At 31.8% G+C, this 72,089-nt stretch overlaps 2 protein-coding genes and 1 long non-coding RNA gene across 4 annotated transcripts; 1 reads left to right on the top strand and 2 right to left on the bottom strand.

Moving 5' to 3' along the window:
• Nucleotides 1-24,173: 24,173 nt before the first annotated feature.
• Nucleotides 24,174-26,143, top strand: LOC127724512 (heavy metal-binding protein HIP-like). Its single transcript, XM_052231495.1, has 2 exons — nucleotides 24,174-24,728; nucleotides 25,549-26,143. The coding sequence occupies exons 1-2, from the start codon at nucleotides 24,221-24,223 to the stop codon at nucleotides 25,956-25,958; spliced, it is 918 nt and encodes a 305-aa protein (XP_052087455.1). The 5' UTR covers nucleotides 24,174-24,220; the 3' UTR covers nucleotides 25,959-26,143.
• Nucleotides 26,144-35,596: 9,453 nt separating this feature from the next.
• Nucleotides 35,597-37,431, bottom strand: LOC127724516 (dynein regulatory complex subunit 4-like). The gene has a single exon (XM_052231500.1). It carries the CDS (start codon nucleotides 36,227-36,229, stop codon nucleotides 35,774-35,776), a length of 456 nt encoding a protein of 151 aa, XP_052087460.1. The 5' UTR covers nucleotides 36,230-37,431; the 3' UTR covers nucleotides 35,597-35,773.
• Nucleotides 37,432-43,486: 6,055 nt separating this feature from the next.
• On the bottom strand, nucleotides 43,487-70,937 carry LOC127724522 (uncharacterized). 2 transcript variants are annotated; one of them, XR_007992541.1, is made up of 2 exons: nucleotides 70,778-70,937; nucleotides 43,487-46,664 (listed from the first exon to the last, which is right to left on the bottom strand). It is a non-coding gene; the product is annotated as an uncharacterized LOC127724522 (long non-coding RNA). The 2 variants fall into 2 exon arrangements; XR_007992542.1 differs by lacking the exon at nucleotides 70,778-70,937 and adding an exon at nucleotides 47,970-48,463.
• Nucleotides 70,938-72,089: the final 1,152 nt, after the last annotated feature.

Below are 72,089 nucleotides of genomic sequence, written 5' to 3'. Positions count from 1 at the left end.
ATATAATGATAACTGGAATTTCAACATGAACATAAACAGTATATATACTTCTATGAATTTATATATATTTAAAATTAAAAACGAAATAACCGAAAAAAAACATCTCATCAATGATACCAGGCTTATTCTTTGTTACGCCAGACGCACGTCTTTTCAACATTAGACCCAGAAGTGTCACTCGACAAAAAGAAAAGCAAGGCCAGAAAATTATTTAATGCTACTCAACTACTGGTACGGTAATATTCACCTAAGTCTGAATTACACATTGACATTCTTTCAAAAATAGACACAATTTTAACTAACTTTGTTTTTATAATTCAAACTGTATATCCTCTTGTTTGGCTTCAAGATTTCGAATTATAATCAAAATTTGCTTGTAATATTCTTCTTGTGTTGTATCCAGTTCGGACGAGTGATCTTCATGCATTGATGTCTTTTAATTGTCTTGCTCGTTTTTCGCCGTGTCCTGAATATCCTCAGAAAAGAAGGGTCAATATCATCACTGATGTAAGTTTTCAACTATTTGTTCGTTGAAGAGATTTCCAATTCAGCTACCAGTGAGGCTTTTAGATTATTTTATCTATCAGTAATATTCCATCTAGCTGACATTCTAAGAACTTGACTGCAAACAGGGTTACCATCAACATGAACGGACGTCAATCAAATTATCAGTAAAATAATTAATTAAATTAAGCTTTCCGTCATATTCAAGTGTTTTGTCCTCCCTGGAATATTGAATATGTCGTGAAGGTTCAGTTGTACTCGTCATATGTACACCAACTACGGACTCTTTATAGACGTGACTATCTATGAACCAACAAATTAACTTTTTGCTTTCGTCATCCGTGATGATAAGTGTAAAATTTATGTATTTTATATATAAACTCTGAAATATTATGTAATAAGATTGAATGTCTAAACAACAAATGTATTATTTTGGCAGTTTTGACACTTTCGAAATGTGTTGTGATGAGAGTAATTTAAGTTAAACAGAAAGCGGAGATATAACGATAATTGCAATTTCAATAGTAAATCTTCTTTGAGGTATGCAGGTTAGCATATATTTATATAATTTGAAATTGATAAAGAAATAACCAAAAGAACAGCAATGATACCAGGCTTATAACTTAGATTTTGTTCGAAAACCTAACGATTTTCTACCACAGGAATAGATTACTTTAGCTGTATTTGGCAAAACCTTTCGTAATTTTGGGTCTTAAATGCCCTTCAAATTCTTACTTTAATTGGTCTTTTAATTTTCTTCATTCGAGCGTCACGTGACCGATGAGTTTTTTCTAGACTAATCGCGTGTCTGGCGTTCAAAATTTATATCCTGGTATTTATGATGAGTTAATTACAGATGTCAGATTTGCACCTTGTTGTCTTTTATTCTTCTCTGATTCATTTGTTTGTGTTTACAAGTACGTAGTAACTTTAATTTGTGGATTTCTTTTGGATAGTTTGTGTTATCAAATTGAGATTTCAGGTCACTTGCTAGATCGTTTTTTTTTGTTAATGTACGCGTCTTGTGGCGTAAATTGATTTAAGATTTTTGTCTTTGTTTAAATTTACTCAACAAACCTATCATGTTCGTATTGAATTTTGATTTACTTTCACTTGAATTGTTGCAATCTTTAGATAATTCAAACTGTGTTTCCTCTTATTTGGCTTCAATACTTTGAATTGTTACCAACATTTGGTAGTCATATTCTTAATTGTTGTTTCCAGTTCTGACGAGTAAACTTGGAACATTGATGTCTTTAAATTGGCTTTCTCGTTTTTCACCATGTCCTGAATATCCTCGTATGAAGTGGATTCAATATCATCATTGATGTAAGTTTTCAACTGTTGGTGCATTGAAGTTATATCAAGTACGACTACAGTGGAGCATTGAGATTGTTTGAAATCACTGGTTTTTTTACTTGCCGACGTACCAAATTGAATCGCAAACAATAACACGAACAGATTCATTTGTTTTATTTCCTCTGATATATCAGAAGTGTCGGAAATGTTCTGTTACAATTTTTTTCATATATAGAACAAATACTGACTTTTTATAGACATGACTATCTATAAATCAATAGAATAACTTTCTGCTTTCGTAATTGGTGATCATTAGAATTATTTTATATTTATATAAACATTAACTTTGAAATGTAATGTTGTTAGATGGAAAATCTATTTGTTTTCAAATTAGCAGTTTTGACACTTTCGAAATATGTTTTGATGTGAGTAATTCAAGTTAAACAGAAGGTGAATATATAACGATTACTTCAATTCAACATGATCATTAACACATTAACAGTAAATCTTAATCTAGGAATAGAGATTAGCATATGTTTATATATATTTATGATTAAAAACATATTAACTTTTGTTAATTCTTTTACGATATCTTGTGTTAAAATGGCAACTTGAGATTTCAGGTCACTAGTGAGATTGTTTATTTTGTTATTGTAACTGTTTTCTTATTTGTGAGGCTTTGATAAATATTATGATAACATTGCTAATACCAGTCCTATCAGCTTGTTTCGTATTTATATTTAATTCCTTTTCGCTTAATTTTTTGTAAACTTTTGATACTTCAAAATGTATCTCCCCAAGTTTTTAACTGTTTGTTCATTGAAAGGATATCAAGTTCAGCTACCCTTAGGGCTTTTAGATTGTTGCAAATTAGTGGCATTCGTTTTTGCTAACATTCCGAGAACTGGACTGCAAACAGGGGTTACCATCAACATGAACAAGTGATTCTGTAACATTGATGTCTTTAAATTGTCTTACTCGTTTTTCATCATGTCCTTTTTCTGCAGAAAAAGAGGATCAATATTATGACTGGTGTAATTTTTCAACTGTTTGTTCATTGAAGTTATATCAAGTTCACAAGATTGTTTCAAATAAGTGGCATTCTTTCTTGCTGACATTCCGAAAAATGAACTGCAAACAGGGTGTACAATCAACATGAACAGACGCCATAAAATTATCTGTAAAATAAAACAAACAAAAAATTTCCGTCATATTCAATTTTTTTGTCTTACCTGATATATGGAATATGTCGTGAAGTTCTGTTATAAAACACTTCATATGCACACCAACTACGGACTTTTTATAGACGTGAATATCTATGAACCAACACACTTACTTTTTACTTTCGTCATCCGTGGTAATAAGAATAATTTTTATGTTTTATCTATAAACTTTGAAATATTATGTAATTAGATAGAAAGTCAACATTTGTATTGTTTTGGCAGTTTTGATACTTTCGATATGTCGTGATGTGAGTAATTTTTAGAGAAACAGAAGCTGTAGATATGACGATAACTGGAATTTCAACATCAACGTAAACAGTAAATTTCCTTCTATGAATGCTGGTTAGAATATTATATTTTTAGTAATTTAAAATTAAAAAAGATATAACAGAAAAAAACAAACTCTCATCAAAGATGATAGGTTTATACTTTGTTACGCCAGACGCACGTCTTTTCTACCTTACACTCAACAGTGTTGCTCGAAAAAATTAAAGGTCAGAAAACTATCTTATTCTACTCAACTACTGAAGCGGTGATATTCACCTCAGTGTGATTTACACATTTACATTCTTTCAAAAATAGACACAAACAATACATAGACAAACGACTTCAAAGCAACTTCGTCTTTCAGAGCTTTTGTCAAATGTGTCTTCCACTCTACTTATTCCTTTCTTTGAGTGTGAATAAGTAATAACTTTTGTGAATTTTTATTGGATAATTGTGTTAATTAGCAAATTGAGATTTCATGTCACTAGCAAGATGGTTTATTTTGTCATTGTAAGCGTTTTGTGGTGTTTGAGGCTTTAATAAATATTCTGATGACATTGCTAATGTCAAGCTTTTTTGTCTGTGTTTAATCCTACTGAACAAACCTATCAAATCCGCTTTCAGATTTGATTCATTTTTACTAACAATTCTGTTACTTTTAAATACTTATATATTTTAAACTGTATCTCCCCTTGTTTGACATCAAGATTTTGAATTCTAGTCGAAATTTGCTTGGCATGTTTGTCCTTCGTTAGATATAGTTTGGACAAGCGATCCTGTAACATTAATGTCTTTGAAATGTCTTGCCGGTTGTTCTCCATGTTCCGAATATCCTCAGATAAAGTGGATTCAATATTATCTTTGATGTAAGTTTTCAGCTGTTGGTTTATGGAAGCTATATCGAGTTCAGCTACCAGTAGGGCTTTTAGATTGTTTGAAGTCCGTGGCATTCTCACTTGCCGGCATTTTGATTGGAATCGTGAGCATGGTTTACGCTAAACATAAACAGACGGCAATAAAATCATATGTAAAATAAATGAAATTAATTTTTCCATCATATTCATCTGTTTTATCCTCATTGATATATATCGAGTATGTTGTGCAGGTTCTTGTATTATACTGTTCATATGCAGACTAACTACAGACATTTAATAGAGATAAATATCTATAAACCAACAAATTAGCTTTCTGCTTTCATCACCAGTGGTAAAAGGAATAATTTGTTATGTTTTATATATAAAAATAAATTTTGAAATATTATGTAATTAGATAGAAAGTCTATGTAAAGTATATATTGTTTTGGCAGTTTTTATACTTTCGAAATGTGTCGTTAAACAGACGGTTTAGATATAACAATAACTGCAATTTCAACATTAATATAAACATTTAATCTCCTTATTTGAATGCAGGTTAGTCTATATATTATTGATATTTATAATCAAAAACGAAATAGCAAAAAACAAAAACAAAAACAAAAACTCCTCAATTATTCCAGGCTTCCAATTTGCTTCGCCGAACACACGTTTTTACTACACAAGACACATCGGTGTCTCTAGTAAAGATATAAGGCCAAGAAAGACCCTTTATTTGTCCTAAAGGTCCGATGGATCAATAATAATTAACTTTCCATCACTGACTAATCTTAATTTTGTTAACTATTTCATGCTACTCAACTAATGAAACGGTCATATTCACCTATGTCTGATTTACATTCTTTCATAAACAGACAAAAACATACATAGAAAACAATATTTAAAACAACGTAACTTTTGAAAGTTTTCGTCGAATTTTTCTTTCACTCTTTTTATTCCTTTCATTGAGTTTGCAAATACAAATGTAAGTAGTAATTTTTGTGATTTTCTCTTGGATTTGTTTTGTGTTAACTTAGCAAACTAAGAGTTCATGTATCTAGCACGATCATTTTATTTTGATTATTGTTAGTGTTTAGTGGTTTGCGAGGCTTTGATATATATTCTGATAACATTGCTAATTTGAAGCGTTTTTCGTCTTTGTTTAAATCTACTAAACAAACTTATCATTTCTGCATTTAAATTTTATTCACTTTTATCCCCTTGTTCGTCTTTGAGATTTTGAATTATATTCGAAATTTCCTTGTCAAGTTCGTTCTTTATTGTGCCCAGTTTTGAAGAGTAATCATGTAACATTGGTGTCTTTAAATTGTCTTTTTTCTTTCAATTATGTCTAGAATATCCTCAGAAAAAGAGGATTCAATATCTTCACTGATGTAAGTGTTCAACTGTTTGTTCATTGAAGTGATTTCAAGTTCAGCTACCAGTGGGGCTTTTATATCGTTTGCAATAAGTGGCATTCTTTCTTGTTGACATTTCAGTGTTAGATCCTGTTATAATACTGTTCTTCTGAAAAATTGGAACTACAATGCAACGACTTTAACGTCAACAAACCAATGAGCCTTCTTTTTTATCACCCGTCGTACAATGTACTGCCAGAATAACTTTTATTATTGATAAATAAACACAAATTATATAATAAAATAGCTCATGAGCTAGTCAAAACAATATATGTATTTTTTTTGACATTTAAAGAAAATACGATAACATTTTAAGAAAATAAAATATAACGGTAAACAAATTTAAACATAATCATCAACAGTAAAAAAATTTCTATTAATACAGATGAGCACGGTTTGTTTACATTAGTGTCCCACGAAAATAAAATGGGAGAACTGAAAAACACCGACTTTCCTTTGTTTTGATGATCCGCTGTGTCAACTACATTTTAATTTCGTTCACTGGCTAATTTTCATTTTGTAAAATATGCTCCTCACGATAGACTACTGATACGGTCATATTCAACTAACTCTGATCAAAACCTTGACATTGTTTCAAAATAGACATAAGATACGTAGACAAACAACCTAACCTTTCAAAGCTTTTGTCAAAATTGTCTTCCACTCTTCTTATTCCTTTCATTAAGTTTGCACATATATAGTATCTTTTGTAATTTCTTTTATGATATCGTGAGTTAAAATGACAATTGCGAATTCATGTCACTAGCAAGATCGTTTATTTTGATATTGTAACTGTTTTTTGATTTGTGAGGCTTTGATAAATATTCTAATAAATTGATAATTTCAAGCTTTTTTGTCTCTTTTAAAACATACTCAACAAACCTATCATATCTGTATTTAGAATTGATTCATTTTCTCTTAAAGGCTTATGAAATTTAAATACTTCAAGTTGTGTCTCCCCATCTTTGGACTCAAGATTTTGAAGTATATTCGAAATTTGAATGTCATATTCTTCTTGTGTTATGCCCAGTTTGGACGAGTGATCTAGAAGTATTGATGTCCTTAAATGGTCTTGCTCGTTATCACCATGTCCGGAATATCCTCAGAAAAAGAGGATCCAATAGCATCACTTATTTAAGTTTTTAACTGTTTGTTCATTGAAGATATATCAAGTTCAGCTGCCAGTGGCAGGTTTGGCAAAGTATTACCTGGTGGGAAAACCCGGGTTTTCCCGGGCTGGGCAAAACTCCCAGAAACGAGTAATACTGGGTAATATGATTTTTCAAGCTTATTTTTACACAGAATAGTAAAGACTTGTCGAAGTTTATGTAACAAACATGTTATACAGATAACCATTGATAATCATTTCTGAAGAGTAAAAATTCAATTTCTACCCTTTCTTCACTAATTCTATATATGTAGGCAGAATATAATTTTTGAACATTGCAAAACATTTGCTTTTCATATTCTTCTTCTGCTGTGTCCAGTTTGGACGAGTGATCTTGAAACATTGATGTCTTAGTGGTTAAATTGCCTTGCTCGTTTATCACCATGTCCTGAATATCCTAAGAAAAAGAGGATTCAGTATCATCACTTATGTAAGTTTTCAACTGTTCGTTCATTGAAGAGATATCGATTTAAGTTACCTAGCTATGGGGCTTTTAGATTGTTCGAAATAAGGAGCATTCTTTCTTGTATACATTCCGTAGATCTGAACTGCGAACAGGGGTTACTATCAACATGAGTTTGAATGTCCCTTTGGTATCGTTCGCCTTTCTTTTTTAAAGCTTTTGTTAAATTTGCCTTCCATTCTTCTAATTCCTTTCTTTGAGTTTGCAAATAACTTTTGTGAATTTCTCTTGCATATCATGTGTTGAATTCACAAATTGACTTTTTAAGTTAGTACCAAGATCGTTTCTGCAATAAAATAAAAAAAATATATTCACTATGGCATTTTTTTAAGAATAGAATAAAAATGCATAGTAAAGGACGTAAACAACCTGAGAGTTCAATGTTTTCACCAAATTTGTCTTTCACTCTTTTAATTCCTTTCTTTGAGTGCAAACAAGCAGTAACTTTTGTGAATTTGTTTTAAGATATCTTGTGTTAAAAGGGCAAATTGAGAGTTCATATTATTTTGTTATAGTAAGCGTCTTGTGGTGTGTAAGGCTTTCATAAATATTCTGATTACATTGCTTATGTCAAAGTTTTTTGTCTCTGTTGAAACCTACTCTACAGACTATTATTTCCGTATTTATTTTCACTTTCACTTTAACTTCAAATGATATTCTTAGAGAATTATTAGAGAATTAAAGATTAAAATAAAACTTTTAAGCAACATTCTGTCGAAAGATAATATATTTTTCTTGTGATGTTCTGAAATAATTTTTGGAAATATATGGATATGTTTTAATATTTACTGCAGAGATATATCAAGGACCCGTATCGTTTAGCTATGCTGACTCTATGAAACTCCCTACTTGTTATACATTGTGTTTCTTTTAGAATATAAATTGACGTTTTATGGTCTTTCGTAAAGGAAAGGAGCTTTTATGCCCAGTTTGGATAAATATGCATTTGAAAATTTCAAACTATATCTCCCCTTGTTTGGCTTCAAAAATGCATGTCATATTCTTCCTGTGTGATGTACAGTTTAGACGAGTGATCTTGAAGTATTGATGTCTTTAAATGGTCTTGCTCGTTTATCACCATGTCCGGAATATCCTCAGAAAAAGAGGATTCAATATCATCACTGATGTAAGTTTTCAACTCTTTGTTCATTGATGAGATAGCAAGTTCAGCTACCAGTGGGGGTTTTAGATTGTTCCAAATAAGTGGCATTCTTGCATGTTGACATTCAGGAAACTGGACTGCAAACAGGTGTTTCAATCAACATGAACAAACGTCAACTAAGTTGTCTAGAAAATAAATAAAAAATATTCTTTTCGTCTTATTCAATTGTTTTGTCCTCCATGATATATCGAATACTGTACATTTAGAAATTATTGCGAGGTTTTTATTAATGGGAGTAATGCGACATGATTAGGATCGCAATAATTAGGACTCGTATTCTGATATCCGATACCTTTTTCTACGAACTTTTCTACAGACGTGAATATCTATGAAGCAACTAGTTAACTTTCTGCTTTTGTCGTCTGTGGTATTAAGAATATGATTTATGTTTTATATATAAACTCAGAAAAAGTATGTAATAAGAGTCTTAACAACATATGTATTGTTTTTGCAGTTTGACACTTTTGAAATGTTTCGTGATGTGAGCAATTTTAGTTGAAAAAATGGTTTAAATATAATGATGACTATATATACATAGATATAAGAAGATGTGGTATGAGTGCCAATGAGACAACTCTCCATCCAAGTCAAAATTTATAAAATTAAGCCATTATAGGTCAAAGTACGGTCTTCAACACGGAGCCTTGGCTCACACCGAACAGTAAGCTATAAAGGGCCCCAAAAATTACTAGGGTAAAACCAGTCAAACGGGAAAACCAACGGTCTAATCTATATAAAAAAAGAGAAACGAGAAACACTTATGAACCACATCAACAAACGACAACTACTGAACATCAGATTCCTGACTTAGGACAGCTGCAAACAAACGCAGTGGGTTTAAACGTTTTATTGGTACCAAACCTTCACCCTTTTTCTGAAACAATAGTGTAACATCCCGACATAGAAAGACACACTATAAAATATCAACTGAAATAGCTTAACTCAATCAAAGGAAATATTAACACGAGTGAACATACACTGAACAAATAAATTTGACCTATGATACAATGCAAATACAAAATAAATAAACTAAGGGAAGAATAATAAAAGTAACATTTTATATCGGTATGAAATGTTAAACAATTTAAGAAAAACAATATGCTCGAACAAAAATATCAGCCATTTGCAATAACTTTAAACACATGTAAATGAAAATAATTTTGTTGTTAGGTATACGTGTACAGTTCCAATAGAGAAAGGAAATATTTTTACAAAATAAATAGTTTTGATGTTCATAGTACGAAGTGAAAATGTATAGTAGAACCAAACACTTATCAAAGCTGGTATATAGACTAGATATAACCCTGAATAACATTAAATAACAAAAAAGCATTACAATTAGTATCAACAGGTCAAATAAACAAGAAAGTACGATTTGAGAGTACTCGCAGTTACTGACAGCTAGTTAAAAGCCAAAACAATTAATAATAAAAAATCATGCATCAGAGACTACAATCAACTAAAACACATCCCAGGGATTAAGTATTTTAACGTCATGGACAGTCAAAGAAGACATGACTTGTGCAATGCCAAAAATAAATGTATCGACAGACAGTAGGATAGTTAGAAGTTTAACCTCTTTATAGATCAAAATGAACGTGGGTGTGTCTTCTCGTTTGAAAAGAATACAAATTTAGTTGTGTTTTAATTTGCTGATGACAAAATCGATATTAGTGCCAATGTAAACTATACTCAAAGATCTAATTACAACATTGGTAAGATAACCTTTACTAATAAGTTTATTTAAAGGTTCGATGAGTTTAGACGGATCACATAGTGATTTCCGCGCTTTAAGTACAATATTATTAACATTTAGGATGTAAAATACCGTTTTTAATCAGTTTTCTACAGGTACAGCCAAATTTACTAATCAAATCTTTGTATCTATGAAAGAACGTAGCAAACGTTTTACGTAATATATAGTAGCGAAATCCCTGAGTTAATAATTTACCAGTGATGCATTGATTACGTTCGTTAAAATCTATGACATCACTACACACACGGGCATAACGAACGAGTCGGGATATATAAACACCGTATGATGGAGCCAAAGGAACATCGCCGTCTAAAGGTCATGGCTTTTTATAATTTTTGTGAGAAAATACAAGATTCAATCTTTCTGATCCCAAATTTCAAATGTAATTGAGTTGTAATTGACAAGTAATTGTCAATTACAGACATTTTTGGCTTTGTAATTCATTACTTTCAATTACTTGTAATTGAAAAAATGCTCAATTACACATTACATTCAATTACTTGAGAAATTGTAATTAATTACAGCCAATTACAATTACATATTTCAATTACCCCATGTCTGCGGTACGAACACAAACCGCTTTGCGAGTACTTGGAGTTTATTTTTTATTCTGGAAATGGGAATATCATGGACCCTATTACTAATTTCAGAATTGTTTTCAAAATGAGATATACGAATATTAACAGTACTCATAATTTTATTCAAATAACTGTCTAGAGATTTTTTATCAGATTTTTCACGTTTACACCAATTTTTACAGTGGACAGACTGAGCGTCTTTAATGACCTGACGACACTGTTTCCAATCTATTCAAGATGGAGGACGATATTTCGGTCCTTAAGAAAAGTTATGACTCACGGTCATCGACGATGTTGAGGTCTCCTGTAAGGACATGACCATAGGGAACATATCTAAAACTAGATGTTTCACAATCTTAAGTGGAAGGAACATTATTTTCTATATTGACGTCTGATGTAACTGACGTATAATTAAAAATCAAACTTCTGCTGTTTTTTTTTATAAGAATACGAAATAATAGGTGGTTCTATATTATCAAAATATGGAGGTATTTGGCTTTTGATGGTAGAGTCATTGAATATACTAGATACGTTAATAAAATCAATACCTCTATTTATATATTTTAATTTAAGAAAATGCCGTTTATGATTTTTAGGTTTATCGATACTAGGAAATAGCATAAGATGACAAACGGCTGTAATAATACGGGTGTATTCATACATTGGGCTAAAAAAGGAAATTGTATCACACTCCAGAAAAATAGCATATAATTTACTTATTGGTATCTGACCCAGTTTGCATAATACTTGATGTCTGCCATTATTTTTTATTATATATAACAGATCAGCAAGTGTATAATTTATACGATGTTTAATACGTTGATTACGGTTTTTTGCGTTTGCCATGAATCCTTTTATTTCTAAGTCGTTTATCAACAATATTAATGACATCGATTGAAGTTTTAGTTATGTTCCCCTGTCCTAATATTTTGTCATTAAGACCGATAGGATAAGCTGTTTGAAGTCTTTCTATCCAAAATAATTCGCGAATTTCACGTGATTTGTCAAATTGCTTGTGTGATTCTCCTGGTTGTTTCTGAACGGTTTCAAGTGGTTGGAATTTAATAAATTTTAGATTGTGATTATGCTTATCTAAATGTTGATATATCAAACTTTTGAATGTTTTAGGTCTACAAAAGCGGTAAAGGTGTTCTTGATTTCTTTTGTAATACACTCGTCCCGTCTGTCTCACATATTGAATACCACACTTAGGTTGGGTTCAAGTCACCACATATATAAGGTTTTGAGTTTTTCAGGTAATGTCACAGGAAAGGGAGAGCGAAAAAGCTCTCCTGTTCACTGTTGACGGTACAGTATTTTGTTAAGTTAATCTAAAACAAGTTAGTCACTTTTTGGCATTGCACGAGAAAATTTGTGGATATCCACGCGCATTTTTGTTAAACAATCTGGCTGTAGAGGCATTACAAATACGTTTGTTTAAGCACGTGGATATCCTAGAAGTTGTGTTGTTAATATCTTTCCATTACGTAAAATCATGATAATTAAATAGGGGTATAGGAAAAATAAAAAAGACCGGAGGTTGTAACAATGAATAAGGATCACAATTACGGAATAGGAAATAAAAGGCAAAGCAGTAAAAGAACTCTTACAAAAACTGTTATAAAAGTCCCGACGTAAAGACAAGTATAACAATACTGACATATAACAAACACAGGGCAAAAACAGAGATTGTAAGAAATCTTAGTAAAACCATAGCAGGGGGCAATAATAAAAATAGCGTATATATATATATATATATATTTAAAATTGAAATGAAATACTACAAAAACAGAAACTCATCAATGGTACCAGGCTAATAGCTTGTTATGTTAGCCGGACGTTTTTTCTATATAAAACTCATCAGTGTCGCTGCAAATAAAAAATGGAAATAAAAAAAGACACCTCACTTTCCGTTATCTTTACAATTTGCTGTCTCCATAATTTTCAAATTATTGTTTACTGACTAACTTTTATTTTGTGAATTATTCTATGCACCCCAATTACTGATACGGTCATATTCATCTATGCCTAATTCACAATTTGACATTATTTCAAAAACAGACACAAAATAACATAGAAAAACGAATTTTATAAAACCCTAACCATTCAAAGTTTTTGTCAAATGTGTCTTCCATTCTACTTATTCCTTTCTTTAAATTTGCAAATAAGTAATAACGTTTGTGAATTTCTCTCGGATATCTTCTGTTAACTTAGCATATTTAGATGATTTCATGTCACTAGCAAGGTCGTTTATTTTGTTATTGGTAGCGTCTTGTTGTTTGTAAGATGTTGATCAATGTTCTGATAACATTTCAAGCTTTTTTGTCTTTGTTAAAAAAACATTCATTAAACCTATCATTTCCGTATTTGAATATGACATGTTTTATTCAATCTTAATCATATTACGGAAATCTTTAGATACTTCAAACTGTATATTCTATTGTTTGGCTTCAAGATTTTGAAATATAATCGACATCTGCCTGTCACATTCTTCCTGTGTTGTGTCCAGCTTGGTCGAGTAATTAAACACTGATGTCATTAATTTGACTTGCTCGTTTTTCTCCATATTATGAATATCCTCAGAAAAATTAGAGATGATTCATTAGCATCATTGATTTAAGTTTATAACTGTTTGTTCATTGAAGAGATATCAAGTTCAGCTACCAGTGGGGCTTTTAAATTGTTTTAAATAGGTGGCATTATTTCTTGTTTACATTCCGAAAACTGGACAGCGAAAAGGGTTACTATCAACATGAACAAACGTAAATAAAATTATCTGTAAAATAAATGAAATTAATCTTTACGTCATATTCAATTGTTTATTCCTCCCTGAGATATATATATATATTGTGATCCGTTTATTTGGCAATCGCCAATGGCAGTCAGCAGGGTTTAAGAACATTTGTTGTTCGACCTGTTAGTCAAACGCGTTTTGTTAAAATATACTTTTTCACTTTTTTGGTCTTTTGGAAAATGTTGTTTGTGCTGTATTTAGACCCCTCTAACAAGAAATTTGTTTTGCATGCACACGTATAAAAATTGCGGTTTTTATCCAACACAATCATAGGATTGAACGTTGTTTTCAATTTAGACTTGTTAATATTTTTTCGTTTGGGCTTGTATTATATTTGCCTTCGGGTTTATATGATCCGCTCATCCTATTTGGACTCCTCAAAATTCAAGAGTCTATCCTAAATTGATGTAAATTATGTGGCCTTCCAATAACCGTTTCGATCACTAACATCACTGAAGAGACATTAATTGTCGAAATCCGGATATGGTGTACAAAAAATCTTTGCACCTTTGTTTGCAGTATACCATCTTTGCCGCGAGTTAATTGTTTTCTGTTTGGTATTCAATTTATAGTTAAGATCCATTTATTACACCTTGTGATCCGTTTATTTGGCAATCGCCAATGGTAGTCAGCAGGGTTTAGGAACATTTGTTGTTCGACCTGTTAGTCAAATGCGTTTTGTTAATATATACTTTTTCACTTTTTTGGTCTTTTGGAAAATGTTGTTTGTGCTGTATTTATACCCCTCTAACAAGAAATTTGTGTTGCATGCACACGTATAAAAATTGCGGTTTTTATCCAACGCAATCATAGGTTTGAACGTTGTTTTCAATTTAGACTTGTTTATATTTTTTCGTTTGGGCTTGTATTATATTTGCCTTCGGGTTTATATGATCCGTTCATCCTATTTGGACTCCTCAAAATTCAAGAGTCTATCCTAAATTGAGGTAAATTATGTGGCCTTCCAATAACCGTTTCGATTAATAACATCACTGAAGAGACATTAATTGTCGAAATCCGGATATGGTGTACAAAAAATCATTGCACCTTTGTTTGCGGTATACCATCTTTTCCGCATGTTAATTGTTTTCTGTTTTGTATTAAATTTATAGTTAAGATCCATTTATTACACCTTGTGATCCGTTTATTTGGCAATCGCCAATGGCAGTCAGCAGGGTTTAAGAACATTTGTTGTTCGACCTGTTAATCAAATGCGTTTTGTTCAAATATACTTTTTAACTTTTTTGGTCTTTTGGAAAATGTTGTTTGTGCTGTATTTAGACCCCTCTAACAAGAAATTTGTTTTGCATGCACACGTATAAACATTGCGGTTTTTATCCAACGCAATCATAGGTTTGAACGTTGTTTCAATTTAGACTTGTTTATATATATATATATATATATATATATATATATATATATATATATATAAGTCTAAATTGAAAACAACGTTCAAACCTAAGATTGCGTTGGATAAAAACCGCAATATTTATACGTGTGCATGCAAAAAAAATTTCTTGGTATAGTGGTCTAAATACAGCACAAACAACATTTTCCAAAAGACCAAAAAAGTGAAAAAGTATATTTCAACAAAACGCATTTGACTAGCAGGTCGAACAACGGATGTTCTTAAACCCTGCTGACTGCCACGGCGATTGCCAAATAAACAGATCACCAGATGTAAAAATGGATCTAATTTATTAATAATATACCAAACAGAAAACAATAAACTTGCGGAAAAGATGGTATAACGCAAACATAAGGTGCAAAAATTTGTACACCATATCCGGATTTCGACAATAAATGTCTCTTCAGTGATGTTAGGAATCGAAACGGTATTTGGAAGGCCATATAATTTACCTCAGTTTGGGATTGACTCTTGAATTTTGAAGAGTCAAAATAGGATGAACGGATCATATAAACCCGAAGGCAAATATAACACAAGCCCAAACGAATAAATATAAACAAGTCTAAATTGAAAACAACGTTCAAACCTAAGATTGCGTTGGATAAAAACCGCAATTTTTATACGTGTGCATGCAAAACAAATTTCTTGGTAGAGTGGTCTAAATACAGCACAAACAACATTTTCCAAAAGACCAAAAAAGTGAAAAAGTATATTTTAACAAAACGCATTTGACTAGCAGGTCGAACAACGTATGTTCTTAAACCCTGCTGACTGCCACGGCGATTGCCAAATAAACAGATCACCAGATGTAAAAATGGATCTAAATTTATTAATAATATACCAAACAGAAAACAATAAACTTGCGGAAAAGATGGTATACCGCAAACATAAGGTGCAAAAATTTGTACACCATATCCGGATTTCGACAATAAATGTCTCTTCAGTGATGTTAGGAATCGAAACGGTATTTGGAAGGCCATATAATTTACCTCAATTTGGGATTGACTCCTGAATTTTGAAGAGTCAAAATAGGATGAACGGATCATATAAACCCGAAAGCAAATATAATACAAGCCCAAACAAAAAAATATAAACAAGTCTAAATTGAAAACAACGTTCAAACCTAAGATTGCGTTGGATAGTATATATATATTATAAACGTGAATATTTATTAAACAAAAAAAATTATTTTCTGCTTCCGTCATCCGTGGTAATACGAAAAAATGTATTTATTATATATAAACTTTAAAGTATTATGTTATAAGGTAGAAAGTCTAGACACCATATGTATTGTTTTGGCAGTTGTTACACTTTAAAAAAAAATGAAAACAACAAGTTATAAATTTCATGCGTCCGAAGCGCTTTTCTGGATTTACCTTCACCAGGAACGCTCAAAGCCGAATATTTGAAAACCAAGGATGTATAAAGACCGAAAACGTTGAAGAGCTATAACCAAAAATGTGTCGGTATGTGAGTAATATAAATATATCTAAAATTAAAAACGAAATAACAAAAAAAACAGTACTCGCCAATGATACCAAGCTTACAATATTTTACGCCATATGCACGTTTTTCTCAGCATAAAAATAACCAGTGACGCTCGAATAAAATGAAAAGCAAGAAAAGACACCAAACTTTCCTTTATATTTACGATCCGCTGTCTCAATGATTTTCTAATTTTCCTCACTGACTAGTTTTAATTTTGTTAACTATGTTATGCTTCTCAACTACGGATACGGTCATATTTACCGAAGTCAGATTAACACCTTGACACTGTATAAAAAAGGACACAAAAGAATTTTTTTTTTAGAACAACCTCACTTTTATTTTTGAAAGCTTTTGTCAAATTTGTCTTTCTTTATTCTAATTCCTTAATTGGAGTTTGCACCTACGAAGTAACTTTTGTGCATTTCTCTCGGATATCTTTTGTTAACTAAGCAAATTAAGATTTCATGGCAGTAGCAAATTCGATTATTTTGCTATTGTTCGTGTCTTTTGGTGTGTGAGGCTTTGATACACATTCTGATAACTGTGCTTATGTCAAGCGTTTTTGTCTTTGCATAACCCTTCTCAGCAAACCTTTAATTTCCGAATTTAAGTTGATTCACGTTAACTAGTTATTTGTTTTTATAGTGATTAAGATTAAAACAAAATGTTGACTGCTGTATCCCAATTTTTGACATTTTTACCTATTATGTCTATTGGTTATGCTCACAAATTGTTGTCAATATAATGGAATTCTATATGACTGTCATCCAAGTGAGTAGTTTAGCTAGCTATAAAACCAGGTTTAATCCACCATTTTCTACATAAGGAAATGCCTGTACCAAGTCAGGAATATCACAGTTGTTTTTCATTCGTTTGATGTGTTTGAGCTTTTGATTTTGCCAATTGATAAAGGACTTTCCGTTTTAAAATTTCCTTGGAGTTCGGTTTTTTTGTTATTTGTCTTTTTACTTTAATTGTTGTAAATTTGAGATACTTCAAACTGTATATCCCCTTGTTTAGCTTCAATATTTTGAATTATATTTGAAATTTGCTTGTCATATTCTTCCTGTGCTGTGTCCGGTTTGGATGAAAGATCATGTACATTGCTATGTTTGAATTATCTTGCTCATTTTTCACCATTTCTTGAATTACCTCATACAAAGTGAATATCATCACTGATGTAAGTTTTTAAATGTTGGTTCATTGAATAGATATCAAGTTAAGCTACCAGTGGGGATTTTAGATTGTTTAAAATCAGTGGCATTTTTACTTGTAGAAATTCTGAATTTAACCATGCGCAGAATTCACAATCAACCTGAACAGACGTCAATAAAATTATTTGTAAAATAAGTGAAAATAATCTTTGGACATATTCGATTGTTTTATCCTCCCTGATATATCGAATATGTCCTGAATAATTTGCCGTTTAACTGATCATTTACAGACAAACAACGGACTCTATATAGACGTGAATATCTACAAAACAAAAAGATAACTTTCTGCTTTTGTAATTCGTTGTATTAAGAATAAAATGTATGTAATATATATAACGTTTTCAATATAATGTAATAAGAATTAACACAACATACGTATTGTTTTGGCAGTTTTACAACTTTCGAAATGTGTCGTGATGTAATATATAAACATGTATCAAAGGGTACATTTGATGTTATTCTTTAAGTATACTTAGATAATGTGTCATCTAATTTGTCTTCCATTCTAATGCCTTTCTTTGAGCGTGAAAACAAAATAGAAACTTTTGTTTATTCTTCTAGCTAGGGTTTATTGTGTTTAATTGGCAAAATAATTGGTTTGAGCGTTCCTGATAAAGATATCAAGACGTGGTCTATGAAATATCCATACACTTCATTGCATATTTATATTCGTTTCTTCTGCTAAACACCCCGCTCGTGCGGGTGCACTCGACTCCAATCTTAATTGACTAGGATTGTCAGTTTTCCTATCGAAGGTCGGTGGTCTGATCCGGGCACTCCGGCTTCCTCCACCAATAAAACTGGCCGCCACGAAATAGCCCAAAAGCGATGTTTAAAAGTGGCGTTAAAACACCAAAAATCAAAAACCAAATCTTCTGCTAAATCCCGAATAAGCATTTGTTGAAATTGTCTCAGAATATTCACCATATAATGCCACTGTGAACCTCATTTTTCCAATTTTTGTTTGGAATTTCCCTTATCAAATAATGAACTTTGCCATGTACGGGTTATCCTTTGATTATTATTTTTTTCACAATACCTCTAGTTTGGCATTGCAGTGCAGTGTCAAAAGGCATAAAAACAGGAAATATGAAACGAAATGATATGCAGGATATTTTGTTTGTTTATTTCAAGAAGAATTATACTTCTTTGGGACAGACATGGGGTCAATTACTTTTGAAAGTAATTAATTACATTCAATTACAATTACAAAATCTTCAATTAAATTACATATTACATTTGACTTTTTTTACCAATGTAATTAATTACTTTCCAATTACTTGGCAAATGTAATTAATTACTTCAATTACTTTTGAAAGGAAAATTTTGTAAAATATTGAAAACATGCATTTATTCTATGATATGTACATAAGTATCGTACATAATTGCTTCATAGTAACAACAAATGAGATCTACAGCGACTATTTTCAAATTCAGTTATCTGGTGTGTTACTGGAATAAAGAAAAAACATACATAAATCCGAAGTGCACATAATACTTTTGTCTATCCCGAATCCTTAGGACTACAGGTCTGGTTTGATTTAATGCTCAAAATGATAAAAAGCCTTATTCAATAATTTGAAAATATTAAATTTTGTCTAAATTACCTATTGAAATTTTATATTTTAATGTATTTTATACAAAAAGAGAGCCCTTATTTTAATATTTTGAAATGATGGTTTATTTTAATCACAACTCATTAAAATTATTTTTCCTAATGAAATGATTTAAAAAGCCTTACTCTTTTAAAAATGTACTTTAGTTTTAATCACAATTAACTGATTTAAAAAAAATCATGTACCTAGGGGTATATTTATCTCCCTCTAATTGGCTTAACACCTGTTTAACATGCAAACATAACTGTTGTAAAACAGTCATTATATAGTTTATAATAAAACAAATAGCCAGAGATTATATTTATTGATTGACTATGTACTTTAAAGGTTAAATCAATGGCTAAAAATATATGTCTGAGTACACATGTAGTTAACAAGCTAATTAATGTATAAAACAGTGAATTACTAATGGTTTCTTTTAAATACAAATTATGGCATGTTTCTACAATTTTTTTTCTTTTACCTTTTCTTTCATTCAAAACAAAATAAAGAATCTCCCATCGTTGTGTAGTTACAGAAAGTATACTGTGTAGGCTTTGCTTTAAATTGTCAGCTAACTACATTTACTATGTTCATGGCTTTTCATCATTTTTTGAGAAAACACAAGATTCAATCTTTCTGTTCCAAAATTTCAAATGTAATTGAGTTGTAATTGAAAAGTAATTGTCAATTACAGACAATTTTGGCTTTGTAATTCATTACTTTCAATTACTTGTAATCGAAAAAATGCTCAATTACACATTACTTTCAATTACTTGAGAAATTGTAATTAAGTACGGTCAATTACAATTACATATTTCAATTACCCCATGTCTGCTTTGGGATATAATTCTGTATGAAATAAACAAAACTAATACCTAGCAAATGATGCAGACTCCTTTGAATATTGGTGGTATCGTAGGTGTTAGCGTGACTGCCTCTAGTGTGGGGGTACAAGTCTTTCATCGCTTGTCGGGTCAAACTAATGACGTGCAAATTGGCATTTGCTGTTCCTCCTCTAAGCGCTTGGAAATTAAAGAGTAAGAGTAAAGACTGTTCGATCCTTAGTCAGAATAATGCATCAAGGTCGGGTTATATGTCTTCCTGCTAACTTTTACTTTGTATTCATATTTATATCATATTAGCATGTAATGAACCTGATGTGAATGTTAGTTTTTCCACTGGACGTTTAACACCAACTAATTCAGTCATCCAGTTAACAGGTAACACCTGCCTCTTATTATAGTAACCTATGACATTTACTTATATAGATAGCTTTGAAGTTACTTACGGTGTTTACAGTAGGACAACTGAAAGTACACAAATTAGACGATTCCGCTTGTCCTGTTGAGTAATGGTAATGTTACTTGACGTCGTTGTTCATTTTCACCCACTTTGATACGAAACGTCAGAACAGTGCATTTTTTATACAGAATACATTTGGATTTTTAACTATTCATGTTTAATTATGAACACTGTTAAGATGACAGATTATGTGTTTATACAAAGTATATTGTCATATATTTATTACTGCCTAAGACTACCAATTATTTCAACATGAGTATCGTCTTGCATGGGCCAGATTCTGTCATCACAAATATTTAAGTCTAGGCAAAGCTATCACTTGGAAACTGTAAATGTACAGCCCGCTAAATATGTTATTATAATTTACAGAGAAACGCTCCATTTATCTGTACTATCAACATACAAATTATTTGAATTTCTTGCAGGTTTCAATAGAAAATAACCGTCTTTTGGATAATCTGCAACAACAAAAGTAACTTATACATCTCGTTCTTGGCTTCAAAATCGGTTTCCCATTCAAAGTCATCTTCTTTTGTTGCCGTTGTTATACGTTGCATACCGGTGACAATTTTAGCAATTCGAATAGGTGCCATCCATACAAGAATCACACAAATGACAAGGTAATTTTTTTTTTATTGAAATATTTCATTTATTGACACGATGCCTCGGTGAATAGGCCGATTAAAACGCCTTGTTTCGTCTCGCCCAATTGTATCTATTTGTTATGAAATCTAACTTTAACAGTTTACCTTTTGCCTGATATTATACTGGTGTTATTCAATTTTTTCATTGCCACTAAGATCAGCTCATTTTTTACAAAGCATCAGGTGATGGAAGGCATTTTTTCCTTCATTTAATGTCTTTGATTTGTTACTTTTTTACGATATTGTAACAAAGAATTTCTATAAATAATATTATTTAACACAACGTGTCAAATGAATGCTACACTTTTAGTGAATATCAATAAAATTATAACGTTACGTTGAAGTTCATTGCAAACACGTTCATTTTTTATCGCGGCTTGTATCTAGGCATACTCAACATGTAAGTTAGTCATACAGTTGGCTGGTAACTCGACAAAGCGAATAGTATACCCATTGGAAGTCTAAGTAGAAATAAAATAATTTATATCGGAAGGATTAAGGGTTTTTGTTCAGTATAGATACTAATAGCTCCATAACTCTATACGACTTATAATGTTGCAAATTCAAATATAAAATGAAGCAAACTCAAGTAATCGTCTAAACATGTTTTTATTCTGGAGAAAACGAGGGAAATTAGACTACAGTTTTTAAGGACAAAACAACGACTTTATGCAATAATATTTTCTGATTTTTCTCATTTGGAAATATATGGACTATTGACCTTTCAATTGGAAAAATTCCAATATCTCTCGCACTATATATAAATGACAAAACATTGTAAACAAACTCCTTCAAGAAACCAGGCTTATAATTGTGTACGCCAGACGCGCGTTTCGTCTTCAAAAAACAAGGACGCACGAATCAAAGAAGTTAAAAGGCCACATAAAATACAAGTTGACAAGCCATGAGGACCCAAAATACAGTAATATATTCCTTGGGTAAACAATGCTTAGTATTTTGAACAACTCAATGTTTTTTAAACCGTTAATTTATAGATTTGACCAAATGATATTTCATGTCAATTCAGAAGGGCGGACTACTCGGCTGATGATACCCTCGAGGTAAAACAGTGACAAAATTCACAAAATCTGAAGAAAACATTTTGGGGGATATTTTTTTTAATTTTATGGATCAAAAATGGTTTTGCAGTATCTGTTCAAATGGAAATGATGTGAATAAATCTTCACATCTTTATTTTAACAATATAATAATCTCCATGTTGAAAATATAAATAAGAAGATGTGGTATGAGTGCCAATGAGATACCTCTCCATCCAAGTCACAATGTATAAAAAGTTAACAATTATAGGTCAAAGTGCGGCCTTCAACGCGGAGCCTTTGTTCACACCGAACAGCAAGGGCCCCAAAATAACTAGTGTAAACAATTCAAACAGGAAAACCAACGGTCTATAGATATAGGAAGATGTGGTATGAGTGCCAATGAGAAAACTCTCCATCCAAGTCTAATCTATATAAAAAACAAGAAACGAGAAACACCTATGAACCACACCAACAAACGACAACCACTGAACAACAGGTTCCTGACTTAGGACAGGTGCATAAAATGGCAGATGGTTTAAACGTTTTAACAGGTGCCAACCTTCACCCTAACCTGATACAGTAGTGTAACATTACAACATAAAAAGGCAAACTATAAAATATCAATTGAAATGGCTTAACTCGATCAAAAAGACATTAAAACAAAAACAAGTAAACACATACTAAACGAATGAGTTTGTTCTAGGACACAATATAAATACAAAATTAAAACGTAGGTGCCTATATAACATACAGGTATTAATAAAAAAAAAAGATGAATAAGAGTGTCAATAAGCCAACTCTAACCTGGGACAAAATGGCGTTAAATAAAACAACGCACACAGGTAAATTTAAATATAATAATTTTGTTGTTAGGAGTACAGAAATTTGTTTACAAAATTAATGAATTTGTTGTTCGGAGTACGAGTACGGAAGTGAAAATTTTATCGTCATACTAAATACTTATCAAAGGTGGTACATATCAAACATAGTGAGACGAGATATAACACAAAATAAGTAAACATTGAACTACAGAAATGCATTACACATTGTGTCAACAGGTCAATTTAACACGAAAGTACGATTTGAGAGTACTCGCAGTTACTGAACGCTAGGTAAAAGCCAAAAACAATTACCAATATAACAAAATCATGCAACAGAAACTAAAATGCATGTTATGGTATAACGATTTCTTTCTTTTAGTACTGATTTTAAATACTGCCCTTTTACAATTTGTGTTACTTACTATATCATTGTTCGTGCGTAGTTTGTTTCATATTAGGCATGTTAGGAGTCAGATTTGGATTGTTCGCTAAAACACACACAAATACACACACACAATCTTTGTACGTCTAAATCAATCAGGCTGATATCAAGTCGAGATTAAACAAAAGGAATGGAACTCTTTATTAGAGAGGTAAACATGGCCAAGTTGGTGTATTTAAATTGTTACATCTGTTTCTATGGACTTTAAAAGTTTAATGAAGACGCATAGTTTATGATGTTTTGCATCTAACATACGTGTTTAAACTTAAATTGTAGTATAGAGCTTTGAGATATTTTTTTATCTTTTATATTAAAAACAAATTTTCACAAAACACTCTACTATGGTAAATGTGGATTTTTTGTGCATATGCATACATTCCGCTGAAAGCAAATCCTCAGAAAGATACACAATATTGTGAACACACCATACTCCTTAATAAAACAGAAGTTATAGAAGGTGTAAATTGGGTTTTAATAGAATAGAGAATAATGGAACAAAACATGGAAAAAAAAAACATAGAGTGATTAAACAAAACAAAGACAAACTAATGCGGGAAATTGAAGAAGATAGAAAAATTGGAGAAACGTAAAGAATATTGAAAATTTCTGGGGAAAACAAATAGAAAAAATTTGCTTAAAATAAAGGAATATATAAGACCCTCAAGACCCTCATGGCATTTAAATGTATGTATGTATGTATGTGTAAACAATAGTTAAACAGGTCTATTCACCCATGAATGTTACTGATATATAAATATTGTGTATTTAAAAATACCAGTAATGGAGAATTATCTTACCATTTTGCTACTGTCTGGACTAGTTTTGTTGAGTGCATTCTATGGATACAATGTTGAACAAAGAATTGTTCAAATTAAAAACGATTTTGTTAATACAGAAGTTCAACACAAGGAGGAAATGAGGAAAGTTAATGCAACATTGAAATCAATGAGTGAGCAAATTAATGAACATCGTAACAAAATGATAGAAAAAGACAACGAGTGCAGAAAAATAATAAATCAAACAGAAGAAGGCGTTGTGACGTTTAAAGACGAGTTTATTAATGTAGAAATTCATCACAAGAATGAAATGAAGAAAGTCCATGAAGAATTGAAATCGATGAGTGGACAAGTTAATGCAGGTCTTAACGAAATGATACAAAAAGAAAATGCATACAGGAAGGAATTAGATCAAACGAACGAAAACGTTACGACGTTACATAAAGAAACGATGAAATTACTGAAAGAAACCAACAACCGTTACGAGAACACATTAAATGATATTAAAAAAGGTAACAAACACAGATTAGATTACATTGCAGCTTCACGGAATTTTTGGTTCTAAATTGACTTCAATTTCGTTTTTGATTTTGGCCTTCTTACCGTTTTGATTCGAGTGCCATTGGTGCGTCTTATGTAGACGAACGCATTGCTGTCGTATCAAGTTGTAAGCCTAGTACCTTTGATAATATTTTTATTCATATCATATGTTCATTTAAAAAGCATCCATTTTTACAACATACTTTATAGGTTTGTTGTAAAATTGATTTTTGTCCCAAACATGCATAAAATATTTGCTGATGAACACTAAGACTTTTTTTTATATAAATCAACTTATCACAACTTGTAATTTTGGAAAGCGAATATTTACCGAGCAACAATGAAGTGAACAGTAATCAGTTTTTCGGTTGGGATTGTTCTTTTACCGAGTTATTCCTCGTGTGTCTCTTTACAATACTTTGGTATTGACATATTTAATCTATCAAGGGAACATTGTTAATCAACAAGTACAAGTATACAACAATTTCCTGCATAATGACAAAATGCAAGGTGGACTTTATCTAGAATATTTTGATAATTGTTTAGCTTTGAAAGCATATTTCCTTAATGGATAAAAAATGCCAGATGTTCTTTTACCAACGACTTACCAAAACTTCTCCTTATATGAGTTGGCTTCAACAAAGAACATATTTTCAGAATAATCTCTAGATAAAACAAAATACAATTGACCAATTCCGAACAAAACAAATATAAGCAATTCTATGATTTCCCTGAGATAATTGAATAGTTTTAGAAATTCAATATATTTTCCTATTTGTCATTATCTTTCAGAAAACAAAGAACACAATGGCATATCGTTCTCTGCCAGACTTGGAACCTCTATTAAAGATATTGATCCTTGGAATACGGTTATATTTGATCAAGTGATTTCTAACGATGGTAACTCTTATAACGCCGCTACTGGTATTTTTACGGCTCCAATAGCAGGAACATACTATTTCACCTCTACAATATTTACAAGTACGGGATCAATATTGGAAATGTCACTAAAAGTAAATGAACAGACTCAAATGTGGATGTATACGTATGCTGCAACTATAACAGGTAATACTGCAACAAACAGCATCATCGTGAAACTAAACAAAGACGATACAGTTAGACTCGTCAAGCACGGTGTCTGGGGAGCGCGTCCGTTCTATATTCATAGGGTTTGGAGCACATTCACTGGTTTCTTACTTTAGGCGATTAACAAAATACAGAAGTTTATATATTTCTGAGGCATTTTTGCAGACAAATGTATTCAACTAAATTGTGACGTATTGTCTTAAGTTAATATACTTGATAAATTGAAACAAATGCTTATTTTATTTTCCTTAGTATAAATTGGTGGTAGTCATATCTTAAATAATTAAATATGGCGTAGACAGATGAACATTCGATCATTTTTTAAACACATATTTATTTTAATCATATGCGAAGCATTCAGGTCACTTGAATCATGGCATTATGGAATATAAGATCGAATTGGTGATGATGAAAATACAGAGTAGGTGCTAAAATCATTCATAAGTAGGGTACTTGAAATTGGTATATCAGAAATGCAGTTCACAAATGTTTGCACCTGTCCTAAGTCAGGAATCTGATGTTCAGTAGTTGTCGTTTGTTGATGTGGTTCATAAGTGTTTCTCTTTCTCCTTTTTTATATAGATTAGACCGTTGGTTTTCCCGTTTGAATGGTTTTACACTAGTAATTTTTTGGGGCCCTTTATAGCTTACTGTTCGGTGTGAGCCAAGGCTCCGTGTTGAAGACCGTACTGTGACCTATAATGGTTTACTTTTATAAATTTTGACTTGGATGGAGAGTTGTCTCATTTGCACTCATACCACATCTTCTTATATCTATATAGGTTGAAAGCTGGACAAGATTACAAGCCAAGATAGTTATCAAAGGTACCAGACTTATAATTTGATACGCCAGACGCGCGTTTCGTCTACACAAGACTCATCAGTGACGCTCAGATCAAAATAGTTAGAAAGCCAAACAAGTATAAAGTTGGAAGAGCATTGAGGACCCAAAATTCCAAAAAGTTGTGCCAAATACGGCTAAGGTAATCTATGTCTGGGATAAAAAAATCCTTAGTATTTCGAATAATTTATACTTTTGCAAACAGCTAATTTATAAAAATGACCATATAATTGATATTCATGTCAACACCGAAGTGCTGACTACTGGGCTGGTGATACCCTCGGGGACGAAACGTCCACCAGCAGTGGCATCGACCCAATGTGTAAATAGTTATCAAAGAAACATCATTGCAAAATTTGTTAGCTTTAAAGATCACGTGAAAAAAAAAGCCTTGTTCAAAATTGAGAGAAAAGACTCAATTTTCATTCAAATAGCAATACCCGATGGAAAAAGCAGAAAGGCAAAAGGAATTGTTCCACGGATGAGATAACTAAAAGCCCAATTAACGATCAACTGCATATAAACTGTGATTTGGTAAACCCTCGTCCTAGTTCACCACTTGTAAATTGACCAAATAACAGCCCTCCACAATCAACAAAATGATAGACACCAAATGCCACTGCAACCTGACAATCCATACAATTTAGGACACTACAAATATTAAAAAATGACCTCACCTAATGTATATTGAATTATAAGTATATTGCTATGTTCATATTTTTCTCATCTCATTGAGCAGTATGGTTTTCTGATCTTTCTTGAATCTAAAACTTACGAATTGGATGTTTTGGTTATTACGAAAAATTTTGATTATTCGTTGGACTTAATTTCGGCGCACATCTGATGGAATTGTTTGTATTTTTTTACTGTAACACAATTAGCATTCAAGAGCTTTGCAGGAGAAATTTGAAATGGACGTGCAAAAGTGTTGCTTTTAGATAACATCTGTATTTTTTTCAATTCAAAGAAGGGATAACATTTCATAGAATAAGTCATACTCATGAAATAGTGTATTCTTTTCTTCAAGTTTAGAAGCAATATAATAATGATTTGAATATAGCTTCATCCTGCTTCATGTAAAATGACAAAAATAATTTTTCAACAATTATTTGGGGTTTTAACCAAGACGGTTCACTCGTCGATCAGGTTAAAGTTTTGGTTAGAAGTAGTTGTCCATATGCATGAGGCTGTAGTCACATCGACTTGAAACATCATATACATGTTCAATGTAATGTGAACTTAAACATATATGACAAAGAATGGTTAATGAGTAGACAAAATACTAGTCTGTTCGGCTAGAACATTCATAGGACATACTGTATAAGGGACATGGGATTCAAAGATCAGCCTTTGAAAGCTTGTCGATTCCAAATCTAGTTTAACCATGTTTACTTGTTTACGTTCATTTTTCGTCGACTCCAACTATTCTTTCACGTTCTCCATTTCGTCTTTACTTTGGTCTATTCTTTGTTCTATATTGTGTACATATAATGCACCAAGCAAAACAAGTACAGAGAGTAGCAAAACAACTAGATAATTCTCCATTGCTGTTGTTTTGTAAAAAAATATTATTTCCTTATTAGTAACATTCACGGGTGACTGACATGTTTAAATATTGATCAATAATGTTTGCACATAGAAGTTTAAATTATGTTAGGGTCTAACACGGGTCTTCTTTTCTGTATTCTTTAATAGACCATTTCCATATTACCGACTTTGACTCCGGATTACATAATTTTTCGACAGGTTACCTTCTCTATGGTAGGACATCCTGGTACTTGGTCAAGTAAGAGCAACCAAAAAAAGAAAAATCAAACATATTATCGATGCAATTTGGTGGGGGAAGTTAACTGTTTTCTGATGATTTTGTCGTGTATAGAAAACATAAGAAAATTACGTTTCCTCCCAAATTGTACCGATTCTAAGCTTGTTTTTACTTCTTGAGTTGCTCTTACATGACCGAGTACCAGGATGTCCTACTACAGAAAAAGTAACTGTCGAAAGAAAAATTTATTTCAAATTCAGCTTTATAAATTTTTTATGTCATGATATAACAAATCACTAATTTATAATTCTAATGTATTTTAGAACATGTAGACAAATAACTTAAAGATAGCTACATGTATAAACTGTGCAGTTAGTACTCTGAGACAGTGTATTGTACTTATTCTGGAGAAAATAATATGTATTAAAAATTGATTATAAAAATCAATTAGGATATTTGGTATGATTGCAAATGAGTCAACTATCCACTAAAGTTCAAATGAAGTGAATGTAAGCAATTATAGGATAACTTACATGAAAAATATGAAACTAGTCAAATTATAACAAAGGAATTTACGAAAAACAAATATGACAAATATGAACCAACGACAGCCACCGAACTACATGCTCCTGCCATACATGCTGGACAGGCACATACATAATATGGCGGGGCTAAGCATGTTTGTGAGCGCTTAACCCTCCCCTAATCTGGGACAGTGTAATCATACATCCCTAACAATAAAAAAGACACAAAGTAAAAATCTGAGAGTACTCGCAGTTACTGACATCTGATAGCAACTAAAATAAAATCATGTATCTAAGACTAAGATATCAATCAGTACACATCCAGTATCCAATGGATTTAGTGTAAAGACGTCATAAACAGTCAGAGAAAAACATAGCTTTGTGCAATGCCAAAATATGGGTATAGACAGATTGTAGTACCGTGAATGTCCATATGTGTTAAAAAATTATTTATCATGATTTTACAGATTGTTTTGTATCTTCTTTTTTTTCATTATTTGGCGAAGAGCCCAAATTTGCAACCTGACTTGTAGCAAACAACGGTCAATGAAGGAGATAAATTAAGTTAATTGATTTTAATGTGGTAGTATACAAAGCCGATACTGAAAGAAATAATTGATTACACCATTACATGTATTATGAATATGGAAATTATTCTTTGTTTTTGTAAAACTGTGAGAATGAATTCACATCTTTTTTATTGTATAGAAACTGCAAAGACTATGTTTTGCAGTACAAAAAAGAAACGTATTCGATATTTTTACCGATTTTATTCATTTTCTTACTGTTCGAATTAAATTCAACTTCAAATTGAAGTTCGTAATTGAGTTCGATATAAAGTTCGAGTTTCAATTCGAGTAAAAGTTTTTGAGTAACAAGTTATAAATCGATTTCGAGTTATGCTTTGGATCTGGGTAAGAATTCGAGTCAGAGTTCAAGTAACATAAATAAGAAGAGTCCGAGTTGCTTTTCAATATAAATGTCGTGTTAAATTTTGAGTCCGAGTAACATTTCGACTTAGAAGTTAAACTTCCAGCTTAATCCATTTTTCCATTATTATTTGCATACAAATATCTTAATACAAGTTCACTTCAAATCTAAGAAAAATCGATTGTATTATCATTTCTGTCAAAATAATTATTTTCCCTCAATAATCCTCCGTACCAAGGTAACAAAATCATGTAGTACGAAAATACAAAAGGCCACACAAAGCCATGTGCAAATTTTAAACGAAAAACACGTTTTAGAATCAATAATGGATCATATGTATCAAATGTTCATATATACGTTAAAAAAACTAAACTAACTTTACTGAAACAATGACAAGTGTTTCAATCACCAAAAAACTCGTGTGTTTTTGCGAAAAAAAAATCACGCGCATTCTTTGTTAATGAAATGAAAAGTAGATCCTTACGTGGTGCACTCGCGCATGTCAATTGCGAACTGACCCAAAAAAAAATTATCACGACCAGTCCACTGATACTGACATTATCAGCAATTATTTCATATCGGTTAAGATTTAGCTTCTCTTATTGGATAACAAGGGGGCACATGACATTCTTTATTCTTCAGTAGAAAATTCCATCGGTCTTTAACAGAAAAAAAAACGGACCAGAAAACCGGTCGTTAACGGACTTTTACATGTTAATGACCAGTGGGGCGTGGTTTCTCTGTTTAGAGTGATGTCCTTTTAATAAAACGCAATTGCGATACATTTATAACTACGTGGATTTTTTCTAGTTTAAATGTCAGTAAAACATTTTCCTGTTTTCAATTTTATATTGAAGTTGTTGAATTGATTACCATATGTTTTCGTTAATTATAAAATTATAGAAAACTTTATTTAGTATTCATATACTGACAAATTGCACTTAAATGAATGGCTGTGACTTATAGTTATCACTATGACTGGTCTTCACTCTTTCCTATAGAAATCGTACAATAACTCGAGTTTGCTTTGAACAATTTGAATTTATGAGAATTTTAAAAAAATAGGTTCCTCAATGAAATAAACATTATAGTTATTGAAAACTGGTCATTATCGTGATACATGGACTGCCCGTAGGACAGTGGTATTCACTGCGACAGTGATAATGACCAGTTTTTCAATAACTATTATATAAGTACACATCAAAGGAAAAATGCACAAATCACCGATACATTTATTTTCAAATAATAATTGGAATTCTATTGAGACACCCTCTTATGTCTGGACATTTCTGGTTGACTCGACCTTTGACTCGATCTCAATCATAACTCGAACTATGACTCGTTCGTCAACTCGAAAATAAATTATAACTTAAACTTTAACTGGAAAAGTAAAAGTCAGTAGGAAGACATGTCGCCGTACTTGGATACAATATTCTGACTGCGGGAAGACCAGTCTTTGCTTTTACTCCTTTATTCCGCGTGCATAGAGGAGAAGCAGCAAAACCATATTTCAAGTCTATTTCATTATATGCTGAAAAAATAGGAGATAATACGGATATAAATTTGTACTGTGGTGTGTGTGTGTGTGTATGTTTTATAGACCACGTCATGACAAAGCTAACACCATTACTCATTTGAAAGAAGAAACAAAACAGAAGGTGCATTAGTACATTATGAGGGTAAGATCATACTGAAGTTTCATTCTGTCAAACGTTAAAATATCAAAAGATTTAAAAGTAAGACGGAAGGACGAACGCATGCACGGACACCATTGGCTTGTTTTCACCCGTGTACCACCCGCTAGAAAAAGGTGGGGGTTTTACTACATGGTCATTACAGGATATAATTACTGGAAACCACTAACGAGGTTCCCGACTTAAAGACAGGCACAATTTAGATTTTGAGTAATTGGAATGATTTTTTAGCTCAACCGGCCTAAAAGTGAGCTTCACTTGGCGTCAATCGTCCGTCGACGTCGTTAACTTTTTATATTTTGAACTTCTTCAAGGGAACAACTGAATGGAATGAAACCAAACATTGCATGAATATTCCTTATGAGGTGCTGACCAAGTGTTGTTACTTTGTAGCCGATCCATCATCCAAGATGGCCGCCAGGGAGGACTTCGTTTAACATAGGGCCCTATGGACAATACATACAAATGTCTTCTTTTAGAGAACCACTGAATGGAATGAAAATAAACATGGCAAGAATGTTCCTTATGAGCTGCTGACCAAGTGTTGTTACTTTGTAGCTGATCCATTATCCAAGATGGCCGCCAGGGAGGGACTTCGTTTAACATGGGACCCTATGGACAATACATACAAACGTCTTCTTTTAGAGAACCACTGAATGGAATGCAACCAAACATGGCATGAATGTTCCGTATGAGGTGTTGACCATGTGTTGTTACTTTGAACCCGATCCATTCTCCACGATGGCAGCCAGAGAGGGACTTAATTTAACATGGGACCCTATGGGAAATACATACAAATGTCTTTATTTAGAGAACCACTGAATTGAATGAAATAAAACATGGCATAAAAATTCCTTGTGAGGTGCTGACCAAGTTTTGTAACTTCGTAGGCGATCAATCATCCAAGATGGCAGCCAGAGGGGACTTAGTTTAACATAGGACCCTATGGAAAATACATACAACTGTTTTCTTTTAGAGAACCACTGAATGGAATGAAACCAAACATGGCATGAATGTTCCGAATGAGGTGCTGATGAAGATCTTAATACATGTATCTTTATAGATTGAGATATACTGTAAACTGCAAAAATATCAAGGAAAGAAGATCTACACATAAGTCAACATGAGGAAAATTGGCAATTGACATCTTGTTGGAGTTATTGTCCTTATAAAGTCATTTTCTACAATTTCAATGAATTTATTGGCAATTTCTGTAAACTTTACAAAAGTCTTCTGCTTTTGATTAAATAACGGGGTTAATATTAAAACAAATTTGGCCTCAATCATTATTAGGGTATCTGTTATGATTTTAATCTATTTTTACATGATTTATAAATCCAAAGTAGAATCAGGTGAGCGACACAGGCTCTTGAGAGTTTTTATCTTTAAAACTAATAGTATGAATATACGAATAAAGACTTAAAGAGGTGTAGAGAAAATGTCACTGAGACAGCAACTAACCAACAAACAAATCTCCAAAACATCCATATCTCAACATAAGTTTTTCGATCATGAGTCAATACAGTATCTTCAAATTGCCAGTAGTCTTATGAATGAATTTAAAAGAGAACACAGATTTGCAATCAACACTAAGTTGTAGGGTTAATACCACTTCAGCTTGAAAATGACACTCTTTGTTACAGTACAGATGTACAATCTTTCATGATTGCATCTTCCGTTTCGAAATATTAGCTAATTAAGAATCCCGAAAATGCTGGATATCTCCCCCCATAAATTGTTTGAGCACCTATTCCTGCCATGTGACGTACAAAAACTTGATCTCCCTTCTTACAAGAAATCACTACGTTAATTGTTGCTGACACTCCATCGGAATATCCGTAATTTCGACCAATCACTTGATGGTTCTGCATACTCTCGGCATGTAGACTATTAGTACCTCCTAACGAGAACATTGTGAACGAAAACTGATAGAGGCCGTCCTTTGGAGCTGTAAAAACTCCAGTTATCTTATTATAATTATTTGTAACATCAGTTATAATCTGGTCAAACTCTATTCTTTGAGTCTGATGTAAGATAGTATGAGACGACAGAGTTGCATAAAACCCAGGTCTTTGTGTATGAAGTTCTAAAAAAAAAATGAATGTTGAAGGTTAAATGTCGCTGTCAATAGTTAATAATGCAATTGTCAATTTAAAGGAATGCTACCATTAAGTATGTCTGAAAAAAAAAATTAAAAAATTAACAAACAAAATATCAATATTTTAATTCAAAACGAATTAGTTAAGGCCTTTGAAAGAAGTTAAGTGTATGTGGACTTCTCATATGAATTGTTTTCGTACACTTACAGTAAAACAACAAAACAAAAACAGGAAACTAATTGATTTATTTTTGTATAAAACTTGTATTTTTCGGCAAATATAACAAAAAAATAACTCGGTGCTAGTTGCTTGTGATTAAAGTTGCATTTGTAAAGTAAACATTAAAGAGTTAGATTATAAATCATTCGGAAACAATTAAAATTGTGAGAAACAAAATGTAACAAAGTCAGAAAAAATGCCGAGCAATCAGGGTATCATCAATTGGTGCAATGTTTTCGTTTGAATGGATTTGTTTTTCTAAATTAGTCAGCCGATATGGAAACTGATCAACTGAGAATCCAGGTCTCTAAAATATCCAAACTAATAGACCACTTTCGAGTTCGTTGCATTTCCGACAACTTGTTTTAGTGAACTGCATTCGTGCATTTAGGGGCATCGTCACTTCCTTCCCATGTTGAGAGAGCAGTAGAGAAAATATGATGCTCAAATAATTCGTCAAATTAAATTCTTATAATGGACAATCAGAACATTATGGAATTGTGATTAAGTACCTACGGAACAAATATTATTTCTAGATTAGCATGCCAAATGACGATCACGAAGACGCTTGATGAACTTTAATAGTGTAAGGATGCAGGTGGTCCCCTCTATCAGGTATATAACTGCATAAAGGAACGCATAATTGACGAACTTTTCCGGTGGACTCTCTCTCTCTCTCTCTCTCTCTCTCTCTCTCTCTCTCTCTCTCTCTCTTTCTCTCTCTCTTTAGAAAAAAGTGTTTGTTGTTGATGGTATATGTGCATCTTTTAAAAGTATATTATGATTGCTTGTCTATGGTCTTTTCATGGTTCTGTATTGTTATATTAGTCAGCTTACCATATATTGACTTTCAATGTAAAAATTGCATATTATACTGACATACATGACAATTCATTTCGTAAAACATAAATTGTCTTGTCACTTGAAACGCTTGACGGTACATGTTTCGGATAGGCCAAATGACTAAATCGTTTAGAAACATCAAAACGTTGGACAAAATGAGATCGCAACAATGCTTATTGATTAAAACATTACGCTTGAAAGGTCAAACATGTTAGAACAGAAGCAGTGGAATACCCTGTAAGTCTTAACAAGAACAACGAAGGGTAACTTAAGGAACAATCTCCACTGAGGCCACAAAATATTTTGGTTTGCCCAAACTCTACCAAAAGGTAGAGATAGTGAGTAGGTAGGTAGGTAGGCATTTTCTTTTATTTTCAGGCAAACAGAAATTTAATTGCTAGATTTCTTCATGTCTATCTGATTTAAAAATAGACTTTTTCAAATCAGGATAATAAAAGATTTTGAGTAGGCAGCTACTTTTTGGGTACGTAGGGTTAGGGCAAACAAACATATTCTTTTTTATGGCCTAAAGCACTGGTTACTTGTCGCGCCTTCGTTGATTTGGTAATCGTTCTCTTAATACCATTGCAAGTTATAAGTTAATTAATATTATTGTTTTCTAAACGTATATCGGCAAATATATTATGCATATTGGGGACAAAAATAGATTTTACGATAACACATAAAATATATTGTGAAAATGGATACCCCTTAAGTATAAAAAAGGTATGATTTAGATTATATATCAGTATCATGGTATAGCTGGGGTGTACTCTTGACTGTTTTGTTGTTTTTTTTTTTTTACCTTTTTTAATCTTTTCTAATTCTTCACGTAACTCATTTACGTCTGCTCTAATTTGGTATATTTCTTCCCTGCGGGCATTGTCTCTTTCTATCATTTCTTTACGAAATATATTCATTTGATCTCTCGTCGAATCTAAATCTACCTTCACTTTATTAAGTGCATTTCTCGACGATTCCAATTCTACTTGCACTTGTTTAACTTCCTTTCTAGTCTATTCCAATTCTATTTGTAATTGTATAACTTCCTTTTTCGACGATTCCAATTCTATTTGTACTTGTATAACTTCCTTTTTCGACGATTCCAATTCTACTTGTAGTTGTATAATTTCCTTTCTCGTCGATTCCAATTGTACTTGTACTTGTATAACTTCCTTTTTCGACGATTCCAATTCTACTTGTAGTTGTATAAGTTCCTTTCTCGTCGATTCCAATTCTACTTTCACTTCTGCTAGTTCCTTTCTCGTCGACTCCAATTCTACTTTCACTTGTTTAAGTTCCTTTTTCGTCGATTCCAATTCTACATTCACTTCTTTCACTTCCTTTATTTCTTTTTCATGTTTAAGTAAATCGTTTTTTATTTGGAATATTCTTTGCTCAACAGTGTTTCCATAAAATGCACCAATCGAAATAACTACAGACAGTAGCAAAACAACTAAATAATTATCCATTACTGTTATGTTTCAAAAAACATAATATTTCGTTATTAGAAACCTTCACGGGTGACTGGCATATTTAAATGTTGTTTGAACAAAGGATGTTAAAGTCCACGTCGGTCTGGCTGATGGGGTTTTCAGTTCTGTATTCTTTAAATATTAGCCATTTTTTCTCTATTCTTATTTTTCCCAATTATTCTCTTTTTTTTATGTTTGAGCATCCAATTGTTCTTTATTCTTTATTCTTTTTGTTCCATTTTAGATATTCTTTAATTTTTAATCCATTATCATTTATTCTGTAAACCACATCCACGCCACGTGGTATGGATAATATACCCGAAGTATGTGAAAAGACAAGCTTATTTAGTTCCACCAGTGATCTTTTTCTTCAAATTTTGTGTGAAGGTATTTCATGATTTTGGGAACAAAATAAGATTAAAAAAATTTAGGGTCACCGACTTCGTTACATCACTATGATAAATGTAACTATGTAATAAAAACTAGAATAAAAGATCAATATATTCAAAGCTGGTTTTGAATTGTGAGAAACTTACTATGTACAGAATTATAAAATTATATTTTTGCTTTGAATTACGTAGGTTACAATTAAAACTCACATTTTTTCACAAAGCTACGTAGTGGTACTAAAAGTTAAATGTTATGGTTGGGCGATATACAAATATACCAACAGAAAACAGATAATGTACTTGCTATAATATGAAAAGTGTTGAAGATGAGTACCATTTTACTTAAGTGTGTCCTGTGTATAGATTTGTACGGCTGCAGTTTTTACCAAACTATTACTGTTTGTGGCCAAATATGAAAAAAACTTAGGTATTTGTATCAAACAAAATCTAGATCATTTGTTGGAAAATTGTGTAATTATTTGAAATCTGCTTGGCAGATTAGATCACATCTAATTAGTTGATTATTTGTCTATTGAATATTGTTCTCTGCTGCTGCTCTCTACATTGATATTTATTTCTATGATTTTTTTATTTTTTTTAATCCTTTCTCTCACAATTCTTTTTAGAATGGCATTAATATTTTATATTATTTAATGTATTCCTATAATATGTTATGTTTTGTAATATTAATGGTATAACGTAAAAAAACTATTTGTATTGTATTGTATTGTTTATTGTGTGTCACAATGTAAATATGTTTGTGTTGCTATAGCATGTAACCCCTGCTTTGCAAATAAAGAATTCATTCATATAACAACCTCAGTTTCGTGTTTTTCCCAAAAATAAACAATATTTGATTGTTATCTAAAAATTCAAATAATCTAATAATATCGAACCTACAAACCAAATTCTTTTTTCACGTTAAACATACAATAAGAATCTTTCAATTAAAGTTTTAACAATTTAAAATTTTTGGTGTTTTAATCTTAAAAAATATAATTTATCTCATGCCTGCAAAAAATGATACGCAGGAGTGTAAAACATGTCCAGTATTAAACAATATTTACCAGTGATTTCTTCATGAAAATTTCAAGAAGGTAAGTGTTTGGGTACTCTTTCAAATAAAGCCCAAAAAGTATATGTCACCGACCTTAAAAGTTATTAGCAGTTTTCATGGTTCTTTTATTTCTCATTTGTTTTTAAGGAAAGCATTGTCTTTCTTCAGAACACTAAATTGGACGTCTTAGTGCAAGTGTCCCACTTATCGCTAATCGAACGTTTGAAACTCACACTCAAAGTTTCAAGTATAACAATAATATACATCTACTTTATAGTCCTGTAATACAAGAGATTAAATATATGTATCATTATTTGTCAAATATCAGTCAGTTGCCTTACAAAATCAGTCGTAAGAAACACTGTCCGTTGGAATGTGAATTTGTGCAATATCACCTTCTAAATGTTATAGAGGCATCTGTCATTTTCTGTTATTTACTGCCTAATGTGGAAAGATCACCCAATTTTTTTGGTTACATACTTTGGTATATATAAGTGTTGTCAAATTGTACAGTTTTATCTAACCGGTTACTCGGATAATCTTTCGACCAATTAACCGATTAACCGGTGTTTAAAGCCTTGTCTACAGTACTCTAAAAATGCACATGGCCATTCCTGATGAAGTTTTACTTTTAATAACCCAATATTACCATATCTACTCGGGCGTTGGTAATAACTTCAGTCTGAGAAGATGAAAATCTTCTTGATCACGTCGAATTGACGCAGCCTGATACTGTTGATTGTTTCATTTCTCTGCAGACTCAGAAAGTTCTATGGAGTGTTTTAATTTGAAATGGTTACGCGTGTTACTCTTTCCACCACGTATTCATTCATTCCATTCACATGATTTGCATTTCACCATTTTTGAGTCGGCATTTCGTTTAAAGTATGACGATGGAGGTGCCATATTTACATGTAGATATACGCAATTTTAAATAAAAACTGAAATAATGAAGTAAATCTCAAAATAAATTCAGCTTAAAACTGTTCAAAATACACGCATTTTAATTATGATTTATATTATATGGATCTTGCCTCGAGCGGATAGACACGTTGTCTTTGTGCTTTTTAATTTCGTAAAACTAGAATCTTTTCAAGATAAAAAGTAGCAATCAATATACTTGACAACTGATCTGTCAAATTACTATGACGATCATTTTAAAACTCAACAAAAATATCATTAATGATTTTAATACACGTTTATATCCAATATATTAAAACTGAAAAAAGCCCCGGTTAACCGGTTAGCGATATTTGGTCCTTCTGACCGTTAACCGTAATCACTGACACGAGTATAATTATATTTTTAAAAATATACATATTATGACATTTATCTATTTGACTATTTTCTTTCTATTAACATTAAACACTCATAATAAAATTGAGAATGGAAATGGGGAATGTGTCAAAGAGACAACAACCCGACCATAGAACAGACAACAGCAGAAGGTCACCAACAGGTCTTCAATGCAGCGAGAAATTCCCGCACCCGGAGGCGTCCTTCAGCTGGCCCCTAAACAAATATATATACTAGTTCAGTGATAATGAACGCCATACTAAACTCCAAATTGTACACAAGAAACTAAAATTAAAAATAATACATGACTAACAAAGGCTAGAGGCTCCTGACTTGGGACAGGCGCAAAAAAAATCATAGTTACTGATGTCCTGTTTTAAACCTTGACTTTAGAATTGCAAACACAATCATATATCTCAGTAAAAATAACCTATTATACTTATATATTGATATTTTGTCTGAGACAAGTGCTTGCGATTTTACACGGTAATATTAATACTAAAATTTATGATCAACTAGAGTAGTAGTTGTTTTCTCCGTAAGTTATGTTTCCTAACTAATATTTTTTTGTTTTTCCTTTTTTACTTTTTGATAACTGGATAATGATGAAAAATGTTTGATTGGTTTTTCTTCAACTAATTCACAACTTTTAAAGACGTTGGGTCAATTCAGAGATTGACATCTTGTGTAGACATATATCTATTGTTTAAGACCCCTATTTTACGCCAAAAATGTCTCTTGGTTATGTTGTCGAGTTACTGTTTCATTGACGCACCCACTATTTTATTAATTCATACTGCAAAGATAAAAAATAGCCTTTGGTATCAATCTTTAAGTATTGTAGTATTTGATTAAAATATCTGTTAAAGGTTACTTAATGATACGTATTAAGAAAGTTTCAGTTACTGGTCGTAATCAATAGTTATATATATAGCTAGCCGCATTGATTCTATGACGGTTATTGTAAGATACAAAGTTCGTTCGCGAATGACATAGTTTGCCTGGGGATTTCATGGCGTTTCATGTAAGTTTTTCCGAATAAAATAACGAAGTAAATTCAACCACGTTTAACCAACTTAATCATACTTCCGTCTCCTAAAAAAGTAAAAGTTTATAAGACATATAAACGTAAAGTACAAAGTATACCAATAACACCAATAAATTATATCTACCAATGTTTCGAACGCCTTCAAAGTTGTTTGTGAAACCAAATAAGCATTCCCGATAAACCAAATGTCAACCGTGAATCTAAACCGCAATAATTATTCTTTTCTTCATATATTTCAGTTACATGAATTTCTATAATACCAATATTTACGACAACACAGAAGATTTTTCGTTCTTCAATGTTAATTTCCTTCTTTGGAACAGGGTTTGCATTCTTTATCCCAACTTACTAAACATCTTTTCTAAATATTTTATTAGGTACAAAGATTTGGTTTTGAAGTTTAACTCTCACTGCAAATATCTTATCACAGACGGAAAAATACAGCATGCTTTTAAGTCAGTGTTGTTTAATTAAAGAGTTCGAGAAAAGTTTTTCTGTGCGCTTTTAATTGCGGACAAAATCGACAAGCGACTTTGTATTGGCCTATAGCCTGACTATACATATATTTTAGCATCGACAAGGTCGTGTTTTTTTCAGACTGCTTCAAACGTCTTCATACTAAATCCGTAGGAAGTCTACTGATTGAAATTTAAGATTGGTTTATGGTTTATATGAAATTCTGTTTTGAACTAGCTGTCAATAAATGCGAGTACTTAGTATGTTCTATCGTTTCAAAATGTCATTCGTTTTGATGCTAAGTACCGCCATATTTTTTATTATATTGTGAACTTAAATTTTTGCAGTTTTTTTCTCTCATCTCACTTGAATTTGGTACAGAACACATAAATATTAACAGGGATCAAATATGCTAGATAGACTTATTGGTTGAAATGCCTTTGACATTCTATAAGACTAAATGTTTTTTATTATTAATTCCTTTATCATTTCTATCATACCATGTGGTTTTCAGATGGAATTTTAGATTTAATTCAAGAGTGCTCCATTAAATAGTAAAATTGAATATTGCATACTTTATCATATGAGAAGTAATATGTGGATCCCTCACTTATCCCTAAAATCTGGGAAGCCATATAAGGTTTTTACTTCTCCCTGCATAATAGGTTCCTAAAAGTGTGGTAACCACTAATAAGACCAACTATAAAATGTACGATAGACCCCCTTTCCAAATGAGCTATATATGACAACTTGTAAGACATAAAATAAGCAAGAAATAAGGAAAAATTTGTGCGCAAGAAACAATTTGACAACGCAACACACCATCTATGAATTAATGTCCTTTCTCTCCCACCTTTGATTTTAATTCTGTGGTGAGCCCTGAATGTAGATAATAAATTCATTATCAGTTTGGCAGATTGCAGTTTTAACATGTTTAATTGAGCTGAAGAAATACTAGTGAGCGGATTGACAGCAAGAATCGAATTCCAGAGGTCAAAGAAAAAAACAAAAATAGATAAAAAAAAAGAAAAATAAAGTAAAGTTGAGATACTGACACGTTAGTATGAAACACAACGTTTATAAATCCTTACTTATTTTCAATACATTGGATCATTCTTTTTAACCCATAGCAGCTTCATGCTTCAGCATAAGACTGTAGATGTTTTCACAAACCGTTACGATTGTAAAACAAGATTGGTTAACTGGTCCGATCATGAGAAATGATTCTCTGATTAATGAGAGTGTAAGAGCAAAATACATTTTGTGAAGTGTCCTTCTCAAGAATGAGCCTCCTCATGTGATTACTTGGCCGTTTTTATAGTCATTTTTTGATAACTAGATCAAATATTTCTTGATTATTTGATTATTTGATAATGTAGGACTGTATTTTTGATTATTTGATTATCTTGTTTAAAAAGATAATTAATGATTATGTGATTATATTGGCAAACATTTTGTGATTATGTGATTATTTGGACACCCCAATGAGGGGCCTCAAGAATCTGTTTCATCTATTTGTAGAGCCGTATTCATGATATTGTCATTTCTAGATTTTTATTTACTATTGTTGTTTTGGTGATGTCTTATTGAAATTTTTCTGAGATATTAATAATATTAATAATACAAACCAAGAAAGAGATCAGAGCACTTAATATGTGTTTTAACTTTTTTCAGCAACCTGTTTATTGACAAATACGATAAAAACATTTTGTTCATACTTTAAAGAAAATTGTGATGCAGATATATAATAAATAGATTCTTCCTCAAGCATTAATCGACTACTGTTTTATTTTCATCGTTTTTTTCCTAAACGACGAGAAGGAAAACCAAGAAAGGTTTATGACTTCCGGTCTATTTTTCATTTCTCCATTTAAAAAAAATGAATATCAACAAATGAAATAAAACTGATCTATTGCTTACATCTCTGGTGGACTGTTGTCTCATTGGAAATCATACCATGTTTTCTTATTTTTACAATGTTGACCTACGTATTTCGCTTATAAACTTCTATGTATCGAGTTAATTATAATCTTACAGATGACAAACGAACACAAATGATACAGAATGTTATATCAAATATATTAAAACTGCAAAAAGCTCCGGTTACAGAGGCTGTCGTTTGTTACTGTATATCAAATTGTTTATTGTTTTGAACATTAATCAGGCCGTTGGTTTTCTCATTTGAATTGCTTTACCTTTAATTTAGTCGGAGCCTTTCATTGCTTGCTAAGAGGTATAGGTTTTGTTAATTGTTGAAGGCTGTACGGCGACCTAACATTTACGTCGTTTGTTTTCGGGTTGATAGTTGTCTCATTGGAAATCACACCGCATCTACTTATTATATATTACTATGTCCTTTCTTATGTCCTTTTGTATTACGAATAAAACTACTTTTTTATATAGTAATATTGCTAATGAAATGCATTGATATATTACCCTCGTGATCTCTTTATACATACGTGTTTTATAATAATGATAACTATATTGATAATATCTTAAATTTACTTTCGACGACTTATTTTCTCGAACAATGTATTTGGCGAGTAGAAGATCAATGTTAATATGTGAAACACACATCTACTCGTATGGAAACAAAACAACTATATAAGGAAATGGCGACAATATATTGCCTCAAACTAGGATAGAATGGGATGAACGCGAAAAAAAAGTATCAGCGAAAATATTGTTTTAACAGTATTACAGTAGTTGTACATATTGTCTTTTTGTTTTGATCTATACTCTTCCATCATTTGACAGGTATCACATAACTGAACAATTTCGAACATGAACTTAACCATGACACTACTTAACCAAACCACCGGATTTTCAGTAATCTTAAATTGTGTGCAAATGTAGCCTTTTTCGGAATAATCGACGGCAGGTTTATATCATAACGAAATATGTGATGTAACAGGCAGTAAACAAATCACATTTTTTTATGCATAAGAAATGAATAACAACTTTTACATTTTGATATACGCAAGCATTATTCTGTGTCAAATTATAACTATAGGATACACATTTTAATGTACTAACATATTAGCCATAAACAAAGATATTTACCAGCTTAAAATTATGTCCAGAAGTTCCTTTAGCAAAATATCAGAATTTTTATATTGTGTCATTGTTTGTCATAAAAACACTTATCACAATCATTTCCAACTTAACCAAACTATAACAAAATCACTGTACTAAACGCTCAGTGATATGACGACGTTACTACCCGTGATTATTGCATATAGAACACTTTATTTCTTTTCTGTCAATAGTATGCCGTCTCCTCGTTTCTATAAGCAGTGCATGATTCAAGGTTTGGAATTTACAAAGTGTATAAATGATATCTATTAATATATCTAATATCAAATTCCGAATTTTCAATTGCAAAGTCTATGCGTAATGCATTAAGAAGTGTTCTAGATAGACGAATTTCAAATTTTTAAAAATTAAACAATCAATCGAAGTTTAATTCTTTTTGATAACTATTTTGTAAAGTCGGTATTTTGCACATAAAATAGGTTTTGGGATTCAGCATTGCTTAATATGGTTTTAATGTAATTTATATGTACAATATTATCGTTGTTTGTATACTACTGAAGATATACAAATTGATATATAAAATGGGTGATAACTTGTTTTCATCTACATGCAATCTGCACCAATATGTTCTCATCATACCATTAACGCTTATTTTCAATGGATGTCGTCCGGTTTCCAGGTAGACTATCATGCATGTGGTAGAACAAAGAATAAACGATTAAATTCTAATTTTTTTCTATGAACCATCTTCGCTAGCCAAGGATTACGATCCAGTCCACTTCTCTCCACCCTTGGCTGATTAAGCCAACATTTGTGATTACAATGCTGCACCAACTACCGGAAGATAAAAGTTACGCCCATTCCGACATCATCATTCTTGACCAATGGGGCAGCACTTGAACTCTCTTCTGTGTAGAGGTGTAAAAATGGTTGTGGCTAGTGTTCACAAATTTCGTGAAGCAGGACCTGAAAAAAAATGTATGTTGACATCCCAACATTTGCGCGAGAAACATACCCAGGCACTTCAATAAGTTAATTAAAAACTTTCAAATTGTCACCAAATATCGTTTTTTTGGGTAAAGACTTGTTGCACAATCAGCACGTGGCAAATGTTTATTTACATTTTTTACATTTACACGTGATCATCTTAAAGGTACGTTTTGATTGGATGCAGCCAGTTACAACTGCGACCAATAGAAATCAATACCTCGTGTCTCCGAAATTCTATCGTAATCCGCCAAGGGTGGAGAGGAGAGGACTGGATCGTAACACTTGGCTAGCGAAGATGCTATAAACAGACTATTGACCTTTTAAAAGATTAAACGAAGTCTCGTATATACATCACAAATTATTGAAAATACAATGTGTACACAACTAGTACTGTTAGAATGGTGTTAAGATATTTGTTTACAAATAATACTTGGAATTCCGTTGGGACACCCTCTTATGTCTGGTCATTTCTGGTTTGACTCGACCTTTGACTCGATCTCGATTTATAACTCGGATATAAATTATAACTCAAACTTTAACCCAAACTTTAATTCGAAAGGTAAAATTCATCAGGAAGATATGTCGCTGTAATTGAAACAATATTCGGACTGCTGGTAGACCAGTCTTTGCTTTTACTCCTTAATTTCGCGTGCATAGAGAAGAAGCAGCAAAACCATATTTCACGTCTATTTCAGAATTTATGCTGAAAAATTAGGAGATAATACGGATATACGGGTATAATTATGTACTGTAATTTGTGTGTATGTGTCATAGACCAAGTCATGACAACGCTAATTCGACAGAAGTAACAGAAGGTGCGAAAGTACATTATGAGGGTGAGATTAAGTAGAAGTCTCATTCTGTCAAACGTTTCAATGTCAGAAGATTTAAAAGTTAAACAGAAAGGATGAACGCATGCACAGACACCCTTGGCAAGTATTCCCAGGTGTACCAACCCGCTAGAAAAAGCTGGGGTTTTACTAAATGGTCATTACAGGATATAATTACTGGAAACCATTCACGAGGTTCCTGACTTTGGAACAGGCACACTCTAGATGTTTAATAATTGTAATGACTTTTGATATCTTTAAAACTAAAAATAAAAGTATACGAATAAAGGTGGTGTGGAGTATATGGCACAGAGACAGCAACTAAACACGTAAAATTCTTTGTTCTTGACAGTATGTTTAAATTGCCAGTAGTCTATAAAAGAATTAAATTCAACAAAGACTGGCAATCAACACTTATGTTTTTTAAATGACAAACAATTAAGATATGACAAAAGAGATTAACTAACGAGGTGATTTCTTTGAAACGGCACGTGAACAGGTGGCTTCATAAGCATGATAAGTGTCCACAGGTAAAAACGGATAAACATAGAAGTGCATTATTTCATTTCTACTACAATCATTTGCTTGCTATTCTTTTCCATTTTGAAAATTGAAATTTCCCAGTCTCGACTATCAAATTTTCATTCGCATGTTGGTACTGTCATTTGACGGTAGATTAACATTACTATATAACGCAACATCGTCTAGTGAACAGATCTATAAAGATTTATTCCAAAATTGTCTTATTTGTTAATTTTCTCAAACGCCAAGAGACCGATAATAACGAATTATCTCTTAATAGTTTGGTCTCTTGTCATTGTAAGTTTGCTAATTCTTTAAACTAGACAATGATGAAAAACATAAGAGAGTAAAACCATATCACCTTGGAAATGATGCTGTTCGTTGCAGTACACTCTCTCATGCTTGCATCTTCTTTTTTACTAGTTGATTAAGAATCCAGAAAATGCAGAATATCCTCCCCCATGAATTTTTTCAGCACCTTGTCCTGACATGTGACGCACAAAAACTGAATCTCCCTCCATACAAGAAATCACTACGTTAATTGTTCCTGACACACCAATGGAATATCCATAATTTCGGCCAACCTCTCGATGATTCTGCATAATCTGGGCATGTAGTTTGTCTTCTGTAGAGATCATTGTCAACGAAAAATGATAAAGTCCGTTCTTTGGAACTATAAAAACTCCAGTTATATTATAATCATTTGTAACATCAGTTATAATCTGGTCAAACTGTATTCTTTGAATCTGACTTAAGGTAGTATGGGAAGACAGAGTTACATAAAACCCAGGTCTTTGTGTGTGAAGTTCTGAAAAACATGAAGGTTAAATTTCGCTGCCCATAATGATCTTTAAGTTGTCAACATAGATAATAGTGCAATAGTCAATTTAAAAGAATGCTACCATTTAGTATGTATGAAAATAAAAATAAACAAAAACTTAATAAACAAAATTTCAATATTTTAATTGAAAACGGATTTTTAAGAAGTAATTGTAACGAATCAATTTTATAAATGAAGCGCATGCTCATGTTGTAAGAATAACATTCAATAAGTGAGTTTTGGGCTAAAAAAGAGGTAAAGTGTTTGTGGACTTCTCATATGAATTGTTTTTGTAAACTTAGATAAAAGCAACAAAATAAAAACGTGAAACTATTTGATTTATTTTTGTATTCAAGTTGTAATTGTTTAACCAAATAGGTAGAAATTATTCTGTGTTAGGTACATTTGATTAAAAATACTTGTGCAAGGGAAAAATCATTAGTCATTTGGAACAAGTTAAAATTGTGAGTAACAAAATGCCTGTAACATGTTAGTAATATGTCGAGCAATCAAGGTATCATCAATTGTTGTAGTATTTATCGTTCGAAGGGATTTGTTTTTCTAAATTTGTCAGCCTATATGGAAACTGGTCAACTGAGAATCTAGGTCCCTAAAATATCGAAGCTAATTGTATAAACTCTCTCTCTCTCTCCAAATAGAACAAAGTGTTTGTTAATGATATATGTGCATCTTTTTATAGTATATTATGCTTGCTTGTCTATAGTCTTTTCATGGTTTTGTATTGTTAAATTGGTTTTACTGTATATTGAGGTTCATTGTAAAATTTGCGTATGATACTGACATACATGACACTTCACTTTGTAAAACATGACAACGTTCACTTAAAACCCTTGAAAGTACATGATTTTGAAAGGCCAAATGAATAATACATTTTGACACATCTAAAATTTGGACCAAAACAGATCACAACAATATTTATTGAATAAAGCATTACGCTTGTCAGCACAGAAGCTGTAAGTCTTAAAAAGATTCATAAGGGATAATTTGTAAACGAACAATCCCTACCGTAGCATTGGTAACTGGCCACTTCATCTTTTTTTCAGTGATCGTCCTTTTTCTACTATTTCAAATTGTGATAAGTTGATGAAATTAATGTTTTTGTAACGTCAATTGGCAAATAATTCATGCATTTTAGGCACAAAAATTAATTTTACAATAACCCATTAAATATGTTGTGAAAAAGGATGCCTCTTAAGTATTAAAAGGGTATGTTTAGATTATATACTTGTATCATGGTATAACTGCAATGTTCTCTCGACTGTGTTTATTTACCTTTTTTAATCTTATTTAGTTCTTCACGAACCGCACCTACGTCTACTCTAATTTGATTTCTTTCTTTCCTGCATGTATTATCTTTTTCTATCATTCCTTTACGAAGTATATTAATTTGCTCTCTCGTCGATTCCAATTCTACTTTCACTTCTGTAAGCTCTTTTCTCGTCGATTCCAATTCTACTTTCACTTGTTTAACTTCCTTTTTCGTCGATTCCAATTCTACTTGCGCTTGTGTAAGCTCCTTTCTTGTCGATTCCAGTTCTACTTTCACTTGTGTTAGTGCCTTGTTGGTCGACTCCAATTCTTCTTTCACTTCCTTTACTTCTTTTTCATGTTTAAGTAAATCGTCTTTTATTTGGACTATTCTTTGCTCAACAGTGTTTACATAAAATGCACCAATCAAAACAAATACAGACATTAGCAAAACAACTAAATAATACCCCATTACTGTTATGTTTCAGAACATAATATTTCCTTATTAGTAACATTCACAGGTGACTGACATGTTTAAATATAGTTTGAATAAAGAAGTTTAAAGTCCATGAGGGTCTGGCTGGTCTTCAATTCTGTATTCTTTAAATGTTAGCCATATTTACTCTTTTCTTTATTTTTATTATATAAACCCCATCCACACCATTTCGTGGTATGGATAATATACCTGAAGTATGTGAAAAGATAAGCCTATTCAGTTCCGCCAGTGATTTTTTCTTTACATTTTATGTGAAGGTATTTCATGATTTTGGGAACAAAAAATGATTAAAAATACATTGAGGGTCACCGACTCCGTTATGTCACTATAGCAACTTCAGTTTCGTGTTTTCCCCCAAAATAAACAGTATTTGGTTGTTTTTAAAAAATTTAAATAATCTAATAATATCGAACCTACAAGCATAATTCTTTTTTCACGTTGAACAGAAGAATTGTATCTATCAATTAAAAATTTAAGATTTTTGGTGTTCTAATCCTTAAAAATACGATTTATCTCATGCCTGCAAAAAATGATACGCAGGACTGGTGTATGCTACCATCACATCAAAAATGTAATCCTTGAAATTTTTTAGTCAACAACTGTTATCTTTATTCTAAAGTTACTGAATAAACATCCCTCTTAATTCAGCCACACATCATCTGTGCATGTTCGTGCAATTATAGTTCATCAATCATTGAATTGGTGCACTGAAATTGTGGTGTTAATCATTCAATAGAAAGTTTAATGGATACTAGTTCACATAGGAAATAAATGAGTAAAAATGACAAGACAACTTTATGTTATGATACTGGTAATATCGATCAACAAATAATTATTGATGGCTATCGTAGCACTTGTGAACGTTTGATAAGAGAGAATACCTTTGTTTGTATAACAAACTTGATTGAACCACTTCTGTGAGGTCAGCCTTTTCGTTTATCGTGGTTTCTTTTTCTAAATTAAAAACTTCGTTGATCCTTCATTGAAATGAAGTCTTTATTCAATTGTTTCCTGTTCAAATTCCTGTGTTTTCCTGCATATTTTCATATTCGAAAAATCTAGCAGGTGTAAATTGAGAAGTGGGTTTTCATGATTTTCATTCTAGTACCATGATATTTTGCTTGAAAATTTGTTCCATAAGTTTTATTTTTTCATCAAAGCAAAATTATATTTTGGGAAATTAGTTAATTTTTTTTCGATAAATAAACATTTTGGAATCATACTTTTTAATTTTGTATTAATTGTCAACTTCTATTAAGATCATCCACGGGACTGTAAAGACTTATTATTGAGTAGTATAAAAAATGAAGTGTTTGTTTAAGCCTATAAATAATAGGATCTAATTAAGTAAGGAACTGTATTTTGGATAAGTCGGCACAACAATAGATTAAGTACATGCATGATAAGCGTTAGCACGTTATAAAGAAACCATTCACCTGCGTAACACATATATATTGCATCTCATCAAACACTGAAAACACGTTAAGGCATGTTGAATTGCCTACAATCAACAAACGCCAATGGTAATGGAAGATATTAACTTATTTAATCAAAGAATGGAAGATCAAATATAAAACAAATCTGTTAGTTTGCATACAAACCAAAGTTTTGAGTAGTTCGTGAATATGTTTTCATGCTTTCTTGTCTTACATGTAACAGTATCCTGTTTTATGAATTGGGGTTGGCCGAGTTTTCTAAGTAGTCCAACTACTGTATCAATATAAAAATAAAAAGGATGTGGTAAGATTGCTAATATGACAACTCTCCTCAAGAGATCGAATGACACAGCAATTTACAACTATACCTCACCGTACGCTCTTCAACAATGAGCAAGGTCCATACCGCATAGTCAGCTATAAAATGCCCCGAAATGACAAACGTAAAACAATTCAAACTTGAGTTCGAACCTTATTCGTGGCAGGTGTGCTCGGCTACAATCTAAGGATGGTCAGATTAAATGCCGAAGGTGAATGCTTCTCTCCGGACACTACAGCTCCATCAACAAAAACTTACCGCCACGAAATAGCCAATAGTTCTGAAAGTGGTATTCAAAACCAATCAATCCATCAGTCAATCAATTAATCAATGTATTATGCATTGAACGGAATATACGATATAGATTTTGAAAAGTAAGTGCTCAATGGCTTTATCTACATGTATATATATATATATATATTTTTTTGTGACAACGGCACGTGCGCCCTTAGTTTCCAGCGATATTTTTTTATATCATTCTACTGTGCTGAGAAAGGAAATTATCAGTCAGTAAGATTAAAGGAAAAATTCTAAGACGCTTTTGACGCTTGACGGTTACATTGTTTTACCTCAGAATTGGTTTTTATTATTCGTATGTATTTCTTTTTGCTATTACGATAATTATTTTCTTTAATTTCTTGTCTTTATACAGATCTACTGCAAATATATACTATAATGTTTTCTTTCTGTTAAGTTTTACAACATTTTAACTGCAATTATTTCAGTATCCGCCAAAATAAGATCGTTTATATTTTTCGTATACTTTGTTGCCCCATAAATTGCTAAATTTTACACCCATTTCAACCAAAACCAGCCATACGGTAACCGTTAAACATGTAAAACAGAAAATAGTATGTGTTCTTACTTGTGGAAATTGCAAGCTGTAATATGTTCGCAAACAGAAAATAAAAACAAAATTTAACTAATAAAAGTAGATAATCATTGCCAGGTCATTTGATAATAAAGGAATATCAAGACGTTCTGTTTAAAACACTACCTTTAAAATAATAAAGGCTAATCAAAATTAGAACACAGAAACAAAGTTGATAAACGGAACAAAGATAAGTTGGAAGCACGCGTTATGTACTTTTGAACTTGAAGAACTCATTGCGAGAAATGAAAAACAGTTTTTAATATCATAAACAAAACTAAGGAATAAATCTTGAACTTCATACAATTTAAACAACACACGATTAGATATGCTAGTACGAAATGTACAATAAGCTACAAAATTTTCTTATCAACATCCGATTTCACCTAGATGGCTCCACGCATCTTATGAAACAGATTGTCAAGCGAAATATAGGTGGAAGCTTTAATATATCACAATTAGTTTATATATTCATTGATATGTGTAAGCTACATTCTGGGGCTTATATAATTAAATTTTGTAACCGCATCAGCTTATTTTCAAACTGATCCACGCCTTTATAGATTGAATGTTGATTGTTGCTATTTTTAGATCCTAGAGATGTATGATGGGATCTTGTGTACTAATGAGTGTATCTGTCTTTACATGTTACGTGAACAATTGTCTGTTAGTTCGTCACTTGAAAGTGAATGAAAAATTAATTCTGTGGGTACAAATGAATTTGAGGGTGAAAATTTCCTTGACATTGATTGGTTTTTCTATATGAATTGTGATTTGATCAACCTTGTATCTTTACTACATTTATAACATGTATAAAGATAAGTTTGTAAGTTGTCGGCATCTGTTTTTGCATGATCGTATACAGATAAACTATAAATAGAATTTACATCTTTGTATACATTATCTTTAGATCAATATGCCTGCTGTTGGTTAAAATTATAGTGATTAAAGCTCCCGATTCAATCAAATACTGTGTATGTTAAACAATATTGTTCCTTAAAAGCTTTCTTTATGTGTACTTGGTTAATGTAGTCACTGGTTAAATTAGCATCTTTCTCTTTACATGCTTAGAGTATGGTCGTCGAAAGATGTAAAAAATGTTTGTAAGCTCTTGTATTGGGAGATGATTTAAAAAACGAATGAATACATGCATTTGCAGTTGGTAGTGTGATATTGTTTTGTTTGTCTATTATGTCTATATATATATTTCGATTCCTAACATAACTGAAGAGACATTAATTGTCGATATCCGGATATGGTGTACAAATTTTTGCACCTCATGTTTGCGGTATACCATCTTTTCCGCAAGTTTATTGTTTTCTGTTTGGTAAAAAATTATTATAAGATCCATTTTGTTACATCTAGTGATCCGTTTATTTGGCAATCGCCAATGGCAGTCAGCAGGGTTTAAGGACATCAGTTGTTCGACCTGCTAGTCAAATGCGTTTTGTTAAAATATACTTTTTCACTTTTTTGGTCTTTTGGAAAATGTTGTTTGTGCTGTATTTAGACCCCTCTACAAAGAAATTTGTTTTGCATGCACACGTATAAAAATTGCGGTTTTTATCCAACGCAATCATAGGTTTGAACGTTGTTTTCAATTTAGACTTGCTTATATTTTTTCGTTTGGGCTTGTATTATATTTGCCTTTGGGTTTATATGATCCGTTCATCCTATTTCGACTCTTTCAAAATTCAAGAGTCTATCCTAAATTGAGGTAAATTATATGGCCTTCCAAATACCGTTTCGATTCCTAACATCACTGAAGAGACATTAATTGTCGAAATGCGGATATGGTGTACAAATTTTTGCACCTCATGTTTGCGGTATACCATCTTTTCCGCAAGTTTATTGTTTTCTGTTTGGTAAAAAATTATTATAAGATCCATTTTGTTACATCTGGTGATCCGTTTATTTGGCAATCGCCAATGGCAGTCAGCAGGGTTTAAGGACATCAGTTGTTCGACCTGCTAGTCAAATGCGTTTTGTTAAAATATACTTTTTAACTTTTTTGGTCTTTTGGAAAATGTTGTTTGTGCTGTATTTAGACCCCTCTACAAAGAAATTTGTTTTGCACGCACACGTATAAAAATTGCGGTTTTTATCCAACGCAATCATAGGTTTGAACGTTGTTTTCAATTTAGACTTGCTTATATTTTTTCGTTTGGGCTTGTATTATATTTGCGTTTGGGTTTATATGATCCGTTCATCCTATTTCGACTCTTTCAAAATTCAAGAGTCTATCCTAAATTGAGGTAAATTATATGGCCTTCCAAATACCGTTTCGATTCCTAACATCACTGAAGAGACATTAATTGTCGAAATGCGGATATGGTGTACAAATTTTTGCACCTCATGTTTGCGGTATACCATCTTTTCAGCAAGTTTATTGTTTTCTGTTTGGTAAAAAATTATTATAAGATCCATTTTGTTACATCTGGTGATCCGTTTATTTGGCAATCGCCAATGGCAGTCAGCAGGGTTTAAGGACATCAGTTGTTCGACCTGCTAGTCAAATGCGTTTTGTTAAAATATACTTTTTCACTTTTTTGGTCTTTTGGAAAATGTTGTTTGTGCTGTATTTAGACCCCTCTACAAAGAAATTTGTTTTGCATGCACACGTATAAAAATTGCGGTTTTTATCCAACGCAATCATAGGTTTGAACGTTGTTTTTAATTTAGACTTGTTTGTATGTATATATATATATATACCATTTGAGTTAAAAGATATCCCACATTAAGCGACGGGCGTATCATTCGCTCATGGCTCAGTTCTTTATTACCATTAAATCTCCCAGTGATTACCTTGATTGGCTTGAATGCTTTTAGTTACAAAAAAGGCAATAGGGATTAAAAATGGAAGTGTTAAATTGTTCTGAAAGTGTTAAGAGAGAAATAATGCCAAGAACTCAATAAAAAATTATGAGTCCACTAAACAGACAATAACAATAACATTTTTTTTTAAATGTGTTCCAGAACGTTTAGTAAAAAATCGTCGACTTTCGTTATATCATCAGAAAAAGCGGATCAATATCATCACTGAAGTTAGTTTTCAACTATCGGTTTATTGTAGTGATATTTAGTTCAGCTACCAGTGGAGCTTATCGATTGTTCGGAATAAAATGTATTCTTTCTTACTGACTTTCTAACTGAACAACGATCGTGGTTTACCATCAATATTTATAGACGCCAAAACAATTATCTGATAAAGTAATAAAAGTTAGATATTCCTTGTGTTATCCTCCAAAACATATCGAATATGCAATAAGGGTCCTGATATTATACTCTTAACTGCACAACAACTACGGACCTTTTATAGAAGTTGATAGATATGAACCTTATCTCTTCGTCATACGTGAAAATATGAATATTCTTTATGTTTTATATATAAACTTTGAAATATTATGTTACTAGATAGAAAGCTAAACAACACACAGTTAACTCTCAGTGTCTGTAACACAGTTAATCAAAAATTTCGAAATATCTCCAGAAAAAGAGGATCAATACCATCACTGATGTAAAATTTCAACTGTTGGTTTACTAAAGTGATATCTAGTTCAGCTACCAGTGGAGCTTTTAATTTGTTTGAATTAAGAGGCATTTTTACTTCTGACATTCCACATTCCACATTCTACATTACGTCTTGTTTGGACGAGTTATCTTTTAACATTGATGTCTTAAAATTAGCTTTCTCATTTTTCCATATGTCTTGAATATCTTCAGAAAAAGCGGATCAATATCATCATTGATTCAAGTTTTCAACTGTCGGTTATTTGAAGGAATATCTAACTCAGCCACCAGTGGAACTTAAAGATTGTTTGAAACGAGTAGCATTCTTTCTTTCTGACATCCCAAACTACATTTAACATTGATTTACATTATCATATGTTAAATAAATGACATTAATTTATCCTTAATATTCAACTTTTGTATTCTTCCTGATGTATATCGAATATGTCTTGCAGGTTCTTCAATTAAACTGTACATATGCTGACTAACTACAGACTCTGAACAGAGATGAATATTTATAAACCAACAAATCAACTTTCATCTTTCATCACCGCTGGTAAAAGGAATAATTTGTTATGTTTTATATATATATATGTAGGACTCGGAGGTGCGATTGGGACGCTGAAGTGCGATGGTCAAGCTGAGGTGCTATGGTCTACGCTGATGTTCGATGGCCTTTTCGCTGATGTGCGATGGTTTATTAGACGCGTGATGCTTGTTTTAAATCAACATATGTCCAATTATTATGAGAGCTTGATTTTTTTTTAAATTAGTACGTAAATACCAAAATTCAATATTTTCTCCAGCTGCAGTAAAAAACATCGGTAACCTATCTTATTTCTTGTTCTCATTCACAATCAGCCCCAACAGTTTGTGTTTGTTTTGTTTCGTTCTGACTTACCAAAAAGTATTCGCAATTAGTACTGGTTTAAAAGGAAAATAGCTTTTGTATAAACATGTAAATCAGTTTCTAAACGATTGTATAAACGACTGATTATTTCAAACGTTACAGTGAGGACTGGAATTGCTATGACTTTTTATCATGACTGTTTTAACTCTCGATGTTTACATAAAAAGCTAACGAAAAGCTACTGTTAACAAACAAATAGGTGTATTCATTGACATGTAAACATTGAAAATATGATTTATGTAATCCATCGCACTTCAGCGTAGCTATCAACAAGATAGCGTCACAATGCCACCATCGCACTGCGGCGTGATCAAAAACGCACTTCAGCGTCAAATCATCGCACATCAGCGAGACCATCGCGGTTCGGAGTACAATTATTGTTCACAGTCCTACATATATGAATAAATTTCGAAATATTATATAATTTGATATAAAGTTTAAACAGCACATGTAATCTTTTGACATTTTGACACTTTCGAAATGTATATTTCCCCTTGTTTAGCATCAAGATTTTGAATTATATTCAAAATTGCTGATCGTATTCTTTTTTTGATGTGTCCAGTTTGGACGAGTGATCTTGTAACATTGGTATCTTTTAAATGGATTTGCTAATTTTTTTCGTATGTCTTAAATATCTTCAGAAGAAGAGGATCAATATTATCAATAATGTAAAATTTCAACTGTCGGTTTATTGAAGTGATGTCTAGTTCAGCTACCAGTGGAGCTTTTAAATTGTTTAAAATAAGAGGCATTCTTTCTAACTGATTATCTAAACTACAGAGCGATCAGTGTATACCATCAATATTTATAGCCGTTCTGTTATTATAATCTTCATGTGCACAACAACTACGGACCTTTTATAGAAGTTGATAGATATGAACCTTATCTCTTCGTCATACGTGAAAATATGAATATTTTTTATGTTTTATATATAAACTTTGAAATATTATGCTACTAGATAGAAAGCTAAACAACACACAGTTAACTCTAGGTGTCTGTAACACAGTTAATTAAAAATTTCGAAATATCTCCAGAAAAAGAGGATCAATATCATCACTGATGTAAAATTTCAACTGTTGGTTTACTGAAGTGATATCTAGTTCAGCTACTAGTAGAGCTTTTAATTTGTTTGAATTAAGAGGCATTTTTACTTCTGACATTCCACATTCCACATTCTACATTACGTCTTGTTTGGACGAGTTATCTTTTAACATTGATGTCTTAAAATTAGCTTTCTCATTTTTCCATATGTCTTGAATATCTTCAGAAAAAGCGGATCAATATCATCATTGATTCAAGTTTTCAACTGTCGGTTATTTGAAGGAATATCTAACTCAGCCACCAGTGGAACTTAAAGATTGTTTGAAACGAGTAGCATTCTTTCTTTTTGACATCCCAAACTACATTTAACATTGATTTACATTATCATATGTTTAATAAATGACATTAATTTAGCCTTAATATTCAACTTTTGTATTCTTCCTGATGTATATCAAATATGTCTTGCAGGTTCTTCAATTAAACTGTACATATGCTGACTAACTACAGACTCTGAACAGAGATGAATATTTATAAACCAACAAATCAACTTTCATCTTTCATCACCGCTGGTAAAAGGAATAATTTGTTATGTTTTATATATATATATGTAGGACTCGGAGGTGCGATTGGGACGCTGAAGTGCGATGGTCAAGCTGAGGTGCTATGGTCTACGCTGATGTTCGATGGCCTTTTCGCTGATGTGCGATGGTTTATTAGACGCGTGATGCTTGTTTTAAATCAACATATGTCCAATTATTATGAGAGCTTGATTTTTTTTTAAATTAGTACGTAAATACCAAAATTCAATATTTTCTCCAGCTGCAGTAAAAAACATCGGTAACCTATCTTATTTCTTGTTCTCATTCACAATCAGCCCCTACAGTTTTTGTTTGTTTTGTTTCGTTCTGACTTACCAAAAAGTATTCGCAATTAGTACTGGTTTAAAAGGAAAATAGCTTTTGTATAAACATGTAAATCAGTTTATAAACGATTGTATAAACGACTGATTATTTCAAACGTTACAGTGAGGACTGGAATTGCTATGACTTTTTATCATGACTGTTTTAACTCTCGATGTTTACATAAAAAGCTAACGAAAAGCTACTGTTAACAAACAAATAGGTGTATTCATTGACATGTAAACATTGAAAATATGATTTATGTAATCCATCGCACTTCAGCGTAGCTATCAACAAGATAGCGTCACAATGCCACCATCGCACTGCGGCGTGATCAAAAACGCACTTCAGCGTCAAATCATCGCACATTAGCGAGACCATCGCGGTTCGGAGTACAATTGTTGTTCACAGTCCTACATATATGAATAAATTTCGAAATATTATATAATTTGATATAAAGTTTAAACAGCACATGTAATCTTTTGACATTTTGACACTTTCGAAATGTATATTTCCCCTTGTTTAGCATCAAGATTTTGAATTATATTCAAAATTGCTGATCGTATTCTTTTTTTGATGTGTCCAGTTTGGACGAGTGATCTTGTAACATTGGTATCTTTTAAATGGATTTGCTAATTTTTTTCGTATGTCTTAAATATCTTCAGAAGAAGAGGATCAATATTATCAATAATGTAAAATTTCAACTGTCGGTTTATTGAAGTGATGTCTAGTTCAGCTACCAGTGGAGCTTTTAAATTGTTTGAAATAAGAGGCATTCTTTCTAACTGATATTCTAAACTACAGAGCGATCAGTGTATACCATCAATATTTATAGCCGTTCTGTTATTATAATCTTCATGTGCACAACAACTACGGACCTTTTATAGAAGTTGATAGATATGAACCTTATCTCTTCGTCATACGTGAAAATATGAATATTTTTTATGTTTTATATATAAACTTTGAAATATTATGCTACTAGATAGAAAGCTAAACAACACACAGTTAACTCTCGGTGTCTGTAACACAGTTAATTAAAAATTTCGAAATATCTCCAGAAAAAGAGGATCAATACCATCACTGATGTAAAATTTCAACTGTTGGTTTACTGAAGTGATATCTAGTTTAGCTACTAGTAGAGCTTTTAATTTGTTTGAATTAAGAGGCATTTTTACTTCTGACATTCCACATTCCACATTCTACATTACGTCTTGTTTGGACGAGTTCTCTTTTAACATTGATGTCTTAAAATTAGCTTTCTCAGTTTTCCATATGTCTTGAATATCTTCAGAAAAAGCGGATCAATATCATCATTGATGCAAGTTTTCAACTGTCGGTTAATTGAAGGAATATCTAACTCAGCCATCAGTAGATTTAAAGATTGTTTGAAACGAGTGGCATTCTTTCTTTCTGACATCCCAAACTACATTTAACATTGATTTACATTATCATATGTTTAATAAATGACATTAATTTATCCTTAATATTCAACTTTTGTATTCTTCCTGATGTATATCAAATATGTCTTGCAGGTTCTTCAATTAAACTGTACATATGCTGACTAACTACAGACTCTGAACAGAGATGAATATCTATAAACCAACAAATCAACTTTCATCCTTCATCACCGCTGGTAAAAGGAATAATTTGTTATGTTTTATATATATATATATGTAGTACTCGGAGGTGCGATTGGGACGCTGAGGTGCGATGGTCAAGCTGAGGTGATATGGTCTACGCAGATGTTCGATGGTCTTTTCGCTGATGTGCGATGGTTTATTAGACGCGTGATGCTTGTTTTAAATAAACAGATGTCCAATTATTATGAGAGCTTGATTTTTTTTTAAATTAGTACGTGAATACCAAAATTCAATATTTTCTCCAGCTGCAGTAAAAACATCGGTAACCTATCTTATTTCTTGTTCTCATTCACAATCAGCCGTATACATTTTTTGTTTGTTTTGTTTCCATCTGACTTACCAAAAAGTATTCGCAATTAGTACTGGTTTAAAAGGAAAATAGCTTTTGTATAAACATGTAGATCCGTTTCTAAACGATTGTATAAACGACTGATTATTTACAACGTTACAGTGAGGACTGGAATTGCTATGACTTTTTATCATGACTGTTTTAACTCTCGATGTTTACATAAAAAGCTAACTAAAAGCTACTGTTAACAAACAAATAGGTGTATTCATCGACATGTAAACATTGACAATATGATTTATGTAATCCATCGCACTTCATCGTAGCTATCAACAAGATAGCGTCACATTGCCACCATCGCACTGCGGCGTGATCAAAAACGCACTTCAGCGTCAAATCATCGCACATCAGCGTGACCATCGCGGTTCGGAGTACAATTGTGGTTCACAGTCCTACATATATGAATAAATTTAGAAATATATAATTTGATATAACATTTAAACAGCACATGTATTCTTTTGACATTTTGACACTTTCGAAATGTATATTTCCCCTTGTTTAGCATCAAGATTTTGAATTATATTCAAAATTGCTGATCGTATTCTTTTTTTGATGTGTCCAGTTTGGACGAGTGATCTTGTAACATTGGTATCTTTTAAATGGATTTGCTAATTTTTTTCGTATGTCTTAAATATCTTCAGAAGAAGAGGATCAATATTATCATTAATGTAGAATTTCAACTGTCGGTTTATTGAAATGATGTCTAGTTCAGCTACCAGTGGAGCTTTTAAATTGTTTGAAATAAGAGGCATTCTTTCTAACTGATATTCTAAACTACAGAGCGATCAGTGTATACCATCAATATTTATAGCCGTTCTGTTATTATAATCTTCATGTGCACACCAACAACGGACCGTTTAAAGAGGTGAATATCTGAACACACAAATCAACTTTCACTTTTCGTCATCCGTGAAAATAAGAATGATTTTTATGTTTTATATATTAACTTTAAAATAATGTGTTATTGGAAAGAAAGTCTTGACAACATACATTTAACTTTTGTCATCTTCAAATCGGTTAATTCGAAACTGTGGATGAGTCGAAATTTTCCCGTGGTCCTGAACTTTGTACCATACAAATATATATATGTCGACTCATGATGAGTCGAAATTAGATGAGTTGAAATTTCGGTTGTGTCGAACCAAATTTACGGTCCCAAGAATAACAAAAACATATACACTGCATTCGTTCTGTCGAAGTGATACACATATGTCAAAACATGACACCTGGGATTGAAATGGATTTAATGAGCTTGGTTATGTTCAAAATGAAAGTCTGTGAACAACTCAAAACTGCTCAATCGGCGTATTTAATTTTTTTGTTTTTCTCTAACGGGGAAGGATCAATATTAACGAAAATGAAAAGAAATCTAATTTTTTCTATAATCTAAGAAATTATTTACTTGTGTGGCATATGATTTGTGTTTTTTTTTTTAACATACATTTGAATCAATGTCAAAAATGATTCTATCGACCGAAAGCTACCTGAAAATTTGGTACTGCACAAAGAAATAACAAAAAGACAGAAAAAACAGTATAATTTTTTTTAAATTCTAAAAGATTATATATGTCTTCAAAATCTTCAGATCAAAGGGATCCAATTTCATTACTGATGTAATTTTTAATAATCGGTTTATTGCAATGATATCTGGTTCAGCTACGAGTGGAGCTTTCAGATTGCTTGAAATAAGAGGCATAATTTCCAAACATTCCAAACTACATTGCGTCTAGTTTGGACGAGTGATCTTTTAAAATTGATGTCTTTGAAAGGGCTTGCTCATTTTTCCATAATTCTTGACTATCTTCAGAAATATCGGATCAATATGATCACTGTTATCAATTTTCAACTGCCGGTTAATTGAAGTGATATCTAGTTCAGCTACGATTGGAACTTTTAGATTGTTTGACATAAGAAACATTCTTTCTTATTGTTATTTAAGACTAAATGTAACTTTGATTTACATAATCATATCAAAATAAATGAAATTACTTTATATTCATAATCAACTGTTTTATCCTCCTTGATCTTTATCGAATATGTCGTGCAGGTTCTGCAATAATACTGCTCATAAGCAGAGAAACTACAGACTTTTAATGAATATCTATTAACCAACAAATCAACTTTCTGCTTTCATCACCTGTGGTAAAAGGAATACATTGTTAAGTTTTATGTATACAAATTAGTTTTGAAATATTATGTAATTTGATATAAAGTTTAAACAACGTATGTATTGTTTTGATATTTTCACAGTTTCAAAATGAGTATCTTCCCTTGTTTGGCTTCAAGATTTTGAATTATATTCGAGATGTCCATATCATGCTTATCGTATTCTTCCTTTGTTTTCTCCTGTTTGGACGAATGATCTTTTAACATTGATGTCTATAAGTGGGCTTGCTCATTTGTCAATATGTTTTGAATATCTTCAGAAAAGGAAGATCAATTTCATCACCGATGTAAGTTTTTAACTGCCGGTTTATTGAAGTGATATCTAGTTCAGTTACCAGTGGAGCTTTTAGATTGTTTGAAATGAGTGGCATTCTTTCTTACTGACATTCAAAACTACATGTTACATTTATTGACAATATCATATATTAAATAAATGAGATACTTTTTTCCTTTATATTCAACTTTTGTATCCTCCCTGATGTATATTGAATATATCGTGCAGGTTTTTCAATTAAACTGTACATATGCAGACAAACTACAGACACTAGATAGAGATGAATATCTATAAAACGACAAATCAATGTTTTGCTTTCATCACCACTGGTAAAAAGAATAATTTGTTATGTTTTATATATAAAAATAAATTTAGAATTATTATGTAATTTGATATAAAGTTCAAACCAAACATGTATTCTTTTGACATTATTCACACTTTCGAAATGTATATCTCCCCTTGTTTAGCTTCAAGATTTTGAATTATATTCAAAATTTCCTGATCGTATTCTTTCTTTGGTGTGTCCACTAGGGACGAGAGATCTTCTAACATTGATATCTTTAAATGAGCTTGCTCATTTTTCCATATGTGTTGAATATCTTCAGAAAAAGGGGATCAATATCATCACTGCAGTTAGTTTTCAACTGTCAGTTTATCGAAGTGATATCTAGTTCAGCTACCAGTGGAACTTGTAGATTGTTTGAAATAAGAAGCATCCTTTCTTACTTGCATTCCAAACTACACTACAAACAGAGTTTACCATCAACATCTACAGACGTCAATAAAATTACCTGTAAATTAATGAAATAAAAATATTCAATTGTGTTATCCTTCCAGATATAACGATTATGTCGTTAAGGTTATGTTATTATACTCTTCATTTGCACATTAACTATGAACCTTTTATAGACGTGAATACCTATGAACCAACAAACTTATTTTCTGCTTTCGTCATCTGTGGTAATAAGAATAATTTGTATGTTTTATATATAAACTTTGAAATATTATATAGTTAGATAGAACTTCAACATATGTATTGTTTTGGCAGTTTTGATACGTTGAAATATGTCGTGATCATGGTGATGTGAGTTTTATTTAGTAAAGACATAAGCTGTAGATATAACTATAACTGAAATTTCAACATGAACGTAAACAGTAAATCTCCTATACAAACGATTTTAAAACAACCTTACTTTTCAGAGCTTTTGTCAATATGTCTACCAATTGTATTTTTCCTTTCTTTAGATGCAAATAAGTTATTAAGTAGTAAATTTTGTGAACTTCTCTTGGAAACTTGTTATAAACTAGCAAATATATATTTTATGTCACTTGCGAGATCGTTTATTTTGTTATTATAAGCGTCTTGCTTTTTTGTGAGGCTCTAGTAACTATTATGATATCATTGCTAATGTCAATTGTTTTGTCTTGCTTTTAATCCTATTGCATTTAGATTTGATTCACTTTTACTAAAAAGTTTGTCACTTGTAAATACTTACATATTTTATGTATTTCAAACTGTATCTCCCTTTGATTGGCTTTAAGGTTTAAATTATATTTTAAATATGCATGTCTATTCATCTTTTGTTAGATTCATTTTGGACAAGTTATATTGTAACCTGTCTTTGTACTGTCTTGCTGTTTGTTCTCCATCTTCTGAATATCATCAGACTTACAGTAGATATGAAAATATATATATATATAAACAAACAAATCACCTTTTTGTTATGATTTCTATATAAACATGAATTTAGAAATATTATGTAATTAGATTAAAAGTCTAAACCATGTATGTATTGTTTTGGCAGTTTTGACAGTTCGTGGTGTGAGTAATCTAAGATGACCAGACGGTTTAGATATAACAATAATTGGTATTTCAACATGACATTACAGTTAACCTCCTTCTTTAAATGCCAGATAGCTTTTATTTTTAACCAATAACGAGATAACAAAAAAACTGTAAATTTCTCTAAAATACCAGGCTTACAATTTGTACAGACTTTTTTTTATGAGACTCATCAATGTCGCTATTAAAAAAAAATGGAAGGCCATGGAAGACCTTTTATTTGTCTTTACTGGCCGGTGGATCAATTTTGATCTTACTTTCCATCACTGACTTATATTAATTTTGTTAACTTTTTCATGCTAACCAGCTAATGAAACGGTTATATTCATCTAAGTCGGATTTATATACTTTAATAAACAGGCACAACAGAAACATGAATAAATAGAAAACAATATTGAAAACAACGTAACAAATTGTTCTTTCACTTTTTTAATTCCTTTCTTTGAGTTTGCAAATATTTAGTATTATTTGTGATTTTTCTCTTAAAAGAGATTTATTTCGGATTATTCAAAATAGTCTCATTCACCGTTTCCAATTTCCATTTTATTATTCGGTAATTTTCTCATATTCCAAAAAACCAATAATTTTTATCTCTTGACAGTTTTGTCTTTTATTATTTTTGTTAACACTGCTTGTTATTTAATCTAGACGAAGAGAAAGTACTGAATAATTAGTAGTAAGTGTAATACCGCATCAGTTTGAAATGACTGTCTTCGTGGCACTTCACTGGCTCATCGTCCGTTTTTTTTTTAGTAAATTAAGAATCCCGAAAATGCTGAATATCCATCCCCATGTATTGTTTGAGCAACTACTCCTGCCGTGTGACGTACAAAAACTGAATCTCCCTGTTTACAAGAAATCACTACGTTAATTATTGATGACACGTAGGAGGATGTTCCATGATTGTTGCCAATCACATGATGATTCTGCATGATCTCAGCATGTAGTTGGCCGCCGGTAGAGAACATTGTCAGTGAAAAATGATAGAGGCCGTCCTTTGGAACTGAGAAAATTCCAGTTATTTTATTATAATTATTTGTAATATCAGTTTTCACCTGGTCGAACTCTGTTCTTTGAGTCTGATGTAAGGGAGAATGGGACTACAGAGTTACATAAAACCCAGGTCTTTGTGTGTGAAGTTCTGAAAAATATGAAGGTTGAATTTCGCTGTTAATGATGATATATCTATCATGTTGTCAGAATTGGTTAATAATACTATAGTGATTTTAAAGGAATGCTACCATTGAGTTCAAAATAAAAATAGAAAAAAACCCAAACAAACGAAATATCAAATAGTTTAATTCAAAACAGATAAGTGTAATACCGCATCAGTTTGAAATGACTGTCTTCGTGGCACTTCACTGGCCCATCGTCCGTTGTTTTTAGCAAATTAAGAATCCCGAAAATGCTGAATATCCATCCCCATGTATTGTTTGAGCAACTACTCCTGCCGTGTGACGTACAAAAACTGAATCTCCATGTTTACAAGAAATCACTACGTTAATTGTTGCTGACACGTAGGAGGATGTTCCATGGTTGTTGCCAATCACATGATGATTATGCATGATCTCAGCATGTAGCTGGCCGCCGGTAGAGAACATTGTCAGTGAAAAATGATAGAGGCCGTCCTTTGGAACTGAGAAAATTCCAGTTATTTTATTATAATTATTTGTAATATCAGTTTTCACCTGTTCGAACTCTATTCTTTGAGTCTGATGTAAGGGAGAATGGGACGACATATTTACATAAAACCCAGGTCTTTGTGTGTGAAGTTCTGAAAAATATGAAGGTTGAATTTCGCTGTTAATGATGATATATCTATCATGTTGTCAGAATTGGTTAATAATACAATAGTGATTTTAAAGGAATGCTACCATTGAGTTTAAAATAAAAATAGAAAAAAACCCAAACAAACGAAATATCAAATATTTTAATTCATAACAGATTTTTTTTAGGAGTTATTGTAATTGTAATTATTATTTTATAAATGGTGAGCCTGCTTGTTTTGTTAGAAATAGCTTTTAATAACTGAATTTCTGCTCTGACGAAGAAGTAAAGTGTATGTCATCTTTTCATATGAATTGTTATCGAAAATAAAATTGCATTAATTTAATCTTAGAGTAAATTACAAAATAAAAACTTGAAATTTTTGATTTATTTTTGTATTCAAGTTAGGCTTCCTTAATAAATATGTTGAAATAATTCGGTGCTAGGTACATTTGATTAAATTTGTATTTTCAAGTGAAAAATTAAAGGGTTAGATGTAAAATCATTCGGAACAGGTTAAAATTGTGAGTAGCGAAAGTCCTGTAACAAGTCTTTAATATGCCTTGAACCGATTATCATTCGCCTAATGTTTATCTTTTGATTTCTCTCTCTTTTCTCTCTCTCTCTCTCTCTCTCTCTCTCTCTCTCTCTCTCTCTCTCTCTCTCTCTCTCTCTGGCCATTGCATGGATTTGTATGATTTTGTTGATTTCAAATGTATATTGAATTTCAATGTTAAATAAGTAGATGATGCTGATATACATGACACTCCCTGTCGAACAACATGGCGAAGATCACGTAAAACGCTTGACAGTACTGGAAAGACTAAATAAATAAAACTTTGAGCCACATCAAACCGTTTGACCAAAATTGGAGGTCAAAACCAATGAGATTATTTATTGATTAAACCATTACGCTTGTGGGGGAACAGAGGTTAGTAAAGAAGCAATGGACTACCTGTTTTATTCCCTTTAAGTTTTAAAAATAGAAACACGAAGGATAACTTAATAATAGAGATTTCCAATAAAATGAATTTACTCGACATAACCGACTTAAACCAACGTATTTCGTCCTATTGCATTGAGGCATGACGGAGGGGAGCATACACTAAATGCATTTTTTGCTCTTTCGACACGCATTTTTTGCTGATATAGCCTAAATGTAAAAATCGGCCCCAACTACTTTTTTTAATCTTTAATTGTTTTGTTATTAAATTTTGAATGATTTTAATGACAAAAATATTTTAATGTAATAAGCAAGCTAGCAACTTGTAATCAAATACACCCATCATTTCTTGTCATTTCACTTGACCCATATTTCAGTTCTTCTCAAAATATGAATTTTAAAAACTACCAAGTAAAAATTTAGCATGAAAATATTAAAATAATGATATCCGAAGCGAGAAGGTTATCTCTTTTTTTTTGTTTTATAAGTTTTAACGCTTAAAAATTAGATTCCAACACACCCGAATGTAAAAGGTGTACGCGAATAACTTTTAAAAAAAATAATTTTTCTATAATTTAATTCAAGATGATTTGACGTGAACAGAAATTCATATCATTGATACATTTATCAAATAGTGCTTTTTAGTTTTTAACTATAATAATGCATGGGACGAGGTTTTTGTCCATGTATACCTAAACGTGCATTCGCAGATACAAGGGGAGAGGGCGTACTCCCCCCTTTCGATCGCCAAATAATTTTGAAAATCTCACGTTTTCCACGTTATCTAAACAAATGTCTAGTATAAAATCGTCCAAAACTTTTTTCGCGTTGCTCTGCTCGGCAGTATAAATTCAATTATCGGGAACTACGCCCTTTTTTCAAATATCTTGGATCCGACCATAATCACAAATTGTATAGCACAAAAATAAATTAAATGATTGTCGTTTGACTTTGATAAATACGTTTTAAAAAACAACAATGTTTAAATATTAGACATCTCACACGGGATTTAAAAGTTTAAGGCTACATACTGAATTGGATTTTTTCCTTGAGATAGAGCTCACTTAACACGGAAATGTGATACTGGCGTGTGATCTAATGGACATATATTCTTGTTTCTGATGTTTCTTTTAAGAATAATATTCATTTATTAAGTTATATATAATTTCACTAACAAATAATCATGTATATTTTACTGATGAATTATCATTACATTTTATGGAAACTACATATAATCTAATATACAGTTATGAACACTAATGGACCTACCGACACTGTGCTTTTGACATGACACAAGGTCTTGCTTTTCTAGAGTGTTTATGTATTTTCACTTAATTTGTGATATGTACAAAAAAGATGAAGTATGATTGCCAATGAGACAACTCTTCAACAGAAACGAAATGACACAGCAATTAATAACTATAGGCCACCTTACGACCTTCAACAATGAGTGAAGCCCATACCGAATACTCATCATTAAGAGGCCACAAATGACAAATGTAAAACAACTATAACGATAAAACTAACGGCCTAACTAATGTACAAAAAATGAACGAAAGCACAGCAACAAACGATAATCATTGAATTACAGGCTCCTTACTTAGGACAGTCACATCCATACATAATGTGACGGGGTTAAACATGTTAACGGGCCCTCTTACCTGGGACAGTGGTGTAAAAGTACGAAATAATTTATTAATATTCTAGACTGGATAATTATTCTGTATTTATTAGTTGTAGTTGTTTTTAAGATAGTGTTCAGTAGCTGTGACTAGTCTAAGATCGGTATATGGAGTTTATTTGGTAATACTAGTAATTGCTGTTTTTGTGCTTCGTTTTAGTCGGACGAGTCAATCCCTTTCTTACTGTTTTAATTGTGAGTAGACATGATCATTTGATAAACATACGTCTATGATCTCTATTGCTTTTAACTTGGACATTTATAAAACTTGAACTATGTAGCAAAGAGATGCATGCGTAAAATAAGTTCTCGACATCCACTGAATTGAAAGCTCCTGACGTGGGAAAGCCAATATAGAATTTGGCCTCATTAAACGCGTTTACCAGCGTTCAACACTCTGGTGTAACAGCACAATATAAGAAATAAAACCGGTAAAATTCAGTTGGAAATAGCTCAACTAATCATTCAATATTGAATTAAGCCCAAAACAATTACATTTTTATGATAAAAGACACAGAGTACCGATCTTAAAGTACCCCCAGGTACTGAAAGCTGATTCTTACATGTTAAATTACCTGAGAATATAAAACGTATTTAGTTAAATTAAAAAAAATAAGGAGATATGATATGATTGCCAATAAGAAATGAAGTGGATGTAAGCAATGATAGGCAACCGTACGGCCTTCATCAATGAGAAAAATCCATACCGTATAGTCAACTATAAAAGGAACCAACTTGAAAAATATGAAACAATTCATTTGAGAAAACTACCGTCCGATTTAAAACAAAACAATTTACGAAAAACAAATATAACAGATATGAACCAACGACAACAAGTGAACCACAGGCTCCTGACATGGGACAGGCACATAAAGAATGAGTGATCAACCCCTCCCCCTAAGCCGGTGACAGTGGTGCAACATGGTGCAACAGCACTACATAAGAACAACCTGGAAAAACCTTCCTTCATAGAGCTTGGTTTACACATATATACATATTTAAAGTAATTATTAATATAAAATTTGTTTTCAGCCGTGTATCACCTTCACTGGTGATCCTATGCATGGATATGTCGTAGAGTTTAACTTTATATATAAATATATATCTCTAAGGCGAGACAAAAATTGAAACTAAAACATTTTGCTTACCTCAATCAATATGTTATAGTTTAAGAATCCACTTCTAATTGGACTAGTAAGAGTTGTCTTAATCCAAAAACAACTATGACAATAGCAAGCCTTACTAATTAAAAGTACATTTAAAAAAGAAAATTACTGTAAAGACTGAAGTGACGTTATAGTTGTCTTAAAAATGTAACAAGTATATAAATTGGCATTCTCGTCCACTTTAAATCAGAGATACTTGGGGACAGGACATTTTTTTTTAGCAAATTACTATGTACTATAAATTGATAGTTTACTATCCACAGCGGTCAATGTTTATATGCAGATTAGTCATCTATTGCTAATCAAGTACACCTTCCAAATTACAATCGATATAACGAATTGGTGTACATATTTATTTACATATATCATTTTTAATTACAAAATTCTTTTTTTTTAATGTTAGTTGACTTTCATTTGAAAGAAAAGTGTATGTCAACAATTAAAATTGAAAGAAGTACAAGACCTGTATTATTTTTTTTTTAAATATACACATCCCTTTGTCGAACGTTTTCTCTGGGAAAAAAATCGGAGATTGTAAATAAACAAGATTAACTGCAGAAGAAGAGAACGTTTGAAATGCTGCTTAATAAAGTATGATGCAAACTTTAACAGAGACAAATTCTGACTAACACTTTGAATTCGATATTTCTGAAATTGCTAGAAAAATCTCTGTCTAATGATAAATACCCACGGAAATTAAATATTATAAAACATTAAGAGACGAAAGGAAAAAGGGACACCAATCTGATAACGACAAATAAAAGCATGTCAAATATTAAATAATAAAAGGTTCATTTGCAAAGTATATCGAAAAACAAAATCATGGTCAAAACCATGAAAGACAACTCAAATCAATCGTATGATAGGTAAAGATACGTGTATATACGTGGTCTTATGACAGTGAAGTTTTGGCGGGAATCTCAATAATCACGTGATATATAAAAATCATGATTTCTCTGTTTTTCATCATCTTAGAAATACTTGATATTGATAAAATTTATCATGAATGGGTTTAATAGTTTAGGAATTCTTAGTTAAAACTTGAGTGACGTATTTAACAAAATTAATAGGTTAGCAATAAAGGGTCCCGTTACGTGCGTACGTCGAGTTAGGTACGTATGTCATTTTATTGGAATTCTCTAATAGAACCATCTCCACTTAAGTACTGGTTACTGGTCGCTCCATCGTTGATAATGTAATCGTTATCTTAATGCCGTTATAGGTTGGTGAATATGAATGTTTTCTTATCATCAATCGGCAAATAGAATGTGCATTTTGAGGACAAAAATAGATTTTACAATAGCCCATAAGATATGTTGTGAAAATGGATGCCCCCAATATATAAAAAGGTATGATTTAGATTATTTTTACAAGTCAGCGTGGGACGTTTGTGTTTTTTCATAGGACATTAGCACTTTTTGTGGACATTTGCGCTTCAATTTATAGAACATTTGCTCTTTAAAAGAAGGACATTTGCTCATACTATAGTATAGCTGCAATATGCTCTGGAATGTGTTTATCTACCTTTTTTAATCTTATTTAGTTCTTCAGGTAACCCTATTACGTCTGCTCGAATTTGATTTATTTCTCTCTTGCGGGCATTGTCTTTTTCTATCATTTCAGTACGAATTTGCTCTCTCGTCGAATCCAAATCTACTTTCACTTTATTAAGTGCATTCCTCGACGATTCTTTAATTTTTTTCTGAAGGTATTTCATGAGTTTGGGAACAAAACATGAATAAAAACATTTAGGATCACCGACTTTGTAATGTCACTATAGCAATCTCAGTTTCGTGTTTTCCCTCGAAATAAACAATATTTGGTTGTTTTAAAAAAATTCAAATAATCTATTAATATCGAACCTACAAGCATAATTCTTTTTTTACGTTGAACAGACGATTTGTATCTATCAACTAAAAATTCTAGAAATTAAGATTTTTGGTGTTCTGATCCTTAAAAATAAAATTTATCTCCTGCCTGCAAAAAATGATACGCAGGACAGATGTATGCTACCATCACATCAAAAATGTAATCCTTGCAATTTTTTAGTCAACAACTGTTATCCTTATTCTAAAGTTACTAAGTATAAATCCCTCTTAATTCAGCCACACATCATCTGTGCATGTTCGTGCAATTACAGTTCATCAATCATTGAATTGGTGCACTGAAATTGTGGTGTTAATCATTCAATATTGACACCAGAGTTAGAAAGATTAATGGATACTAGTTCACATAGGGAATATATGAGTAAATATGTCAAGACAACTGTATGTTATGATACTGGTAATATCGATCTACAAATTATTGATGGCTATCGTAGCACTTGTGAACGTTTGATAAGAGAGAATACCTTTGTTTGCATAACAAACTTGATTGAACCACTGCTGTGAGGTCAGCCTTTTCGTTTATCGTGGTTTCTTTTTCTAGAAAAAAAACTTCGTTGATCCTTTATTGAAATGAAGTCTTTACTCAATTGTTTCCTGCTCAAATTCCTGTGTTTTCCTGCATATTTTCATATTCGAAAAATTTAGGAAGTGTAAATCGAGAAGTGGATTTTCATGATTTTCCTTCTAGTACCATGATATTTTGCTTGAAAAGTTCGATAAGTTTTATTTTTTCAACAAAGCAAAATTATGTTTTGCTGGAAAATTAGTTTATTTTTTTCAATAAAGGAACACATTTTGGAATCATAGTATTCAATTTTGTATTAATTGTCAACTTCTATTAAGATCATCCACGTGACTGTAAAAAACTTATTATTGAGTAGTATGAAAAATGAAGCTGTTGTTTAAGCCCATAAATGATAGGATCTAATTAAGTAAGGAACTGTATATTA

The sequence above is a fragment of the Mytilus californianus genome, unplaced genomic scaffold (assembly GCF_021869535.1).
Source record: "Mytilus californianus isolate M0D057914Y unplaced genomic scaffold, xbMytCali1.0.p SCAF_14, whole genome shotgun sequence".
In the NCBI taxonomy this organism is placed as follows: Eukaryota; Metazoa; Mollusca; class Bivalvia; order Mytilida; family Mytilidae; genus Mytilus; species Mytilus californianus.
This window is presented reverse-complemented; position numbering and strand designations above follow the sequence as displayed.

Bases quoted from the DNA above. Each gene is read 5' to 3' on its own strand.
- LOC127724512 (XM_052231495.1), top strand. From the start codon at position 24,221: ATGGAGAATTATCTTACCATTTTGCTACTGTCTGGACTAGTTTTGTTG. The intron at 24,729-25,548 runs GTAACAAACACA...ATTATCTTTCAG, and splicing joins ATTAAATGATATTAAAAAAG to AAAACAAAGAACACAATGGC.
- LOC127724516 (XM_052231500.1), bottom strand. From the start codon at position 36,229: ATGGATAATTATTTAGTTGTTTTGCTACTGTCTGTAGTTATTTCGATT.